Genomic DNA, 72,089 nt, shown 5'->3' with positions numbered 1-72,089 from the left:
ATCTAGAAGTCAAGTTATTATTTGTTGCTTTTACAACAGGAATAAATGTGAAGACTTTTGTCAGGTAGTGTACTTTTATATTTGTGAAAGCCAAACATGAAATTGTATGTCATATAAATAATTTGTGTAAATTTCAATATATCAGATTTCTATTTGTGATGACTGTGAAAATACATCTTAATGATCTTTGCTTTGGTAAACTTCACACCAATGCTAAGGACCATCTGAAAGCCCAAACATAACACTCTAATGTACCATTACACACATCTCCAAGTATCTCCGACAGGCAGACGAGGCATACCTGACTTTGTTGACATTACTTATTAAGGCCGGGGTACAAGATGCTTCTGAAAAGCTCAAAGTTCATGACATTTTCAGCACTGTCTGTTTATTTCCCGGTATTTACTTTGAAGGTTAAACTGGCCTCTACCAGTAATTGCGCTGTTTCCACCCTCATGATCATAGCAAATCAATGGTATAGACCTTTTCAGAGCACACAGATGTGTTTTAAAGGACTAATGCTTGATTCATCGCTCTGACAGATGGACTGAGGCGCTGCTTCAATCAAATAGTGCATTCATAATAAAGGACATCGCTGCGCACAAAAGATGAAAGAAAAATGACCATTAGATGAGTAAACCCAATGCATTTTTCTCATTTATGGATTTTAGCCAAGAGACTGTATAGCTGTAATTTTTGAAAGGAGGCGGCAGCGTGAGGGCATATAGAGACACCTTTTGTGTTGCTTACTTTTCTCTGAAGTCCATTTGTGATGTTTCTTACACTGAAAACCTTGAGTTGCTTTTAGTTTGTAATAATTGTTACATATAGGAGCAAATTAAAGGCATAGATCAAACTAAAATGAAAACTTGCTGTCAGTGTGCTCAGTCAGTGTATCTAAGATGTAAGTAATGTTTTGTTTTGTTTTTTTCCAGTAGAACATTTAGATTTTTAGGTGTAAATGTGGTTTTGGTGATTAACAAAATGAGAGTCAATGACTTTAAGTGTTAAAGAAACATGCCGGCAAAAGTAGTATCAGGATAATGACAGATAGTCACGTCATAAAGTCTTAATGCTTAATCAGGAGCCATGGGTATTTGTTTTGTTTTGCCTATACACTACCTGACAAAAGTCTTGACGTCAATCCCAGATGTAAGAGCAACAAACAATATCTTCACTTCTAATTGTTCATTTAGAGAAGTGTCAGAATCATCTGTTGAACTGCATCCCAATCATCACAAATACTACAGAAGACTTATTGGAACCCACATGGATCCAAGATTCTCACAGAAATCAGTCAAGTTTGGTGAAAATAAATTGGGGTTACATTCAGCATGGAGGCATGCAAAATTTGTAGAGTAAGGCCTGAGGTATCAAGACATTTGGGCTGCCTATTACATTACAAACCACAGAAGAGGGCCAATTCTTCAGCAGGATAGCGCTCCTTCTCATACTTCAACCTCCACATCAAAGGTCCTGAAAGAAAAGAAGGTCAAGGTGCTCCAGAATTGGCCAGCCCAGTCACGAAATATGAACATTATTGAGAAAGCCTGGGGTAAGATGGAGGAGCCATTAAAGATGAATCCAAAGGATCTTGATGAACTCTGGGAGTCCTGCATGAATGCTTTCTTTGCCATAACAGATGACTTTAATAATAATTTATGTGAATCATTGCAGAGATGTATAGATGCAGGGAGTCATACACAATATTAATTATTTTTCCACTGCACCTTGACTATATTCTATACTGTACATTATTTTTGTTAAGTGACAAGACTTTTATCTAAAAAAAGTCAGACTTTACTGTCCCAATTAAATAATTTAAAAATCAAGGCATGATCATATTTTCTTTTGGTAAAATAAGCATATTCTAAAGCCCTTTGTCTTTCATATAAGCCACTTCTGATACTAAATGATCAGCTAAAAGTCCAGTTATTATGTGTTGTTGCCTATCCAAGTTTTAGAAACAAGACTTTTGCCATGTAGAGTATGTGCTTGTTTTGACTCTCAAAGTGGCAGTAGCCATTGACTTTTTGACATCTTATTAATTCAAGCGCTACATTTTCAGCTAACAATATCATTTAATGTTTTTTTCTGAAGAAAAGGGCAAGCAAATTAATGGCAAATCACAAATAATAAGACCTTTACAAATTAAACAAATAATTTAGCTAACTGTGTTAACTTGAGATGCCCCAAAATTTCTTGGCCAAAATCAAAAATTCTAAATGCACCTGGACAGAAAAATTATATCAGAACTGCTTTGTAAAAATAATTCACTGTTTTATTAAAATATAATAAAGCAAGTTTGTAAGACTTTTTTTATGTCTTACATACATATATATATATATATATATATATATATATATATATATATATATATATATATATATATATATATGCTACTTATTTCAATCTACTTATTTAAAATGAGCTGAAATAACACATTTTATTTTTATATTATTTATTTTTATGTGTTTATTTATTTATTTTTTTTAAGGAGACAACTTAATGTTTTAATGTAATTCCTTAATGTTGTCTCAACACAAATCAGTTGTGTGGAACTGAGCATTTGTTTTACAATGAAAAGTGATTACAAATTTATTCTATTTAAACTGATGCCAAATGGATTTTGAATTACCTCCACTAATAAAATAACCAGATTTTATATGTTTATAAAAGTCAAGTGGCATCATTTTACCAGCGTTGCCATTACAGTGGCACTATTAGAAGCAGCTGGAACTAGTATAACACCTGCAGTAGAAATCTCTTGACAGACTTACTGTAACTCTACCAGAGAGCATGTGCGGTTCATGCATACAGAGCAGACTTTTAGACTTTGACTGCATGCAAGTTATGGCTGGAGGGAGTGCAAAACCAGCATGCTGAACACTGCTGGAGAGTGCAGTGCAGATTATTATTTGTTGGCTCTATTTTTGGTTGTTTCTCTTCACCTCCAAAAAACAAAATGCCATTTTTGGGTCATTTTTGGTGGTGGAAAATTTCTAGAGGGTGAAAACTCTTTGTGCATTCTTAGTGTTAATGTATTTTCAGTGTGTGGGCCTGTTCAGCAGTTGAAATTTTACCTGTGGATCAGGGCTCACTAACAATAACACAGTACAACAATAAATAAAATGTATCTGGACAATACATACAGTTGAAGTCAGAATTATTAGCCCCCCTAATTTATTAGCCTCCCTGTTTATTTTCCCCCCAATTTCTGTTTAATGGAGAGCAGATTTCTTCAACACATTTCTAAACATAATAGTTTTAACAACTCATTTCTAAGAACTGATTTATTTTATCTTTGTCATGATGACAGTAAATAATATTTGACTAGATATTTTTCAAGACACTTTTATACAGCCCAAAGTGACGTTTAAAGGCTAAACTAGGTTAATTAGGTGTACTAAGTAGGTTAGGATAATTACGCAAGTTATTGCATATTGATGGTTTGTTCTATCAGAAAAAAAAATGCTTAAAGGGGCTAATATTTTTTTCCTTAAAATTGTGTTTAAATAATTTAAAACCACTTTTATTCTATCCAAAATAATAAAAATAAGACTTTCTCCAGAGGAAAAAACATTATCAGACATACTGTGAAAATGTCCTTGCCTGTTTAACATTATTTGGGAAATATTAAAAATAAATAAATAAATAAATATAAAGGGGGGGGGCTAATAATTCTGACTTCAATTCTATACTTAAATTTGTTTTGAGCAGTATTAAAGGTAATAGTAAAGGTAATATCTCTTCAATGATTATTAAATAGCGATTGCCTGAAACCGAAATTTTCCACAGTGCTATTTGGCAGTAAATCCAGACATTGCCATGATCCATAATTGCATTAAATAATTTGTTACTGTACCTTCAGAGAGTGCTGAGAAGTGAATGGGAGTTTGGAGTTAAATATATTGGGTAAGGTTGGCTGCTTCTGAGATGACAGGTGTGTGCTGCTGCTATACCTCCTCTGTCCAAGGCTGGCTGCTCTGGATGATGTTTGCTCATATGCAGAGAGAGGTTTGTGGAGTTGCTTGAATACTTAACTTTTGCTTTGCAGTTCTTGCTTGTGAAATGAATAATATCTCGCTCACCAGTTGAGTGTAAAATCCAAAGTTGTTCCATACTTTTGTCGGCAGTGGCAAAATCCTTGGATCCATTTTGAATTGTGTGATGCTTCTAATGATACAAGTAGTTGTTTAGCAGGAGGCATACAGCAATTCAGCATGAGGCAATACAGACAAGAAATGCTAGGAACTGTGAATGATTAGGGAATTAGATGCTAGAGTAAGATTTTATTTTTTTATTTTTATATAGAGAGAAGAACAGTGTTTCTACAGGTGGTTTGTCAAGCCCACTCACCTGAGTGAAGCACACTTCATAAATGCACAGTGTACTATTATTATCATTTTTGAAAGAACGTGTCTGGTACAAGTGTCAGACAGATGAAAAAGTGCATTTTATACAGATGGTTTGTCAAGCCCACTCACCTGTGTGAGGCACATTCAGTTTGAGGTTGTCATGTGGTAAAGTGAGAAGAGTAGAGGCTGTCCTGGTTTTTTTCACAGAGGTTCAGGTGATTGCAGAAGAGTTGGGTTTTAATTGGTGTTTGAATAATACCAGCGAATCTGCCAAACCAGGCTCATTCTGAAAACATACCCCTATATACATTTCTGGAGAGCACAAAATATGTCCCCGGAGTTATGTTTTTTGCAGTTTTTGTTTTCGTGAATCCACCAGAGGCCGCTGTGTACACTTTTTCAGAATTTCTCTCGCAAGTGCGATTCGCGCCTGCTCTTCTCGCGTAAATCCACCAGAAGTCGCTGTCAACTGACTCACTAAGGCCCTGTTTACACTGCCAGTTAAATGTGACCCAATTCAGATTTTTTTTTGCGCATATATGACACAGATCAGATCTATTCTATGACCATGTAAACACCCACAAAAAAACAAAACAAAAAAAAAAACCGCATACATTCAGATTTTCAGAGATCAGTTTTAGGCTTTGTGGTCAGATATAAATAAATCAGATATAAGTTGCATATGTGACAATGCAACTATCATGTAAACAGACATATCAGATTTATTGACGTATTCAGTATTGTACGTCATTTAACTTGTGACAATGTGGTGCTTCTCTTTGGTTTATTGACATATGAAGAAGATCGTGTGTCAAGACGCCGACGAGGTTACCAACAACAACAGATGAAACATGGAGGAAGAAAGTGGTCACAATTTTCTCCCACCAGACCTGAGATCGCTCTCGTACACACAAATTTCTCTGAATGGTGAAGGACACCATTTGTAAACCATGGGCGCAAGCTGCGATGACGGCCCTTTCCCTCCTTCTCCGCCTCAAAATCATTTTAAAGTTGGGTGAACGTCGCTAAAAGAAAGACAATTTCTTCCATTGTGGGTTGTGTGGCGCAGATGCTAAAACCTGCCTTTACGCATGTGCAAAGTATTACATTGTATGGCAAGTGTAAACCCATGAATGTGATTTGGTCACAATTCCAAGAACATGTCATTGGAGAGGCAAAGAAAATCAGATATATGGCAACAAATCGAAATTAGGCATCAAGACCTGAAAGTGTAAACCTGATCTAACTGACTGATTACCACCCTTCTCCTTCCCTAAACCCATCCAATAGTGTTTAAAAAAATAAAAATAAAAATAAAAACAATTGACCTGCCCACCCACTTCCCTAAATCCAACTGCCAATGTTTTTAAAAGCAATCCATAAAAAGAAAAGCCCTCTCCGGATTTTACTACGTTTTTAGATTTTACCAGATTCTTACCCGGTTATTTACCTGTTTATTCTATTTTTCAGCTGTTGTATTTGTTTACCTTCTTTCCGGAACCATTCTTCGATAGACTCTAACCCCGTCTTCGCGGTCAACTCTGCTCCATGTCACAAGTCCACCGATGTATGCGGCAAGCCACTGGACTAACTGGTAAATGTAGAAAAGCTGTCCACATGAAGGTAAGAGGACAGCTGGTAAGCGAGAAAAAGAATGGCATCATGCTTCCTCTGTAGTGTTCATTTTAAAGACGAAATGCAGCCATACGCACCTCTCCCTACATAATTTGCGATCTCCAGAAATGTATATAGGGCTACATTTTCAGAATGATCCTGTCTGCATTCTGTGTAGCTAAGGGATAATCATTTCACCAGCGTGGAACATTGAATGAAAAGGTTTTGGAAACTGACTTACATCACCTCTCTGTGATGGTACCACAAGGTGGTTCTCAGTTTCCAACCGGAGGCTTCTGGAGGTGATGTAGACCTTTAAGCCTGGTTTATACTTCTGCGTCAAGTGACCGGCGTAACCCACGGCGCAGGCAACGCGCGTGGCTGTGCATTTATACTTCTGCGCGCTGTCTCTGTTGGTCTGCATTAACACTTCCGAAACGCTAGTTGGCAGTGAGGTGTAAATGTTCCTCTGTGTCGAGTTTCTTATCTGCTTTTTTGCTTTTCCTGAACACTTCCTGAACACTTCCTCAAACTCGCTCATTTTGAGGCAGCAACCGGCGGAAGTGCATAAACTTTAACTATGAGGTAAACACAAAACAAAACTTTCCATCCGGAGCTCCTTCACGGGACTCCACACTTGTAAACAATCGCTACATTGGGTTCGCGCCATTTGCGGCTTTCGGTCCCGCCCAGACTCGGCATCTATTTATCACTATGGAGCGCATCTGACAGTCAAGCATCGATACATGAACTGACTGTTTTGAGGATTGCATAGGAGGGGCAATGGCGCCTGTAATGGAAAGGAAGGCAATCCCGCTGTTTTTATATTTATTTCAAAGTGTTTTCATGCCTAAATAAAACAAAAGTACAGAACAGATTGACAATTAAGAGCAAGGAGCATCCCTTTGTGGTTCGGCAGTATGGATTGCATTTAGGAAAGATACCGGCTCTTTAACGTTTATTGCCACCCTTCATTTAAGTATTAAAATATGGGAGACATACGGGAAAATACCTTTACAGGACAAAAGCGGGATAGAATTGTAAAATATGGGAGAATCCTAAGAAAAACGGGAGGGTTGACGGGTATGTGCATCAATGATTTGAACTTAATTGTGAACTTGACTTAATGTTACTAAATTAGACACTCGATATCAAGTATCGATAGAGTGGCAGGTGTAACAAAATGTGCATTGACAGCAGTTAACAGTGTATCAATGTATCCCTATTGCAGCCACAATTTCACATAAATGTAAACATGAGCTCCGTTAAGTGCATGAAGTGTCCATCATTTCACACTTAATTTTAACAGTTGAATATGTGCATCATCCGGGTATTTAAACTGCCCTTATTCTTTTTGCACTACTTTCACCTTTTATACTACAAAATGGCGTAGTATAGTGCTAGAGATTTGGGACGCTCCTATGGAAACTTTGTCAGAAAAATTGCTGACTTATGCAAATTCTTGACTTTGAGCAAATTTTTCTGAAATGTTTAAGTGAGATCGTACAAATTCATAAGAATTTGCTACTAAATGTAAAAGTTACAAATTGCCAATCGGAATGCTTTGGATATTTTGAGAACAGTACGTACATTTTCACTGGAACATTTTATAATTAATTCAGTATTTCACAAATCATAATCATTAACCATCCAAATTGAATTGCAAAAAATAATGAGTTGGTTTAAAATACATATGCAATTAGCATTTTTCAGAAGATATAATTTCTCTTTACTTCCACAAATTAAGTTATTTAATATTTCCAGTAGTAGCAGAGCTTTTTCTGTGCATTTACGCTTTGCTGTTTCAACAAACCTTTCTCATTAATTTCCTTTCATAGAAACGTACATGTCAGTTTCCCACTGTCTATTACCTTGCAAATTAGAAAGACCTTTTTGCACAAAAATGACACCTGACATAGTTTGCACTGTTCTTCATCAGCCTAAATAGTCATTTAAATTTAAACACTATTCACATTACTGATTTGACAGTGTCGAGCTATGCATATAATCATTTTCATCACAGAATGAAAGACCTGTGACCTTGTGGTTGCCAGCACCGTCGTCTATGCTGTATATCAATGTTTTTCATGGCATCAATGCAGCAATGATTTCTGAGTGTTTAATATTAGTTTATGCATTAGTGCATCAAAAGAGCAATTAATCATTGTATTACTTTTAACCACATACAGTCATGCACTAAATTGTCTCATGGCAATTGGTAGATTTTGATTTAGTGGCTAATTTGTATGAATTCTTATTCATATATTTTAGTACTATTTGCTCATCACCCAATGACACTTTGGATTAGAGGTTTAGTTGTTTTCATCCAATTGAAATCTATGTATTTTTATTAATTAACTGCTATTCGGACAATTTTGAAAATAGTTATCTTCTCTTGTTTGAGTGTGCTCATATTTTAATTTTTTGCACAAGAAAAGTGTCATCATTTCTGGTCCCATTCACTTTCATTTTTTAGCCATTCAAAACAGCTCATTATATGTATTGATGTTGCCAATTGTAATTTTCTTATTTTAATATTGTTATTATAATGTATTCTCTTAAATCACAAGCAGTTTGACTGTTTACCAACATTTGTACAATAAGCTCTTGGTGGATGTGCATAAATGTTACTTTCAGGTCTTGCAAACTTTTTCTATTCTATTTTATTTTTTTCTATTCTTGTTTTTATTTATTTTTTTGATGACGTAATGAGTTAAATGAACTTCAATTTTTACAAGCAGCACGTATTTATGCAAGTATTAACGCCATTGTATCTTAAACATGCTGAAACTTCTGGTCTCATTCTCTCCCATTTTTATTTATTTTTTTGTTTACTCAAAACAACACATTATATTGATTAAGGTCCATTTTCTTTAGCCATTCAAAACAGCTCATTTTACCCATTAATGTTGCCAACCGTTATTTTCTTATCATTATATTATTATTTTTATGTATTCTCTTAAAAACAGTAGGTTGTAGTGCAAGTATTTTGACCTTTAATTCACATTTGGTAAAAAGTTAAATGTACTTCAGCTTTTACACACACCACTACTCATTGGTGTCAGTTCCAAAGCAGTGGACCAATCAGAAGAACTCGGAAGTGGGACAAGCTTTGCTAGTTTTTGTTTACAGACACATTAAGTGGTGCTTTTAAGCACAAAGAACCCTATCATACACACAGCTCAATAAGACGATGTGTTTGGCGTTATTTGTTGCTATTTTCAGACCAGCACAACAGTAATTTTCACGTTTTGCACCATATTGTTTAAATAGCAAATCCATTTGCGCCTCTTTGTGGACTTTTAGGCGTGCTGGTCTGAAATGGAGGTGTGTTAAGGCTCATTCTTGGCACATTGCTATTTTGAGGAGCTAAATTAGATTGTGCCATTGACTAACTGGTCAATAATAAGCCGGTCTAAAGTCCAGCACAGGGTGTGTTACTTATACACCTATGTAGGTCCAAATGCTTACACATTGCTTAATACACACAGGATGTACAGAAATACACAATTATTTTTACATATGAAAAAAAATAAAAATAAAATAAATGACTAAAATGTTACAAGAAATTGATTATTTTCTACATAACTTTAAAAACCACTGCCTCCATGCCTTCTTCACCTCGATGGGCTTTTTTAAAGTTTATTCATGACAATTTGCTTTTGTATAATGTATTACTATTAGCAGTATTATTTATTATATGCATATTTATATTTGTTTTAATAAAAACAAGTTTAGATATGTCCACCTGTCGAGTTTTGGAAATGCAATACCATATGGGCCATAAGAATAGGACATTTGTTTGGATGTTTAATTGGATTTTTTTTAACCACACTTCGTTATTATTCGTTTATTTGTTTTCTGCAAATCAAAACTGAATTTAGAAATAGTTTTGGGACAAAACTTTGCGCTTAACAAAGAAATTAAATATGTAGGCTAATGAATGTCTTCATTGGAGTGCGTACAACACAGTTTCCATATCCTCGAAAGTAAAGGAGTAAAAGTAAAGTGACCGAATGGAGGAGGCTTTATCCTCGCGCTGCAGAAGGACTGTTTAACTGTTTTCTCACTAGTGAAGCGTTCAGTTTTTCCACTTACAAAGGTCAACCTGTAAAAAGCAAATGTGTGACACAACTGACTTTTAATAGCAAAAGTGGATTTGCATATACCTTTAATGCTTTTGCGCCATGTGCTTTAGACTTTTTGCCTAGGATGTTAAAATGGAGCTCAAAGGCACATTTTTTATTTATTTATTTATTTTGTGAATGAACACAATAGAAAGAGCTTACTTTCACATTGTAAAATAAGGGGGGTTTTCTAAATCGTTCATCAGAATCACCAATAAAAATGTGTAATCTTTTGATGCTGTTTTTCCATCGACCTTGATATTGTTTTCATTGCATGAGCAAAGCCTGTCTCGTATGGCACTGAGGATGAAATGTGTTTTGTTGGGATTTGTTTAATTTATTTTGCTGTGTTACATTTGGTGAGATAACCGTAATGACACACCTCAGCAGTCACTGTATGCTTTATGCCCTTCTATTTCATATAAAGATGATTGACTTGCTTGAGTGTTTTAAACAGTAAGCAGGAAGGCAATGAATGAGACCAATGTTGTGAATACCAAAACGCTGTGACAACGAACAGGAGCTTCTCATTCTCATTCTGTTTGTTTAATGACCTTGCATGAGTTCTAGATGTATTAAAGCATTTCATGTCAAAGGCAAAGTCTCTTGAGCTACAGTACATACAACTTTTGCCCATGTTTTGATCTTTTACATATATTAAGAGCACTGGTTCTTAATTGTTTTGAGGTCTTCTGTTTCCTTTCCTCCAGTAAACTGATTCAAACTGATAGTTGGTTCAGAAATTAAAATTCTGTCATTGTTTACTCGCCCTTGACATTTGTGTTAGATATATTATTATTTGGATACAATTAAGGGTTTGTAAGGCTTTTAATACTGAAAGTCTTATGCTCATCAAGGCTGCTGATTTACTTCTTGATTGTATTTTAAAACATTTTATTTCTGTTATTAAAAGCTGAAGATTCATCATTCAGAGTCACATGATCCTTCATAAATAATATGCTAACTAAATGCTAATGATAAACATTATAAACAATTGTAGTTGGCGGTTCGTTTTGCTAATAAATCAGGGACTTATGGCCTGTTTCCACTGAATGGTATGGTACAGTTCGGTATGCTTTTCTGGCTGTTTCCACTGTCAAAAGGTCCCTAAAAGCGAACCGTATCATACTTTTTGGGTCCCCTTTCTAAAGGGTACCTGGCACAACAAAAGTGTACCAAAAGGCAGAGCTTGACACGCAGCTGAACACTATTGGTTTACAGCAATACGTCACTAGCTCATGCACAAGCTAGGCTAATGAAAACAAACATTTTTTAAATACATAACAGAGACATTAAACTGTAATAATATAAACATATAATAACGAGCCATGGTCAACCCGAGCTAAAACAAACCTTGTCGTCATTTTGCTAGACAGTCACAAAGCCAAGATGAAAAACAAAAACTACTGTCATTGTTTACAAAGTTGTCTAAAGCGCGAGCAGCTTCACTTTCTAAAGAGAGCTTGCGTCCACGCCTTTATTTGAAATAACAAACTTCTCGAGTTGATGATAATAATGTGCACTTGATTATTGATGTGCTTCTGACATCCAACCCTTTCAGAAACAGACAAACATGAGACTGACGCAGGAAAAAAAACAACGGAGAAGCCGAAAAAAAGGAGCAAATGATTCTTTCAGCAACCTAAAACATGAACAAACAGCCACGTTTAACTACTAACATCACCTTTTGGACTACCATGAACTCAAATGACTGAATTACTTTGTGCCAAGAGGTAACGCACTGGTAAAAATTAAAGATACAGATGAGAGGTTTGCACTGACATTGCCTGTTGTTTTTTTTAACCCAAATAAGCGCTAAATGTGTAGTTTTTCTGCAATTGATAACATTGGAGACTGTAAGGGGCTGTATGTGTTCATAAGTTGCATTTATTTTTTATTTTATATAGTTGCAGACGTTACAGCAGGCTATTTCACACTATAGTTATGTAGGCTACAGTAGGCTATTACTGATCTGCAGTTATAATCAAATCATGATCAACGAAATTTTAGTAATTAACATTTTATATAGTATTTATGTGTATTGACCTTATTCTAAAATGCGGAAGAGCGCCTGTTTTTGCGATTGTCTTAGAACTTCCGATTCAGTCGCCTATGGGAGAAATGACTAGGAATAATAAACGGCAGAAAATGGCCAAACTACTTGCTCAACAAACAAATGTTTGCATGACTACACAGACCAAGTAGCATAATATAATAAGAAAATTTTAAATTGCAACATCAAGCAGCGTAACGAGCAGTTGTTAACGTCAAAAAATAATTGGAAGTGAATGTGACCGGAAGTCGCGAGACAAAAAGATTCAAATGGCAGCGCCCGCTCGACAGCTGAGAATAAGGTGAATAAAGCATCTGTTTTGTGTGAAGTGCTGCTCATATAATATGTGAACGACCGGTACAGCTTTACTTTGACATTTCCTCTTGCGAGAATGACGTTGACTAAAACGTAAGCCTGATAAAGGTGACCCGTACTGACATGTACTGTATTTTACTGTACTACTCAGAGGAAATGGCCCATAAGTTTAAAGAAAAGGAATTTATGATCAATTAATGGACAAACATTTTTTATGCTAAAAATATACTCTAAAAAAAATAAGGTATATAATATTATTATATAGGGTTGGTTTGTCTTTTGATCAAAAAATATTTCTTATAATAATATAATCTTAATATAATAATTGTTTGTTTGAAAAGGCATCAATTCTAAAAAGTATATGATAGTGAGATTAATTTTCTCTTGTTAAAAGAATCAATTTATATGTATAAACAATATATGATTTATTACAACGATTTGAGGGTGAACAAACAATGACAGAATTTTCATTTCGTCCTAACTATCCCTTGCACATTCATGCTCAGAAGAGAGAGCCTGCTTTCGGCAAGGTCCTCTTCCTCAGTCCCATCTAAAGTCATGACCCACCATCTCATAAAACTTGACATTGAATGGCCTATAAAACTCTCTGAGCTGCTCAATGACGTCCTGCTGGATCTGAACGTGAGTCCTGCCCTTGGATTTGCCCAGGCAGCGCGGCTGACTGCTGCTCTCTGGCTTCTTCAGGCACGGGAAACCCTTCGTTCGGTTGAAGTAGAAGTGCTTGTCCGTGATGATCCGCTTGAGGCCCAGAAAGTCCTGCACACGGCCCAGCTCTCCGGCCGGATCCGTGATGAGCCGCTCGCCGCTCACAAAGTGGATCTGGGACAGCCGGAAGTACTGGAGCCAGTTCTCCAGGTGTAGGATGTACATGCCGATGCGGATGGCATTCCAGGACGTGTCCACGATGCCCTGGCTGCGGTTTTTGAAGGCCAGGTCTTCGAAGGAAGGGATGTCGGGTTTTTTGGAGAGGGTTTGTGTGTAATCTGAGATGGCCCTCGTGACTGGATTGCGCACCACTACGATTAACTTGGTTTCACGAGACATGTTGGAGATGCGCCGCGGAGCCTCACGGGTCACGAAGTAACTAGGGGTTTTCTCCATTGTGATTTGGCTGTCCAGCGTCCTTGGCATAAGCCCCCTGTGGGATAAAATGATAAGATGTATTAATTCTTAATAGTGTATGTGTGTACAGTATAAACAAATATATAGTGTTTTACATGCACAGAATGGCAATTTACATTTTGAATAAATGTTATTAGTAGTTTACAGAATAAAACAACAAAATAATGGTTTAATGTATGTAATTAATTCGGGAATCCAGAGAAACTTTTCAAGTGGTCTCTCATATATAGCAATAGTTTATATCTGTGCAGTTATTTGATAAAATATTTTTACCCATATTTTATTTTATTATTCATTTACATCCAGTCATTTATCTGACAAATATTCTACATGCATTTTTTTAGTCTTTAATATAAAGTAGTCAATAAAACAAATTTGAATTATGTTATTATCTTTAATTATTACTCTGAAATAACAACAAAATAAAGAAAAATTGATGTGAGTAAAACAAATAATAAGATGGTATGTACATTTTTATAAATTAATGTATCTAATCTTTTATTTAATGGCATTTCCCTTTTTTTCATTTAATACCTGTGCAACTTGCTTTTGCAACAAAACTAATAATAATAAAATCATAAACATATTCATAATAATATCATAAATGTATATAATAATTATTTGTTAATGTATTTAGTATTTTCCCCACCTTTTCACTATTATTGTTGCTGATACTTAGAACAAAGCACTGACCCACGTATTAAAATTCATCATGCTACTCTCCATACATGCCCCAACAGGCATGAATGATACATCAATTGCTGGGCTGTGCTACTGCTTTTCCAAACAGTTTGATACTGGACATATAAAATGGGTACAAACTCTTTTTGCTTTTTTTTTTTTTAAGGTGTTATTAGCTATGTTTTCATCCACCTACTTTTATGTGCATTTTGCATATGCGCATAAAAAACGGTTGATGGAAATGCCATGATGTGCATACATTTTGAAAATGCGCATTAAAAACTATGATGGAAACACTTTTAGTGCACACATTTCAGTATGCGCATTAAAAAAGGTCATGTGATTTTTGTGATAAGAGATCATGTGATGATGAAAATGTGTGTAAATGGACAAACCAGCCAGCTAAGCACATTGTAAAACATCTGAAATGTTGTTTTGGTCATTCTAAAACGCCCTAACTGTTTCAGTATTAGTTTTATCATATTATTAAATACCTCCAGAATCAAGAGTGTCTGACACCTTTAAACGCCACCGCGCACTCACTGAATTGATAGCCTTCTGAGGCACAAGTCATTTATTAGATGAAGAAAAGATTGACGCAGCTTCTTCTACTGCATCAAATTCTGCTTTTACAGTTATATTTTTACAAATTTGGCGCCAGGTAATTAGAAAGTGACGATTTTGTTCGCTTTGGCTTGTTGGATGGAAACGCTTCTTTATTCGCACATTTTTTATGCAATAATCCAGTTTTGCACAAAAAGTTAATTTGCATCTTTGGATGGAAACATCCTACTGTTATATGCTTTATGTATTTAAAAACACTAAACCCATATAAGTGATTACTATTATAATGTCTTCTTTGAAATAAAGTTTTCCAAAAACCACATACTTTTGCATCATTATAACAAAAACTAATAACTGGCTCACACTGCAATAACACCTGTAAGTAGTATATTTATTTGCTAATTTATAGTACTAATCTAGCTAATTCTATCTTAAATGTGTCAGAAATCAATCATTTCAAAATGTGTCTTAGATTTTTTTTATCAAATAAGATGTCACTCTGGGTGACGTAGTGGCGCAGTAGGTAGTGCTGTCGCTGCACAGCAAGAATGTTGCTGGTTCTAGCCTCAGCTGGGTCAGTTGGTGTTTCTGTGTGGAGTTTTCACATTCTCCCTGCGTTCACTTGGGTTTCCTCCAGGTGCTTTGGTTTCCCTCACAGTCCAAAGACATGTTCTACCGTTGAATTGGATAGGCTAAATTGTCCGTAGTGTATGAGTATGTGTGGATATTTCCCAGAGATGGGTTGCGGCTGGAAGGGCATCCGCTATGTAAAAACCTGCTGGATAAGTTGGCGGTTCATTCTAGTGTGGCGACCCCGAATTAATAAGGGGACTAAGCCGAAAAGAAAATGAATGAATGGAAATGTCACTTTAGTACAAAAATAATGTCCTCTACTTGTATGTTAGTCTACTAACTTTTGTTATTGAAACCAAGTTGTCAAAGCAGCTTGTTTCGGATTTTGTCTCAGATATAATAGTAACACGAAAGACTCTGCAAAAGAAGGTCAACGCCCATTGATAGTTTATTGACCCCATTTAGCCCTGCCCACAAATTATTGCATTTAGTAGGAAGAGACTAAAGCCGCCTTTCCACTGCACACAACATTTGGACGCGACTGTCGGAATACGCCCCCTTGTGGCACTCGCACAGAATTTTCAGTTTTGTCATGCACCATCGGAGAGAAGCTGATCTTGCAGTGTCAGAAATAAAGGAGTACAAAAGCAAGAGTTCACCATGCGTTCACCATGGTTGAATGAATGAATACTAGAAACTCCAAGACGGCTAAAAATATTGGAGGGAATGTGAAAACAACATAAAAAATAATGCTTTATTACTCATTTATAAATGGAAATATATTTTTAATATAGACTTTTTATGACTCAAAAAATAATGGAAAAACTCCTATTTCTCATCTCGTCCGCACGGACCTGCTTAAACAACACTGAAACGCATTACATCCGGTCAGCTGGTTGTATATTGTCTAGTTGCAGGAGTTCAATTATTTCAACGGATCCACAGCTCAATTCGGATCTGAATTTTCCGCATACAAAGATGATTGGAACTCCACGCAGCTCCCAGATTACTCTCCATTGAAAATAAATGACTTCCGGTCTGTCGCTTGTCGTTTGTTGTGTACAGTAGAAAAGGAGTCTGAAGGCCCTGCTGGTTACATTGAATACCTCATGTTCAAACCATCTGCTGTGCCTCACTTTTTTGAGTGCACTGTGCAGCTGCAGTTAAGAAAAGGTCAATTCAGTGTGCAAAAACCGCCTGACGTCACGCACTCCAGCACCAAGACTGCTGAAACAGTGGTTGCGTAGCAACATAAAAGCACAGCACACTGCTGTTTTTAAAGTTACCCAAATGTAATCCTAGTGTTTTCACAACTTTGTGAAAAAAAAATTAAAGATACATTTTTGAATATTCTGTAACACTTTACATCAAGGTCATTGCATTTACTAACATGAACAATGAACGATACAATTTTTACAGTATTTGTTCATGTTAGTGAGTGTTAGTCAATGAAAATACAATCGTTAATTGTTAGTTCATGTTATCTCACAGTAAATTTAATGTTAACAACTTGGATGTTGTATTTACTTGCTTTAGTAAATGTTAAAGATTAATAAATGATGTACAAGTATTGTTCAATATTAGTTCACGTTAGTAAATACATTAAAGAAACCTTTTGTAAAGTGTGAGCGTGTATTCGTGTTGCTTTTGCACAAAATCCATGAATGAAATACTATAAAGGAAATCTATGTAACATTACAGGTAATTGCTGCAGTTGAATAACATACAGATAGAGTTGTTTTGACTAATAAAACCAAAAGACACGATTGCAGCTGTACAGGACATCTACCGAGGTGGCACAAAAAAATGCATTTCACCCGAATCTACCACCCCAGCACTGGTATCCCTGTGTATTAAATATAAATCAGTTTCCTGGACAGATTTACAGCTGGGGCAGATCATTGCTGTAAGGAAATAAAAAATACCATATAGCCATAAATAATTAAAATACAGTCTGAAAAAAAAAAAAAAAAAAAACTGCTATGAATTGTTTTGTTTAAGGGAATCATGCGGCTGTGTACTCCATCATTTTGCCAGATATAGTCATTATAAGCATTAAATCATTGGATTTTTTAAAATAGTGATACTGACAGTGTTAATAAAGTGATTTGGACTTTAGTGAAGCGGGATGATGGAATTTGGGGTAATGGATTCCTTATCCTATTTGCAAAATAGCTTTTGTTTGTTTTTATAGTAATATTTAGCAGCACTGTACTGTGAATGGTGGTAAAATTGATTGATGGCATTGCAGTGAGGATAGATAAATGCAGTGGTCATCGTGATAACTATATGAACATTTATCAAACCCACATAATTACACATAATTACAAGGAAATAAAAACACTGGCCAAGACTATGCTTAGTTGGCTACACTTACAGTGGAAGTTACACAAATATGTATAATGTTCATCAAACATTTATTGATATCATGTAGAATCTAAGTTTTCATTTGTAATCCACACATCAAATCTAAGTTATGAAAAATGTTGCAACAAAGAAATTACAAAAATGTGTTAGCCATTAATATAGCACAATTTTTAACACCCCCGAACTCACAATTTTCAAACCCTGGCAACCTCTATGCTAACAAAAGTATGTTCCTTACGAACTGAAGCATGTTAGTTCATTTTGATGAAATGAAATTGAGGATCATCACATTAACAACTCAATATACTGAATTACTGTCATGCTTTGTTTCTTGATGTTTCTAGTTACAGCTAAACAGCAAAGTTGGCAAAACACTATAGAGCAGTCTTTGAATCAACACAAAATGCAATGATACTTGCTTTAATGTTGCCATTCATCATAATTTTCGTGCCAGGCTTGCCACCCTATAAATATTTTTTTCTCAGACCTGCTCCTGCAACAATACTTGGTTAATATTTGTTCTTCAATGCAATTTATGCATTTTCATAAGTAAATATGAATATTACAACGCTAATCAAAATGTGTCTAAATAAATAGCATGTTTTCTCCTAATTTAAAATGATTAGTCACACAACAAGGTTATTTCAAACACTTAAGCCCCGCTCAGATCACACGCTTTTCATTGTCGATTGCGAAAGTTAAACTTACAAACTTTTAATTCCTTTTTAATATTAAGATATTTTCTTTAAAATCTAAATGTTTATTATCAAGCCATGGGTTTCTTATTAAATACTTTCTTGCCTGCGCTTGCCGCAAGTGAGACGGAGAAAATGAAAGCACATCAGCAGCAGCAAGAAAAAATCAGAGGCTTAAGACAAAATCTTTAAAATAACGACATAATGAGATCAATCACAGTGAAGCATTCATTAAATCTTTAATTTCCTCAGAGCAAAACAAATCATCCACTCGTATAGTTGAGTAGTGGAGGGTTACAAATGAAAATATAATTTGTATACTTCTTGGAAAAATCTCTTTTTTAAAACAAAATTTGTTTGCTATAATTTTTACGCAAGAAGAAACTATTCAATCTTGTGTCACGGTGCCCATTTGTCATTTACAAATCACCACGACACCTTACGTCAAGGAAATCATGCCAAAATTGTGACAAATTTATGCAATCTGACCAGGGCTTTAACTGATGTTCAAAAGTTTCATTTCAAAGTAAATCCCTTGTTATTAATCTTGTAAATTGCTGTTTTGACTTGATTTTAAGCTAACATGCTAGTTAGCCAATATACCTTTTTATACACAGGGCGAACCCTGTGTAAACTCTGACCACCTCAATATGATTTTGCTGTTGATATTATTAATTTAAATGTAATTATGTAAATTCACAATATTTCAATAAATAAATAAATGCAGCCACTAAAATTATTGAGGATTGATTGGTGCCACCGATGTACACTAGCTGATTCACTGTCACTCCAAGATCGTTGTTGACGGTATGCACACACCTTCAGCTACATGACAGCAATGTCAATTTTTTTTTTTTTTTTAGGAAACAACGGGTATGAATGGCATACATTTATCTCTTCACTTAAGTAACTATTCTATGTTCTCTGTTAACCGTTCTAGTTACATACTAAATGTGTTAAGATTACCCACTTAACAGTGCTCGAAATTAGGACATTTTGGTTTGAATTTGTTTAATGTTTTCACTTTTCTACAGATTGTTCGCTTTTGCTTACTCGCTTAGTTTGCACACTTTTATGAAACACCAGTTTTCCATTATTTTCCTATTTAAACATGCCTCAAATAGATATTTGATCATTATGCTATAGAAAATTTTGAGGGATGTACATAAAAACAATGGTCCCAAACATATTTCTTGTTTTACACTTTTAATTTCTATAGCTTTCGAGAATCCAAAAAGAGCCACATATTGATAATGTTATGATAGCTGTTTTAACATGTAGTTATGATTGAATTGCCTCTTGTTACAGTTATAAAATATTTTGATGTCAAGCCGGAAATGTTCATGGGCCAATGACATCACCACATTGAAATGGTCTATTCTGGCTGCACCTTAGGAATGAACTGCTGATATTTAACCACAGCAGATGGTCTGACTTCACCACAACAATTTCTTTAGTTTTCGTTATGTTCAAGGCCAAAATTCCTATAAATTAATTTGCTTAGTATTGTTTGACAACGAGAGACAAAATATATAAAAATTCTGAATGTTCAAATGAAAAATTGAATAAAAATTTTATTCGATTGAAAACCACAAATCAAATGAATAAATAATTAAATTAATGCATTTTGAAATTAGCTTTTCAGAATGTAGTTTATTTAGCATCTTTTTTTTTATTAATTTTTTTGCTGGTTGACTTACAAGGGCCAAAGATGTCAATGCTTTTGTAGATGAATTTTGCAAAAAGGTACATCAGAAGAAGAAGCTGTGTTAATAATATTGTGGCTCAAAAAGGAATATGGATAAATGATGTTATTAGGCTCTGTATAGTGAGTGTGTATACAGTAATGCTGTTTGTTTAATTTGTTTGTCTGTTTTTTTTTATTAATTCATGAATCTTGATTTATTTTAGACATGACATACTGTACACTGTTTGCTGTACAAGTATAAAAAAATTATGAACCTGAAAAGGGTTTTTAAGCTATATTTAGATTTTTATTTGGTTTGCACATGTAATTGATGAAGTATTTTTCTATGGAATAAATTGCAGTATATGTAGAGTGATTCATTAAAACCACAATTATTTGAATTACCAGAAACAAGCAAAAAATATTTTTTTATTTTGTTTTTTTAATTCTAGACTCCTCCGTGATTTCTCTGTGGGACATATTGAAAAATCAACGAGGAGTCTAGAATTTTCACCATAGGTGCATTTCCACTGTGAGATACAGAATCTAAAAATGAAGGTAACACTTTACAATAAGGTTCATTAGTTAATGCATTTACTAACATGAACTAATCATGAACAACACATGTACAGCATTTATTAATCATAATTGAACATTTACTAATGCATGATTAACATCCAAGTCCATGCTTGTTAACATTAGTTAATGCACCATGAGTTAATATGAACTAACAATGAACTACTGTATTTTCATTAACTAACGTTAACTAAGATGAACGAATACAGTTGTAAATGTATGGTTTATTGTTTGTTTATGCTAGTAAATGCATTAATTAACATTAACTAATAAACCTTATTGTAAAGTGTGACCAAAATGAAAATGTAATGAAATTTCTAAATTACTGTGTCAAATATGATTCTAATTTTGAAGCACCAGTGTGTGGTACCTGTGCACCCCACAATCAGTCAGAAGTCTAAGTAGCAACATTGGCAAAACCAAAGAGCTGTCAAAAGAGCCAAGAGATAAAATTGTAGATCTTCACAAAGCTGGATTGCACTGTATTACACTGCTTAGGTAAGCCCATGTCAAGACCCATTTGAAGTTTGCCAGGGACATCTGGATGATCCAGAGGAGCCATGGGCGAAAGTCCTGTAGTCAGAAGAGACCAAAGTAGAACTGGTTGGTCTTAACTACATTCACCGTGTTTGGAGGAAGAAGAATGACGAGCGGCGAAGCGGCTTCCACGTGCAAGCGCTCTATTCAACTGAATGGGGAGACTCATGAAATGGTAATAATAAACGTTTACAAAGCGATTTAATACTTTCGAAAATCACGATCGCAGTATATATGTCCATGCCTAATATCCGATGGCCAGAAAGTGATTCATTTTTTTATAAATTGTTAAATTTTTGGTATTTGCTATGCAGCAAGCCTAGAGATCGTTGTGTATACTATGATTTTATATAAAATTAACTTTAATGTGTGATAGGAATAAAACGTAATCATAAACAAATGATTTTTCCACTCAAATGAATGCCGGCTTGGACCCGGAAACAGTATTACATACGTCACTACTTAACAAGCGGATAACACTATATCTACAGTAAAGCATGGGGCTGGAAGCATCATGCTCTGGTAGTGTTTTTCAGCACAGGGGACAGGATGACTGCACTGTATTAAGGAGAGGATAAATCGGGCCATGTGTATTGCGAGATATTGGGCAAAAACCTCTTTCCCCAGTCGGAGAATTAATGATGGGTTAGGGCTGGGTCTTCCAACATGACCCATGTTGCACACAGTCAGGAAAACCAAGGAGCGACTCCGTAGGAAACATATCAAGGTTCTGGAATAGCCTAGCCAGTCTCCAGACCTAAACCAAATAGAAAATCTTTGGAGGGAGCTGAAACGCTGTGTTGCTCAGTGACAGCCTCGAAACCTGACAGATCTAGAGAATATCTGTATGGAGGAGTGGGCCAAAATCCCTCTTGTAGTGTGTGCGAACCTAGTGAAGTACCACAGGAACCGTTTGACCTCTGTAATTGTTAAAGGGCCGTGAAACCCCCTCGTTTCAGCAGGGTTTTTTCACACCTCTACTTTGGAAAAAGTCAGAAAAGTGGGCGTGTCCAGCTCTGTTTAGGGGGGAGTGTCGGAGGAAGAAAAGAGGCTTGGTCTAGGAGTGTCTATTTGGGCATGCTGAGTTTCAGAGTCAAAACACACAACCACAGCTGACAATGTGACTGTGTTTACATGGACATATATAGTCGAATTATTTGCCAAATTATTAAATGGTGGACTTTAACTGCAGTTTGGCTCTTTCATTCAGGGAATTCATTCATGTCCCTCCCGACAAACGTGATATTTGATTCGAGGCGCTGCTCTAAGCGTGTATTTTTCATGTAATGTTTGATACTGCACGGCGAATGAGAGAAAAAAAATCTCAGCATTTCCCGGAAACTTAAATGCACACGGCAGGTAGTGTCAGAAAGCCGCGTGTGTTATTCCGGTCACAAAATCCAACACGAGGTTATAGTTTGGTTGTAACTGTTAGTGCTAACTTGTTTACACTCGGTGCAATAGTTTGTTTAATACAAATAAAATACGAACTGAATAAACAAAGAGCACTGGTCACTCACTTACCAAATCTGTAGAGACAGATCAATCACCAGCAACTAGAGCCGCGTCTTTATTTAGAGGAGACTACAAGCAAATCTGGATCTCAGCGTTTGCAGATGAGAACAGCTCTCAGGTAAACAATGTTCCTCCTTAGACATGTAATTTATTGTTGTCGATCGTCGCGTACACTGTTAATCCACACGTGACTCCAGATGAGCTCTCACAGAGAGAAAATGAAAACAAAACTTAACTGCAGCAAACTATAAAAGCAACACTTCACGCTTGTTTTGCCAACACAACGTGGCGTCTCTGCCATCTACACTCTGACAGTAATGAATATTAATGAAGTTGCACAATAGAGTGCGCTGATTGGTTTGAACCAAGCCTTACTCATGCATTAATGCAACACACTGTAAGAGGTAATAAGACTCACTCTGGCACAGACGTCCAGTCTGCACGCTGGAATACACGCTATTATGTCATGGCCGTGACGCAGCTTCAAAAATCTGTTTCAAGCAGGAAGTACGAATTTGCTTGAAATAACGCAAAAATAACCAATTTACACTTTTTAGTGAAATATAGGTGTCCTAATAGTGTTTTTAGCAGTGTGGGACACATATACGACTGTCAACAGCTCAAAAAATGTGTTTTGGTGTTTCGTGACCCTTTAAAAAATGCTTTTAAACCAAATAATAAACATTTTTGACTCAAGTGATTAAATACCTTTTTGACACAGTAATTTAGCAATAAATTGTTAAAGTCATACAATGTGATTTCTGGATTTTTATTTTTAGATTCTGTCTCTTACAGTGGAAATGCACCTATACTGAAAATTCTAGACCCCTCCATGATTTCTAAGAAGGTGATATTGAAAACGTTCTGACCTCATTGTATCTATACATATACATATGTAAAATGATGCATCTTATTTTCCAAAATTACAATGAAATTTGAAAAGATTTCATATCCCCCCTGTTGTAATCTTCTACAAAAAGTAAAATGAATGCTCAGAATGCTAATACTATTGTTTGAGATTTTATGGTCCACCCCTGCATTACTGTAGACTCCAGCATGACAAATAGGAAGTCGGTAGCGCAAAGTGACAAAGTAATCAGAGCACACACATGAGGTTTTAATACTGGCAGCCAATATTTCTAGTCTCTTATCTCCCCATGCGGGCGCAATGCTGAAGGGTTTGGGAAATTATCAAATCTCAGGCACATCCTCCACTGCTGCTCATAAATCACCATCACCTGCATTACAGATGCACAATAGAGAGAAAGGGCTTCAGCAAATCTGGGACATGCGAAATAGGTCATTATTTCCGCAAGTTTCTTCAAGAGAGCCATCGAGTCTAACTTTAGAGTTGTTTCAGCTTGAACTGATGAACTACATGAGGTGAAATCCACTCGGTCACAGTTGTGTTGTTGTAGCTGATCGCTGCTGTTCTGTCTAGCTCTTTGGAGGAGCGAGTGCATTAACGACGCCGTAAGCAATTTTTTATGGAACAGCACGCAGAAAAGTTGCCTCTGACCTGACAGATATCACTGAAACAGGTGTCTTGAGAGTGCACTCATGCCTGCAGTAGCCATAGGCAGGGAAACTGCTATCTGAATGCAGGACGGCGCTGTTTAGCCAATGCGAAGACTCTGAAGCTGGAAGTCATTTTTGGCACACATCATGTACATCTTTGAGTTAGCAAAGTTCAACATTATCAGTTTCTGCATACTGAAATTGTTTTTCATCAATGATTCATTTATGCATATTTTTTAATTAAAAAAACTAGAATGTGTAATGTTTATAAGTGAATAGTGAAGAGCTGAATAGTGTAAATACAGTGAGTGTAAAAAAACACTGACAAATGCACAATCCAACAGTGTTTGATTGGCCACATGTAACAAGGAGGCTGAAGCTTTGTTAGAATCCATGTTCGGAAGGGATTAGACAAAGACATCAACGAGATAGCAGGCAAATGGTGTACAACAGGAAAGCAGTCCAAACCAATCAACATACACAGGGGCAAATCCAGAAGACTTAGTAAAGTAAGTAGATTGGGTAAACTAAAATTGGCTGCTGTGAATTAATGTGCATGTAAATGAGAGTGTGCATTTGGTTGTTTCCCAGTGCTGGTTTGTGGCTGGAAGGGCATCCAACATATAACATATAACAGCATAAAACATATGCCAGAGTAATTGGTGGTTCATTCCGCTGTGGCGACCCCTGATAAATCAAGCACTAAAGCCAAGGATTGTCAGTGAGTGAGATTATAAGTTTATTCAGGGCCACCTGAAAGAGACATAACAGCTTTTTAACTGTATCTTTTGTAAGTTTAATGTGTATATTGCGGGCTGGACGGTGGCGTAGTGGTGGGCACGTTCGCCTTACAGCAAGAAGGTTGCTGGTTCGAGCCTCGACTGGGTCATGACATTTCTGTGTGGAGTTTCCATGTTCTCCCCATGTTGGTGTGGGTTTCCTCTGGGTGCTCCGGTTTCCCCCACAAGTCCAAAAACATGTGGTATAGGTAAATTGGGCAGGCTAAATTGTCCATAGTGTATGTGTTTGAATGAGTGTGTGTGGATGTTTCCCAGTGATGGATTATGGATGGAAGGTGATAAGTTGGCGGTTCATTCCGTTGTGGCGAACTCAGATTAATAAAGGGACTAAGCCGAAAAAACTGAATGTGTATATTGTGATATTTGTTGTGTACATTTAATGAGGTGACAGATATATACATTTGTAATGAAGCAAAATACACATGTAGACGGCTGAACTGTTTCGTTCACGCTTATGCATCATATCTTATCAGCTCAACTCTTACTGTGATTTTTACTGTGATTCTGAAAGGATATCAATAAAACTCAAACTCTTCTATTTACCTGTGTTTTTATATACACTTTATTAGGTACACCTGCTTGGTAATGCAAATTTCTAATCAGCTAATCACATGGCAGCAACTCAATGCATGTAGACATGGTCAAGATGATCTGCTGCAGTTTAAAATAAACATCCAAATGGGGAAGAGCATCCGCTGCGTAAAAACTTGCTGGATAAGTTGGCGGTTCATTCCGCTGTGGTGACTCCGGATTAATAAAGGGACGAAGCTGACAAGAAAATGAATGAATGAATGAATGAACATGACATAGTTATTGGTGCCAGGCAGGCTGGTCTGAATATTTAAGAAACTGCTGATCTACGGGGATGTTTAGGCACAACCATCTCTAGAGTTTACAGATAATGGTTTGAGAATATAGAAAATAGAGATAAAATATCCAGTGAGCGGCAGTTCTGTGGGTGTATATGCATTGTTGATGCCAGAGGTCAGAGGAGAATGTCCTGACTGGTTCAAGCTGATAGAAAGGCAACAGTAAGTCAAATAACCACTCATTCCAACCGAGGTATAAAGAACAGAAAAGCATCTCTGAACGCACAACACGGCAACCATCGAGGCGGATGGGCTACAGCAGCAGAAGACCACACCGGGTGCCACTCCTGTCAGCTAAAAACAGGAAACAAAGGAAAAAAATTGCACAGGCTCACCAAAATTGGACAATATAATTTTGGGAAAACGTTGCCTGGTCTAATGCAACGTTTGGATGGTAGCATCAGAATTTGGCATCAACAACATGAAAACGTGGATCCATCCTGCCTTGTATCAATGGTTCTGGCTGGTGTTGTAATGGTGTGAGGGATATTTTCTTTGAGCCCATTAGTATCAACTGAGCATCAGGTCCATGCCACAGCCTACTTGAGTATTGTTGCTGACCATGTTCATCCCTTTAAGACCACAGTGTACCCATCTTCTGGCTACTTCCAGCAGGATAATGCCCCATGTCATAGAGCGAATCATCTCAGACTGGCTTCTTGAACATGACAATGAGTTCCATCTACTCAAATGGCCTCCACAGTCACCAGAAATCAATCCAATAGATTACATTTGGAATGCAGCAACTACATGATGCTTTATTGTCAATATGGACCAAAATCTCTGAGGCATATTTCCGGTACCTTGTTGAATCTATGCTACGAAGGATTTAAGGCAGTTTTTAAGGCAAAAGGCGGTCCAACCCAGTACTGGTAAGGTGTACCTAATAAAGTGGCCAGTGAGTGTACATTAAACTTGTAAAATATAACACTAAATATATCTCTGTTAGTCACTTTTACATGAGTATTTCAGAGTAAATCACATTATGTGAGCTTCAGTGACGAGCTGTGAGAGCATGAGGGCAGAGCTCATTAATATTCGTGACCCTTCCAAATAAGGTAAAAACAGTTTTCATTCTATGAGGAAAATTCCAAGATTCTAAGTGGGCCTTTAAAATTATTTCTTTACTTGACTAATGGGTCACACCTTACAATAAGGTTCATTAGTTGATGTTAATTAATGCATTTACTAACATGAACAAACAATGAACAATACATTTACCACTGTATTTGTTCATGTTAGTCAATGTTAGTTAATGAAAATACAGTAGTTAATTGTTAGTTCATGTTAACTCATGGTGCATTAACTAATGTTAACAAGCATGGACTTGGTTGTTAATAATGCATTAGTAAATGTTCAATTATGATTAATAAATGCTGTACAAGTGTTGTTCATGATTAGTTCATAAGATTAGTTAGTAAATGCATTAACTAATGAACCTTATTGTAAAGTGTTACCGACTAATGTTATATATAGTTTGATTTTAGATCTGGACAATGATATTAAACTCATTAATTGGAAGAGAATAACTTCAAAATGGATATGCAACTCCTGTGTGTATGAGTGCCTTGTGTTCCTTAAATTGTGGGGCCAAAATGAAAGAAATACCGCTACCAGTAAAGTTTGACCTTGTGGGAACATATTTTTACCAGCTTTTATAACAGCTGATAAATCACACAGAATGAAGCATTTTGAAAATGTTAAAATGCAGATTTTATTTATTTTCTTTCTGTGAAGGTTGGTTTTAGGGGTGGGGGACAGTTTGTACAGGATAGAAATCATTACTTATGCAGGAGTTCCCCATAAAAAAAAAAAAAAAAAAAAAAAAAATATATATATATATATATATATATATATATATATATATATATATATATATATATATATATATATATATATATATATATATATATATACTGTATTTTGTGTGTGTGTGTGTGTGTGTGTGTGTATGTGCATGTTTGCTACTCTGTGTGTGTTTCTAAAGATACAACAAACACCTTTTGATTACTAATTTTATATCTCTACCTGTAATTTTTTCCTTCACTGAAATGTGTCATGAATTAGGTCTAAACACAAACAATCTAACAAACAAACAAAGTCACGCAAACAAGTCAATTAAATTTAAACAGATACATATTTCTATAAATGCTCCCCACGAATAGACCTTGTCCTATGATTAATCAAGTAAACTTCTTAAGTATCAACATCAGGTAATTAATGAGATTTTTTTGCTACGTTTACAAATCCCTCATATTTTTTTCCACCTCCCCTCGAGACGATATTAAACCAGAGCTATAAATGAACTTTTTATGTGATTACATCAGCGTTCATCCATTAAATTGAGAATTACAGCTATAAGACAGGATTAGCGAGGGCTTAAGAATTTAAATCTTAGCGAAAGGCGGTAATAAAGATGGAAATTATATTGACCGTTGTATTGTATGGAACGCAGGGGTCACAGAATAACCTCGCGCTTCCATCACCAGTTGTGACTCATCCCCAATTCATAATGGGCTTTCCTAAAGCAGGAGTTGCTATACTTCACCACCACAGTCCTGAAAATATTGATCCATTTAGCTTGATTTATAAATGGTGCGCTGCCGGCCAGGGCGTCTCTGTTAGCCTTAGCGGTTCAGGGCCAGAGGCAGCCATTAATCTTGCATACGCTGCATTGTAACTTCAACCACTAAACAACTTCACTGTGCGTTTGAATGCAGAACACCAATCACAGGCTCACACTGATGCAATGCATGCTTAAGTTGCATAATCAAACTTGTAGTTCTTTCCAGACATCAATTACAATGCACTCACACTTTTTCTCTTGCAGGCTGTAATAATTCATGCATCGCTAAGGGAGAATTTATGCCTTTCTTAACTCAAACCAAGAGCCGTGAAACTCAAGTTCTTATTGAATAGTTCTTTTTATTTTATGAATTTCCGTTTGAAATGGTCATTAAATTGCACAGAAGACGACGTTCTGTTAAAACTGCGTCCACTTGCGCGGAATATTTATTAAAAGAAAGAATCTGGCTCCAATTTATTCAGTCCTTGCATCATCGCCTACCTCCGTGCGCAGTTCTTTAATTAATTGCGTTTTCAAGAATCAAAAGATGCCATGAATTTGCCAGTCTGCCTGTTATCACATCACTGATGTGTCTCTCATCTGCCGTCTTGAGACAGGGGCTGGCAGGTGCTCTGTTGCTTGCATAAGAGTCTGCTCTTTTAGAGGAAACTCATTTAGTGAGGAGAGTGAAGGCTAAGTTGGCTGAAAGCTGGAATAGAGAGGTGCTAATTGCATAGTGGTCCACAGAAGCGTACAATTGGGTCCACTGCAAAGAATGGCCCGTGAAGTAGCCTTAAGTTCCTGGCAATTTGTAAAACAGAGAAGAGCTTTGATTTTTGTGGCTAATGCAGAAGTAAAACTAGATGGAAACAAAAATTGCAGGCTTGATGGAGCTTCACTTGATTTTCATTTTCGTTCAATATTTTCATATTTTACACAAATAGATCGAACTAATAGCTCCATAACGCTGTTGGTGTTTTTCATTTGGCTCATCCTCAAATCCTTAGTTGTATTTGAGGTCTGGAAGAGTTTTGTTGATGTTGTCAATGCATTGAGAAAGCTCTGTTTGCTTTACTTTAAAAGCAAAAAAAATAAACTTTCCACAAACTTCCAGTGGATGAGAATTCAGAATTGGAATTGTGCCATTAAATGTAAATGTGTGTCATTGTAGTTCATATCAGAGTGTGTAAATGTAATTAGTAACAAAGTAACTAGTTTCTGCAATTACATTACAGATCCACTGAAAAAAAAAGTAAAGCATTACTTGTCATTTTCAGGTACTTTAATTAAATACTTCATTCAATCGATCTGTATAAGTCAATTCAGAAAAGCACTTGTATTCGTTTGCTAAACATGTTTTTTTTTTTTTTTTTACAGAATAATTCTATTTTCTTACTAAAGATGGTTAATGTTAAGAATTTGATTAATGTTAATTAGCTTTTTAAAAACATTATACATTTTGATAGTATAATGTTTAACTTTTTTTGCAGAGTATTAATGTTTGGTAACAAAAAAAAATCCATGTTTGACTCCAATAAAAATAATTAATAGTTTTTTTTTTATTGTCTACAGTGTGTTTTTAGATTTAAATAAATTTTAAATAGTATTGAGTAATTAAAGTAATTAAATACCTTTTTAAGCATTTATTTTCAGACATTGTAATTAGAAAATACTAATTTAAAAATAATTCTTCACCTTAGAATTATAAGGTTCTATTTGACATCTGACTACTCGATCACAGAGAACAACAGATTCAGCTAAACATATTTTAGTTTAGGAATGCACAATCCTTTTCATGTCACAACATCTACTTTGACCCTCAAACACTGTAACCAGGTTGTGATGTCAGCATCATGTCCAGAAAAAGCATTTATTGTTGAGAGAAAGCATTTTTTCGAACTTGAATCATGTGAAAAAAGCTCCTGAATAATCACCGAAGCTGCGATATGAGTGTCCTACTTGTATCATGCCTGCACACTTGTTTATGATAAAAGAGAATTTTTGAGTAAGAGGCACCATGCAGGGCTAAAACCAAACATCACTCACACATACATACACACATCAAGCACTTGCATAGACATACTGTATGTAAAGCAGACATGTGTACTACTGAATTCTTCAGACAATATATGACAAATTTTACACAATATACGACAAATGGTACACACACAGGCATGCAAATCTTCACTTAAATACATTTATGAAAGGAGCTCTTAAATCTATTAAATAACCACGCATGCATACAAATGTACATCTACAAAAATCTTTGCATACATAGAGATTCATATATGAAATGCAACATACAAAACAGACATGCTTACATATAAACACTCCTTCATGTTTACAGCTTTTAGCTATGAAATATAAAACCACTATTAAAATTACATCAATAGTCCAAAAGTACTTGTGTAGATACCTTGTTCATTATTTACAGGAGTTATTCATTTGACCTCTTAACTGTCAACATTTGCCGTTGCATATCTGAAGCCATTATATTCTATCACCTTCACTTCACCTGGTTTAATATTAACAAACTATATATCATTGGAAATCTATAAGTGTGTATGTTTCATATTTGTACATTTTTGTAGGAAATATATGGACAATTATATGTTAATTTGTCACAAGAAAAGTTAGCAAATGATATCTAAAATATAGCAAATTGTGGTCTTAAAAAAGGCCATTAAAAAGCTACAACCACTTAAACTTTATTTTTATTTTTTTTGTTAATAATGCAAACAAATTATTTTTTACTAATATTTTCTAAAATAATGATAATATAAATGAAATTTAACATGAAGTAGTGATAACCAAGTGTATTTTAGAAAGTACAGATTGGGTATGAATGTGTGGCCGTTGTGGTATAAAATTTATTAATTATTTATATTTATTTCAATATTGATCTCACAATTTGAACATAATTCTTTAGACCCATGACTTATATTTCTTATGATTTTTAGGGTCAAGCAAATGGTATTTTTTTATAAATACTATATTATAATATTATAATAAAATATAAACATTGCATTGCTGTATTTTATTACAATAAACCTGAACAGCTATAGCTTGCAGACATCTGTCCAAAAAACGTCAAAGTCTTTTTCTTAAAACAAGACCAGCATGAGGATTATATTCTAAAGCTTTCCAGATTTATATTCATTTGAATTTCAAAATTACCTTTGCAGGCTTGAACTAAAAAAAACTACAGTGACAGTTAACAGGTTAATTAAATCACCAGATAATTAGTTAATAGAACCCTTTAATTGTTCATATTTGAGTTACTTTCTTCTGTTGAACACAAAAGAAGATATTTTAAAGAATGCTGGTTGCTGGAGCCCTTTGACGTCTACTTAACAACCAATATTCTTTAACACAAATTGGTGATATATATATATATATATATATATATATATATATATATATATATATATATATATATATATATATATATATATATATATATATGTATGTGTGTGTGTGTTTAGTAAATCTGTTTTGTTTAAATGCACCAAAATACAGTGCCTATATTCCCTGGATAAAACATACCCCATTTATAACATTAATATTTGTATGTTCAATTATCCTAAGCACTGTGTGTTTCCATACACTCAATCAATTACTTTTTCTGTATGTTGAAACTTGATATGAAGTCACAATATGATGTCATATATGAGAACAGTCAGAATGACCACTGTGGTAGTTCTACACTCTCAGAAATAAAGATATGCGAGCTGTCCCTGGCCTGGAACCTTTTCAAAAATTTGTACCTTAAAGGTCCATACTGATACCTCAAGGGTACATATTAGTACTTAAAAAGTACAAAAGTTTTCCTCTTAAAATCTTTGGGTACTAATATATGCTTTTGCGGTACCAATATGGACCCTTTAAGTACAAATGTGTACCTTTTATAAAGTCGGTGATAGCTCATGTACCTTTATTTCTGAGAGTGTATAGAGAGAAAAAGAGAGAGAGAGAGAGAGAGAGGGAGTAAATGAACTATTCCTTTAAGTAGCGACTTATACTGTAGCATTGTGCGGGTGGCGCATGCTAATCAGCCATTTGCCCATTGTTTTTCAATGCTATTTAGCATAATAATAAAAAGACAATCTGAAACATGTACGCAGAATCCTCAGATTACAAAGTCCCTGTAACAAGAATAATTTTAATAGCAACAGCAAGTATGCCAAAAATGTAAACATTTTAATCACTGGCATAATTCCTCAGCAATTACATAATTAACGCACTTATCATGGTGCACCAAAGGAAACTTTTTTTTTTTTTATCTTTTCCCATTGAATTAACTTTGAAGTCCCTCTCCGGCAGAATGACTAGAATTAATTCCTAATTGAATTTTAATCGTAAACAAGTAAGACACAAAACAATTATCAGTAGTTTGGAACTTAACGCTCCTATGGTGGACGTTTTCCATCAAAACATTTACTCCAGCTTTCTTGCCTTTAATTAGATCGCTCTATATGTAAGGCTGGGGTTCACATAATGGAGGATATCCCGATGTCTGCTATCACTGGCTTTTACTTTTAATGCAGATTGACATTGTAATTCATCCGAGGGCTCGCTCGGCACTTACTGCCAACAGATCCAGCGGCTCAGAGAAATGAGAAATGACATCAGGCAAAGGTCTGATATTGCATCTGAAAGTAACAGTGCTGCTAATTGTCTGCCAGAGCACCATGCATTCCTGTTGTCTTCCCAGCTGAAGAGAACTTTCAGAGAGCCGGGCAGCCCTTCTGATTTGTCTGGGATCTGCTGACAAGGTCGTGAAGGCTCTGGAGAACAAGCTCTGTGAATTACATCAGCTACTGTCATACTAATACCACCAACCTGAAGTTGTTCTCTCGAATTAAAAGCCTCCTGCAGGTCTTTTGTCAGGGCAGGCGACTCTATTCTGGGACCACATTGTGAGTTGGACTGTAGATGCACAAAACACAACTTAAGAAAAAAAACAAAAAAACATAAATAAAAAAATGTGGCGAGTCGGCATGGAGTGCTAAGTGCAAACCAATGTGCCGTTCCTACTGAGGTCATTGATTCTGATTAAAAAAAAAAAAAAGGCTTCTGGCCAACCTGCGCGCTGAGATGACTTTCTTATGTGCTGCACCTTTGCGTTTCACACATTGCGGTGTGTTTGTCTAATAGATGACAGTGCACATTTGCAGAGAAAAAGGCACAGAACGCAGCGATGCACAAATCCTTTTAGAATATGTCCAATGTCATTTTATTAGATATATACCAATAATATACTATGATTATGACTTAAATAAGTTGCTTAGATGCTGCATTTCAAGAGTTTTGTCAGTTGAGTGCAGTTGATCACTGAAATAACAGTAACACTTTACAATAAGTTTGTAGTATTTAATGTAAATTAATGTTTTTGCTAACATGAACAAACATTGAACAATACATTTATAACAGTATTTGTTCATGTTAGTTAAAGTTAGATATTAAAAATTGTTCACAAGTGTTCACACAAGAATTCGTGACACTCGTATAGTTTTGAATGGGGAAAAGTGTAACGGTCAATATGGTGAATGAAGCCACGCCTAGTATATTCAATCAGCGGCCCGCAGGCCAAACCTGGCCCCTGAGGCAATTTGTTCTGACCCTCCAAACAGTGTGACCAAGAGTGTGACTCTATAAAGTTATGAAGTGATGTGCGTCTTATCAAAACAGCATGAGCTGCAGTTAAAGACTGCAAAGAGTGTGTGTCGTATGACATTAAGCGAGTGGCGCAAGCAGCCGAAAAGGCCTTTTGTAACTTAATTGTTTTATATTCAGTCTACCTAAATTTGTAAAAATGATTTAATTAAGTTAAATGAATCGGCTTGTGTTGGGACAACATGAAGGATTTGTATGGAACCCAGCATTTTTTACAATTACACATACGTACATTATTAATACACTGAAACATTGCTAACAACACCACAAATTGGTTGGATTCTAAAATAAAACACAATAATCATTAAATTAAATACATGAATCATTATTTAATTACTGGATTTAAGGAATTCCAAAAGTAAAATGTGCCAACATTACATGGATTATAAATATTATAATGTATTATAATGCATTAGAACTTTGTATAATGTTTTCCTGAATGTATTTTATTTGGTGGTTTATGTCCATATTGGCTAGCTAAGTGGCTCAAACATCTACTACTTTTATTTCAATATTACTTGGGTTTTCTCTCTATAATTGATTGCAAATAAAACAAATATGTCTGAGTGATAATAACCACCTTTTTAACTTCATAAACTTCTGTATTGCAGTATTTTTAGCATATCTATCTTATACGCTTTCTAATATTACTGAATGCATTAAATAAACATTGAAATAGTTTAACGAATGGAAACAAAACCTTAACCTAACCTTAGACAGCAACTACAGCCGATATGTGTGAAGAGAAATTGTATAAACGGGCTCAGACAGCACTTAAGATTCTACAACTAAACAACACTCTCATTAATCTGCCTTTCTTTGCTCCTTCTTGTAATAGTTTGACTTGCAAATTGCCTGTTTAGGTTATCTGTGAAACATTAGGATTTGACTTTCACTGACTTTGCAGCTATATATATATAAATATATATAAAACAGTTATCATTATACACTGTTCTGATGCAACCTCATGAGGATTTCTCTGAAAGTTCACTCAGACTTGGGAATGCTGCACAGCTACAGTAAAGTCATCTCTTGGCTTTGATTGCTGCGAGTCATAGCATATTCTTTTCATTCTGTGCTCTTGAACCTTCACTTCAAATTGTAACTTGTAAGTCCAGCGTTTTGATCCTTAGAAATGTCTACCAACGTCTGATGAAAAGGTCAGCTCTGGATGTTCAGTCAATATGATATACAGTACTAAATGCCCTCCTGATGCTGTTTGAGCTGGGATGGGAATAAAGTCTGTTTTTTTCCCTCTCCTGCTGTGCCCTTTATGTGTTTTAATGCACTTAAGCACATCTGACCTGTCTAACGATCCCATACGTATAAATCCCAGGATTAAATGTGTGAAGCTCTTTGCGAGCCAGGGTAGGTTTTAGTCTATTGTGTGATGGTATGTTAAGGTTTGTTTTCAGGTTATTCTTTGAAAACATAGGACCCTATCATACAACTGGCGCAATAAGTTGCAAGATGTGTTTGGCGTGATTTGTTGCTATTTTCAGACAAGCGCAACCTTAATATTCACGTTTTGCACCACATTTTTTAAATAGCAAATCCATTTGCGCCACTTTGTGGATTCAAGGGTGTGCCAGTCTATAAACAAGGTGTGTTGAGGAGGATTATTGGCGAGTTTTGAGAAACTGAAAAAGACCAACTGAAAGCTGGTCTAAAATCCAGTGCAGTGTGTGTTAGTTTTGCGTATGGCCAAACAGAATCGGCAGATATTTTTTGCTATTTCTGTGCAGAATATTGTAAAAAATCTGAATATTTAATTGGAATCCCATAAAAACTTAATATATTCAATAAAAAAATGTTTTAAAAATACATTTTTTAGTGTTAATCAAAGTAGATCCCAAATAGATCCATTTACAGTATTTGGTAAACAAAGCAAGTCTATTATTAAATGTCTTCTAAAAGACAGAAAATATTACTTTACAAACTGTATTGTAAACAAATATTATAAACATTTTCAAATTAGTCAGTAATATTACTGAAATTAATTTAGAAACTGAATATTCTTTTTCAGTTCATTCATGAAAATTTGCTTTTGTATAATATTATTATTAGCAGTATTATTTATTATATGCATATTTAGTTTAGATTTGTTCATCTCTGGAGATCATCTTTTGGAGACGTCTGCATCACCATATGGGGCAAACGAAAAGGACGTGTGTTTGGATATAACCAAGTTTTTTGACCACACTTTGTTATTATTTTTCATTTATTCGTTTGCTGGAAATCAGAACTGAATTTAGAAATATTTTTGGAACAAATCTTTTTGCTTAGCAAAAATAAAAATAAATATGTAGTCCAAATATGTAGTCTTCAGTGGAGTGCGTACAACACTGTTTCCTTATACACAAAAGTAACGTCGCTACGCAACTGACTCTTAAAGGGAATGGGAGACGAGACTTTGGTTGGTTTAATGCATGTTATGCTCAAAACACATCCATAACTCATTAAGTAAAAAGCACAACCCTGTTAGACCATGCGCCAGGGCACAGAGCGTATTTTTCTGTCCTTAAAATAGTAAAAGTGGATTCAGATATGCACCTAATGCTTTTGCGCCATGCACTACAGACTTTGCGCCTAGATCATTAAAATAGAAATCTAATTACACTTAAAATATTGGGGGTTTTATAGGGTTTAAAGCCAGGGTCTAGTTCTAAATGGGTTCTCTGTCTTTCGACACACAAACACAACAGCTCTAAACTTTTAATTTAATGTAGAACCAAAACATTTGCTTGACTAAAAGAAAAAAAGTACTAGCGTCTATATTTGAAATAGCAACAGAACAAAGTGTTGAACACTTGTGATGACTGCTTTAAAGCACTGCTTCATGAAGCTATGAAACATTTCTGAACCTTTTGTTTCAAACAAGTGGTTTGGAGAGTGTCAATTAAATTGTCTTTATTACATTATTACTGTTTTGAAACATTTGGAAAAATCTTTTTTTTTTTCCCTCTGGAGGGCGATCAATGTAATATCATTCAATCCACACACACACACACACACACACACACACACACACACACACACACACACACACACACACACACACATATACATATATATATATATATATATATATATATATATATATATATATATATATATGTGTATGTATGTATGTATGTATGTATGTATGTATGTATGTATATATGTATACACACACAGTTGAAGTCAGAATTATTAGCCTTTGAATTTTGTTTTTTGTCCTTTTTAAATATATCCCAAATGATGTTTAACAGGGCAAGGAAAATTTCACTTTCTGCAGAAAGTCTTATTTGTTTTATTTCGACTGGAATAAAAGCAGTTTTTTTTTTATTTTTAAACACCATTTTAAGGTCAAAATTATTTGCCCCTTTAAGCTATATTTTTTTGATAGTCTCCAGAACAAACCACTGTTATACAATAACTTGCCTAATTACCCTAACCTGCTAACCCCTAATCTAATTATCCTAGTTAAGCCTTTAAAAGTCACTTTAAACTGTATAGAAGTGTAAAATATAATTTACTGTCATCATTGAAAAGATAAAATAAATCAGGGGTCCCAATTTATATTTAGTGGCCTTAACTGATATGTAATTACACAGGAATTAATAGTTTGTTACAACGTACTTATTGTGTAAATACATGTATTTACTGTGTACTTATGCTTGATTAAAGACATGTATGTAATTACATCTGTAATTAACTTTGGTGATTACATTTGTAAATACACTGTTGACCATCCCTTACACCTTATCCTACCCTTAAACCTACCCATACCACCAAACCTGTCCATAACCCAACCTCCATTCCAACTCAAAAGCACCACAAGTGTTCTCATATACATTATAAACACAGTAAGTACATATTTGTACATGTATTTATTTTTTTGATGTAAGTGCATAGTAGTTAAAGACACTTAATATAAAGTGGGACCAAATCAGGTAATAGAAGTGAGTTATCATAACTTTTATGTTTAGAAATGTGTTGAGAAAATCTCTGCGTTTAACAGAAACGGGAAAAATAAAATGAGGGGCTAATAATTCAGGGGAGCTACTAATTCTGACTTGAACTATAAATATTATTTAGTGCTTAAAATCTTTATTTAAAAAAAAAAAATGTAGGAAAAAAAGGAAAATACAACAAAGGCATGTACTGCATTGCATTTATTACAAGACTGAGCTGAAATCTAATCACTCAATCCACTGGCATTAAGCTTAACCTGGTAATATTGATATATATGCATGCTCAGAGACACTGCTATATTGCATTAGCTGAGGTCTTGCTTAAACCTACATATGCAATTATTAACTAGGCAGTTATAATTAATCTGTGCCTCATTGGTGGGATGTCGGTGTAAGTGCTGATGTGATTGGTATTTCAGATGAAAAGCATAAGTCAGTGCGATGAATCTGCAGGGACAGATACTGCCTCATTTCCTCAGTTCAAATTCATGTCATCGCTGACACTGTTAATGAGCCCTGCCCAGTCAACAATATCCTCCTCACTCTTTTCCGGATCAGAATTTGAGTTTGGTTATGAGCTGTTATCATTACATTTGATTGAGTATTCCCTTTGCATCTTTATGCGCAAGATATTTTGTTAAAATAAAAAAAAAGTTACAACTGTTATGTTAATATTTCAGTGAGAATATATATATATTTTTTTTCATATGTTTACTTTTTTATTAGCTCAACACTGTGCTTTTTTATCATTTTAATGTGCTTAGTTATAATTATCTGTATTAGTTCCACAATGTATGTTTTTGTTATTTTTTTGTTTGTTTTTTTATTGATTTTTGCCACAAATATATATATATATATATATATATATATATATATATATATATATATATATATATATATATATGTGTGTGTGTGTGTGTGTGTGTGTGTGTGTGTGTATGTATGTGTGTATGTATGTATGTGTATTTAAGCAGTAGTTATTCTCCATTTCTGAACTGCTAACCACTTTTTCAGCATGAACCTAAGCATAAGACATAAGCCTAAATGGTCATAAATCATTGAGGATTATTGAAGTTACTCAATATATGTGAAGTTCAGATGCAAAAACCTCTGAACCTCAAGTGCCATCTGAAATTTTCTTCTTAAAGGTTCAGGAGACCCTGGAATACTTTTTTTTTATATTAACAGATGTGTGTGTTGAGCATCAGTTAAGACAATGTTAGCACCTGTCAGCTTTAATTGTGGGGAAAACTGGATAATTTTGAGCTTTTGTCAGCTAATTTCAGCTTCCGGGTTTAGAATGATTTTTGGGGAGGGATCAAAATCGGTGACGTAGCGCAGTACTGCAAGTGCAATGATGACGCGTCGGTTTCTCATTATTATTCATAGCGGAGTTTTTTTATCCTATGAGAAGAGCCGGCTGCTTAATTATTCATGAGAGCACGTGCTTTCCGAAGGCAAGACAGACTTGCCAGTTTCAAGCAAGCTGTGAGACACGGAGTCAAGGACCCACGGCACGCAAAGCCGTTCATGAAGGCTCGTATGTGTTTGTTTCCATGATCCACGGGGTTTGTTGCATGTTTTTTCCCCGGATCTTGTCAGGGCCGATCATACAGCAAAGCTGTGTGTGTGCTGCAAGCATTTTTGTGGGGAGAGCAGTACGAGAATTGGAGAATGGCGCATGTTGTCTTGTATCAGGAGTTCGTTCACACTCAGACACATCGCCGTGCTGCTGTGTTTGCCTAAATCCTCCAGATTACCAGCAGGGCTAATGGTTAAAATAGACAGGTCAGGAGACCTGCTGCACTGAGTCTGCATTCAGATCTATAATAAACCCGGGGATCGAGGGAGAGTCCTCATTTATAGTGTTTACATGAACACACTTATCTTTATAATGATATAAATTATGGTTATGTGTATATGAAATCACTAATAACAAATGTAGCAGGGCATTAAATTACTGTTTATTTCTTTGCATTTTAACTTTGTGAACTATAAACTCATGCGTCTCCTCACGGTTTGTGTCTCATTTTGTGAGCTAACTGTCAACAGCAGTTGTTCTCTCCCCTGCTGGCCACGCCCACTCCTGCCCTATGCTCGCGGAGCTCCACGCCCTTTAATCATGCATCTTTTGTAGACTTTAAGTAGACTTTAACCGAAAGTGGGGGGTGTCATGGCCCTTTAAATGAGCATTTTTCTCAGCCTCCAATATTTTTGTTCAGTTATTCCACTGTAAAGGCAATGCAAAGAACCTATTTTTTGCTATAGAGTGTATTTACTGAACATACACACTGGACCTTGAAATCGATGCTCATTTTTGAAGAAAATTTAAAGAACTTTTTAAGACCATTATGAAATAATTTTCAGATTTACACAAGGCTAAACTCTAAGGATTTTTGTCTAATGGCCCAGTTAAAACATAAAAAAAAACCTTAAAAACAAATGTTATTGTAAGGAAGATAAATAAACCATATGTTCATAAATAGACATAGAGTTAGTAAATAGAGTTAGTAAATAAACTTTTGACCACTTTTATTGAGATGAAATGATAGTGATGGATGGGTGTTGGCTCGATTGGGTAGCTTTACTCGAACATAGGAAAATTAGGAGCTATTAAAACGATCTAACACAATATTTGAATTAATTTAGGACTTTAAGGCAGGAGTGTCAAACTCAAATCCTGGAGGGCCGAAGCCCTGCACAGTTTAGTTCCAACCCTGCTCCAACACACTTACCTGTACGTTTCAAACAAGCCTGAAGTACTCAATTAGTTTGATCAGGTGTGTTTAATTAGGGTTGGAACTTAACTGTGCAGAGCTGCGGCCCTTTTGGAACTGAGTTTGACACCTGTGCTTTAAGGCTTCAAATTTTGTTGACTTTGACTTTTTAAGACCATGCAGATACACTGTATATGTATTATATGTACAATTGTATATATGTTTAATCTTTCAAAAATACTCATTTCAAATGACACAGACAGACAGACTGACAGACTGACAGACTGACAGACAGACAGACAGACAGACAGACAGACAGACAGACAGACAGACAGACAGATAGATAGATAGATAGATAGATAGATAGATAGATAGATAGATAGATAGATAGATAGATAGATAGGCAGAGAGAGAAATCTAAACACTGAAAAAAAATGTATTTACCAAGACTCTTGAATCACTGAATATTTAAAAAAAAAAATAAATAAATAAATAAAAATTATTACTACAAAATGTCCACATGGAATCACTTTTTATAGAGTGTTTTTTCCCCCTTCTAAACGTCCATATTACGTCTCTGTGCCCCCCATTTAAATGGTAGTTGCGTTTGTAGCCTATATTGCAAAGTTCTTTAAATAAACTCCCAGATCTTACTCATGTTTAAACCTGGCTACAGCCTTGAATCTAGTAACTAGTTCTTCCTCAAAATATTGACTGTTTCGACCCTGTATCTATAAACACTATTTTTTTCAAGGTGAATAGAGCCCAGGCTTCAAAAAATTGCACAGCAGCCAATCAGAATAGAGCTTGCATCATATGGTCACAGTGGGCCTGAAGCCTGAGACAGACTACAAAATGGATTTGTCTCCTGATTTACTGGATGAAGTAATTGACAGCTAAAGCAGAGAGACTGAAGTTATGCACCTAGCCATGCATTGAAATCATTAAAAGTCCATTAATAACATTTTTAGGCATCAATTTTTGCTTTAACCACATTCCAGTGTCAAGCAATTTTGACCACGCTTTAATGTATGCGACAAGTTCAACCACAAATCACAACCAATCAGAAGAGATTTTGGTTTAAAGACTTTCTCAAATTGAGAACTAAAGATTAGCAAACGCGTTCTGCTATTTTTTCCATAAATGGCATTTTGGTAAATATTTATATCATATTGTTTTATAAACAGGGCTTGTGATAAACACACAGCTAAAGTAGTTTAAATGTGGATCCTGTCTGTACTACAATTACATTTCATTCGTTCTTCTTTTTTTTTTTTTTTTTGGCTTAGTCTCCTATTTATCAGGGGTCGCCACAGAGGAAAGAACCACCAACTATTTCAGCATATGTTTTATGCAGCAGATGCCTTTCTAGCCACAACCTGTTACTGGGAAACACACTATCGCCTTTTTTGTTCACCTAATTTACCTATAGCACATATGTTTGGACTGTGGAGGAAACCAGAGCCCCAGAAGGAAATCCACATGAACACGGGGAGAACATGCAAACTCCATATAGAAATGCCATCTGGCCTGGTCGGGACTCAAATCAGTGACCTTCTTGCTGAGAGGCGACAGTGGTAACCACAGAGCCACCGTGCTGGCTAAATTCCATTTCACTAAACCAAATATTATTCCACAGTGTACAAAATACAGTTATTTCACAGTGTACAAAAGTCAAAATAGAAATTAAAATAAGACTTCAGATGAGATGTGCAAGAAAGTAGTCCCAAACACAGAAGCTGTTTGTGGACAAAAACCTGATATACCAACCTGATCTCACAAGAAAACATAAATATTTTACGTTTTTTCAGTTTAGTGGTTACTTTGTACAAATTCAGTCATACCAAATTGTACGATTTTTAAAAAAGAGGCATGGCATTTAACCCCACCCCTAAACCCAACCATCATTGGGGGATGAACAAATCATACTAAATTGTAGGAATTAGATTGTACAAATTCATACCAATTAACCACTGAATCAAAGTTACAAATTCCCATGAGATTGTGTTGGATTTACTGTATATCTTAAACTATATGTTGATCATCTGAGCGATGTCTTTTAGGTGTGGTCTCAGGTCCAGCTTCACCACCTCACTTGTGCATTATTTTCAAATAATAACGCCCCATTGTCAGTTATTTCCTATGTATAAATATAATATTTGTATAAATATTTACAGTTAGCAGTACATTTTCTGGTGTTTTAATTTATTACATGTTAACATTTTATCAGAATATTTGAATATGTTTCCTTGGGATAAAAAAATCCCATCTCTACAAAGCCCCATTTTGATAACCTTTATTTTGTTGTAATTCTTGGTTGGGTTGGGGCAGGGTTATGAGCTGTCCTTAAATAAAAATAGAAAAAAAAATTGTATTGAGCTGTAAACTGGGATATTGTAGGAATAAAAAATATTGCAAAACTGCATGCTATTGTTCTGCAGGAGTGAAATTCAAATACTCTGAATGACATCACTCATCCAGCCTTTTAACCCTTTATCTTTGTGTATTACTCCGCCCACATACAGCGACAAGCAGAGGACACTCTACAGTTGGACAAATATTGCAGCTGTTAGACAACGTAATGTACTTTTGAGGCTTTGTTTAGTAAGAATGTAGTTGTTTAGACTGAATAAAAGGTCCTTAGGGGAGAAAAACAGCATAAGTCATTATAAATTATGTAAGTGACATTTTAAGTCGATCTCAATCTTTTGTAGTTTGTATTGCTGTATACCACAGAAACTGGTGTTTGCTTTGCTCTGGCTTTTTCGGGGTTATTCATTGAGAAATCCCAATTGCAACAGAGAAATGCTGGGAAATCTCTGTAGACTTATGGCATTTCTTGCTGTACAGCCTTATCTTAAAATGTGAGCAAAATCACCTGTTTTGTTATCACTTGAGACATTATACTAAAGAATCATACAAATACTAGCTCTGAAGTGATGTTGGTGAATTAGCAATGGTTACTGCTGTTCTGACCATCAGCTGCAGATGTGAATGAGCGGAGGAAGAAAGTAGTTCTTCGTACAAAAGTTATTTTTTTTTAGGAGTTTGCATGTTCTCCCTGTTTTTGCATGGGTTACCTTTGGGTGCTCTAGTTACCCCCAATAGTCCAAAAACATGTGGTATAAGTAAACTGAGTAAACAAAATTGGCCTTACGCTCTATTCACACAGGGCGTCAGCATTAATGCTTCCCATTAACTTTGAATTGGTGACGTCGAGCATTGGTGAACTGAATTGTGGATCTGTCTGCGCTATAGACAATTATAGACTATTCAAGCGCCAATGGAAGCGTCAGCCAATCAGATCACTTTATGCAAATGGGCCAGCTCAGACAGTAGCCAATTGCGGACTAATTTCCGTGGCTGATGCTGCAATGACAATTGCGTTAGCATCAACTTAAGACACGCCTTTAATCTAATGTTGATGTTGAAGCGGGTGTGAATCAGGAAGAAGAGTATGTGTAGAATGTGAGTGTATGTGTGTTTCCCAGTATTAGGTTGCAGCTGAAAGGGCACCAGCTGTATAAAAAAAAAAAAAAAAACATATGCTCTGGTGACCCCTGATGAATAGGGAACATACAAGGTATTGCATGGTTAAGACATGGTGTTATGTCAAATGTATGGAAAGTTTATCAAAAGTGTTTAGTTAACCATAATTGTAAAAAAAATAAAAAAAGGAAATCGATTAAAAGGCACATTGTCATGTGAACCATTAAAAGAGGTCACATGATATATGAACAATGAAAAAAAAAAAAAAAAAAGTATAACTAATTTCCTAATACTCCTAATTTCCTGCCCTGGCAAATGGCTTAATTCTGCCACCAGCATAATACGGATCATGAATATTTCAAGGACTCAGATTTTCTTCTGGAAGGATGTCAGCCCATTAATGACCAGTCAGCAACAGGAACTGGCCTCAGAGAAAGCCTATTAAGAGTTAACCATGAAGCATCCACACATACATCATGAGCGTGGGCGTAGGTGAACGGTGCTGGCGGTAGTAATGCGACTAAAACCAGCACTTGAATGAATTATAACTCCTTCAAACTGACACCTTAAAAATGTGTTATCATTTCAGCCATACATTCATCTTCAAGCCGGTCACTTCTAATGAATGATTTATCCATGCACAAGCTCTGCTAGACATTTGTCAACATGTATATTGTCCATTTATAAATGACTCACTCGCCCTCATAGATTCATCATGCGTTGTCTTAGCTGTAATTGCAACATATGAAATTAAACAATAACGATCTGTTGGTATTATCGATCTAGCCTGAAGGAACGTGAACAATTAAGACAATCGACTACCCCCGAAATAGACTCGAAGGCCGGCGAACGATGATAAATGAACTTTACCTCTCTGAGAAACGGTGTATTTTGATTTAGAGTGCAGAGTGCTGGCAGACTTTATGCGTAGTTGCTCAAAGAGCTCCTCAACAGAGACTATAAAAAGATGAAAGGTCCCAGACTTGTCAATCTCCAAACTCATTTGTGTTGGAACTGAAACATCTTTTGCACCTCAGCGGTGCCACAGTATTTTTGGTCTCATTTACTTCAGATACGGCCCTGGGAGGAGGAGGAGGAGAGCTCAAAGAGATGATGTCTCCTGGATGCTGGCTTCAGTTCAGAGAACGGTGGTCCGACGCTCGCATTTCAAGCTGCGATTTCACAACATCACACGCTTATGAAGCAAATAGGACCATCAAATTCTATTGGTGCATCCCAATTTGAATTCTTATACACTTTCCAGTGCCATTTGGTAGTACAAATAGATCGAGTGACTTATTCTGAAATAAGAAGGCAAAAAGCAGTCTTTTTTTCAATTTAATTTTAAAGTTTTATTTACATTTAATGGGCTAGTTCACCCAAAAATCGAAATAAGATTAAAAAATTACTCACCCCCATGTCTTTCCAAACTCCCTAAAATGTTCATTATCTCCAGAATAACAAATAAAGATATTTTAGATGAAATCTGAGAGCTCCCTTAACCTTCATTGGTCCCGTTTATAAAAATGGTCACACTTTACAATAAGGTTCATTAGTTAATGTTAATTAATGTATTTACCTACATGAACAAACAATGAACAATACATTTACTACTGTATTTGTTCATGTTAGTCAATGTTAGTTAATGAAAATACAGTAGTTCATTGTTAGTTCATGTTAACTCATGGTGCATTAACTAATGTTAACAAGCATGGACTTGGATGTTAATCATGCATTAGTAAATGTTCAATTATGATTAATAAATTCTGTACATGTGTTGTTCATGATTAGTTCATGTTAGTAAATGCATTAACTAATGAACCTTATTGTAAAGTGTTACCATAAAAATAAATCCTCAAAACAGACCATGCACCTTTAGTGGTTCAATGGGAATACTATCAAGCTACAAGAATAATCTGTAAGCATATAAATCAAAAATAAAAGTCGCTGGTTCGAGCCACAGCTGGCTCAGTTGGCATTTCTGTGTGGAGTTTGCATGTTCTCCCCGTGTTCGTGTGGGTTTTCTCTGGTTGCTCTGGTTTCCCCCACAGTCCAAATACATGCGGTACAGGTGAATTGGGTACGCTGAATTGTCTGTGGTATATGTGTGTGAATATAAGAGTGTATGGGTGTTTCCCAGTGTTTGGTTGTGACTGGAAGGGCATCAGCTGCGTAAATCATGTGCTGGCTAAGTTGGCGGTTCATTCTGCTGTGGCAGCCACTAATTTATAAAGGGACTAAGCCGAAAAGAAAATAAATGAATAAATAAATAAAAAATAATGTCTTTATACCACAGATTCTTCTCCTCATAGTCAGTACACAGTAGGGCACGCAACAACAAGTGCGACTTGATCTTTAGTGTGCACAGAAAAATCCTGGCTCTATGATATTCTTATTGAACCACTAAAATCACATGAACTTTTGACTGTTTTGGTACATTCTAGGTCTTTTAACAAATTTATAAAAATATAAATATAAATATATTAATTTTGAATAAGTTGTTTCACCCACAAACAGATTTGCGGATCTATATGCAGTTTATTAAAGGTAAAGTTGTGCAGGCAATGGTTAAAAACAGGAGCAAAACAGCAGCAGAAGGATAATTCAATAAACATGTTGAAAATACAGGCGGCAGGTAGGAATGGCTCATGTGAAAGGAAGTTTCGGCACAGTGTCGAGATCCCGAATCGTAAGTTTTTCAAAACATTGCAACGAAGCATGATCCGAAAAAGCCAGGTCACGTGATTAAGGTGATTCGAAACACCCATGTCACGTGAGTACAACGATTCAAAGCATCGAGTATTTCAGCAGCGTTTTGAAACCTTGCGAATCTGAGTTTGACTGACAGGGTCAAAAAACAATCTCTATCTCCTGTACCTAGTGGACTTTGGATGTGCACAGAGTAACTGTGCTGCAAATAGCTTGAGTTCAAATCCCGACTTGCACAAATAATCTGAAATTATGACTTGCTGTATTTTATTAATGTTACACTTTTATGACTAAAACAAGTTTTCATTTGCACATCAGACCAGTGTTAAAACACGCAACAAGAAAAAAGCATTACCAAATTAACATCTATATCTGCATCACTCTAGATACGAAGCCATTGTCTCTGCATGCTAGTCTGGAACTTTTACGGCTTCACTAAATCACTTAAAACCTTAACTCTGCAACGTTGGGTTTAATACCTCGATATGCTGAACTGTCTCTGTGCTGAAGTTGTTCCAGAGCAATACATAAAAATTACCACTAGGTGACATTTCAAAGCTTTGACAGATTTGCTTTGACTGTTTCAGTGTTTCATGAAGCCTTGCTTTGCTAACTACTAGCGACAGGTCAGGCTAGGCAGCAAAGAATTATAACAGGAACAAGGCAAGAATCAAAAACAAACAAGGAAAAACACTTTGTAATGTTTGTGAAGAAACAAGACTCAGCAATGTGAATGTGAAAGTTAAATGTCTTTATAGTTCTACTAATCAGTCCATCATGAGCTACAGCTGTGTCTGTGTGAGTGTCTGGATTATTGTCAGCTGTGTTAAAGAATTCAGAAACCTGTCTTGTTAGTGACATTGGTGAACATTAAGTGAACTGCAGCAACATATTATTCACATGCACTCATAATGTAAGAGACTGAATGCGGTTTAATATCACATTATATATTCACAACAAAGCCCTTTTCATTTAGACTGATATGAAAATATGTGCTGACATCTCAATAACACAAAAGTTATAGTGGTGAAAACCACTGTGGAGAAAGCATCTGATCATAGTATGGATTCGCTATGTACACAAGTTCTGCAAATCACTGGTTTCATGCTACTAGATGGTACTATAAAGTTATTGAAAGTTGTACAGTACATACACGGGCAATAAAAAGCTATTATTACATGAAAGTTGTATATAGGCTACAGTGTTGCCCTTTACACAGGTATAATAAACATTAATTATAATATTAAGAAATCAACAACCCAAATAACCAACACAAATTCAGTATTTGTGTCTACTTAATACATTTCTCAAGTAAGAGTATTTCTTATTAACACAATTATTCCTTCAATCAGTTTTACGGATGCAGAACATGCATGGAAACAAGAGGCTTTTGAGGATTTATTGCTCGAACAGCACTACAGGACAATCAGAGTGTAATTGAGGCATTTTCTCATTCATTCTCAATTACGCTCCACCAAACATACAGCACACTTTAAGGCTTCTAAACTCAATAGGCACTTTATTAAAACAAGTGTTAGGCCCATATTTGCTAACATATTTAGAAGAATATTTACTCTTTAGCAGCAAAAAACAGAACAGTACTCACTAAAGCCTAGGGATGTGCATCTCAGAACTGTGGCTGACAGAATGTGCAATTCAATGCATAGCCAACGACTTGATACATTAGAAATACAACTAAGCTTAGTTCCTCTAACACTGATTAATAGGTGTGCAACTGATATTACCCCGGACTAACTCATAGAGGCTTCTGGTATAGCTAAGTATGTATGTACTGTATGCTTGTGTGGATTTATTTATTTATTTATTAGCTATTAATTTATCTGTTTAGCTGTGCCTTTACTGAATGAGCACTGTGCTATGCGACAGATCACACTTGTCTTTATTTTCTTTTTCATTCCTTTAACACCTTTGTTTATTATTTGTTGTTTTTTATTTTCTCGTTTCTTTTATTCTTGTTTATGTAAAGCACTTTGAATTACTATTGTGTATGAAATGTGCTCTATAAAAATACCTGCCTTGTATATTTCTGTATTTGTTTGATTTTATTTATGTATTTATTTATGGCAGATGCATTTTTTTATAGTAAGCAGGACAAATAACACTGCTGTTTAAAGCAAAATCACTAAGTAAGTTAACTAAATAAAAAAATACTACAATTTATCCCATTTGCTGTAAAAAAGTCCGTAACTCAGTTGAGCGCAGGATTGTACCAGCTTACTTTCTTTTTACACATTGCAAGACTCCCATTACAGCTGCTATCATATGTAGGTTTAAAATTCTACAGAGAGCACATTTAATGTCAACCTTTTTTAACCAATGCATCACATCATTAACTTTTTACCAATGAACCAAGCCAATCTGAGAATTTTTCCAACCCTACTAAAAAACATCCAGTTAGAAATTAGAGACAAAAAAGATTTAGACAATATTTATTTTTTATTTTTTTAACTGACCATATTATATACCGTTCATACTGCATTGTATGAAAGTTTAATTGTTTCCACATTCATGAAAACAAAAACAAAAAAGCTGTTTGTTACTTTGGTTTCAGATTTCTGGCTTTTTTCCTGTAATTGTGACTTTTGGTCTTTGATTTTGTTTAATGTTTCACTTTCTTTTCACAGAATTGTAAGAAACTTTTTTTTTTTTTTTTCTAGTTTGTCGCTTGCATTTCTGAGAAAAAAAAAATCAGATTACAAGAGAAAACTAAGAAAAACGTTGTCTTTGCAAGTCTGACTTTTTTCTCAGAATTACATGACAAGCTTGCAAAAAAAAAAAAAAAACTTGAGTAAAGTAAAATTAAATGCCAAATTTAATTGAAAATTAAGTTATTTATACATAGACATTTAAAAGGTTTTCTGGTAGTTGTGTCATTATTTATCATTACAAAAAACACGTCTTAACCCTTATTGTGCTGATGTTAATACAGTACAACATGTATATCAAATTAGCTCTAGATTATATGCTGCATTTCACATTATAGAATGAGCTGCTGCATCAATGTTCTTTCATTTGCACATTGTCAGTGGATCACAACTACACACTTCCATTGGAGGTGTAGTTTCCATTTATGGAATTGAACATTCACACTTATTTGTAATGATCCTGGCCCATCTTTTTGTTATATTTACATTGATTCATTTTGTTTTGCTTTATAATGCCTATTTGCAAGTAGTCTGTTTGCGTTGAATAATCTAAAAATAATGTGTGGATGTTTCCCAGAGATGGGTTGCAGCTGGAAGGGCATCCGCTGTGTAAAAACTTGCTGGATAAGTTGGCAGTTCATTCCGCTGTGGCGACCCCAGAATAATAAAGGGACTTAGCCGACAAAAAAAAAAAAATGAATGAATGAATAAATAAAGTGGCATTTGCATTTAAAACACATTAAATATAATTAAAATGTGGCAAAACCTCTAATATAAGTGCATTTTTGTGCAAAACACAACAAAAGGTAGGCCAATAATATCTGGATGCAGCCATGATGATGTAAACTGAGATTGCATATCTAAGACATGCAGTGTCAGACAGAATACACTCAATAGAGCTAGTGACGTCACTGTGAGGAGTAGGGTTAGGTGTGCACATTAAAAATCATTGCATGCAGCTCAGATTGCAACTGCACAGAGTCTGCATCCAGACCTCTCTCCAAAAAAAGGGTGAAAAATAGGTGTGTAACAAAAACCTACTATGTTGTAGTTTTGCGGTCCTTCTCTTTGTATTTTGTGGATACTGTCATTCAAAATGTCCGTGTTTCATTTCATAGTGATGTTACGCATTTTCACTGTTTACAACTCCAGTTGTCTCATTACAAATCAAGCAGAATGGCTTTGTGCTGGCTTGTGGCAAAATGAGCACATACTTATCTGTCCATTCAACTTTGAACTGTTTATTCTTTATCAAGTTTTCTTTTTCTTGAGACTGACATCTTCATTCAAATGATTGCTTTGCGGCAGTGCGTTAAAGCAGGTGCACGCACTTGACTACATGAAGACTCGTAAAATGACTGGATGTCATGACAACAGAGTCACGCAAGAAAACTTGAAATATTTTGCTTTCGATTTTATTTATCCACAATTTATGGTCTTGCCATGCGAAATGGAGTCAGGTCCGGATTGAATACCTTCACGGTCCAGATCCAGACCAGAGTCCGAACATTGAGAATCCCTAGCATAGTGTATTGTTTATAATTTGATATACAAAATATGGCAAATTGTGGTATTGTTTTTAGTCTCCATCTGACTTGTATTGTATTGTAACAGTACAGATAATTGTGTAGGATGATTTCATAAAAAAAAAAATCCTCTATGTCAGCGATTACAAAATTATACATTTTATGGCTATGTTGCATCATTATACTAATTAATTTCAGTGTGTATCAATGGCACTGTCAAAACACAATATGTTATCATTCGCTTCTGAGCCACAGACAGACTTGTGCTCGCTTTTTGTGGAAGTTAAGAGCCAAAGCTTTCATTGTCCAACAGGGAATGGATCTGAACCACCCACAAAGAAAATGCTTTATAGATGGCCTCCCAAATCTGGGGCCGGAAAACTGCCCGCTCTCTAGTGAATTTTCCAGTTAATTGTGTCAGTGTTTTAGATTCATTGTCATTCATTATTGGGTGGCTTCCAGAGTGTTATGTATTCAAACAGACATCCAGCTAGGCTAGTAGTATGCTCGTGTCATGCTTTGCCAGCCCGGTGTAACTTCGTATTCAGTTTACTTGCCTCCTCGGAGCTATTTTTCTCTCCTGCTTTAAAGGGTTCATTGCAAAGCTGCAGGATATAATGGGAACATTACCATGGAATAATGAGAAGCAGGCTTACGCAGGATGTGGCAGAAATGCAAATGGCTGGAAGGACACCCGAACGCAACGCCAAATACCTGCACTTCAACTCATAGACGATCCATTAAAGCAGAAATAAAGAATATTCCAAACATAATTTCTTAGCAAATTGTCAGATTAATGATGTTGTACAACTCTGAGGCGTACTTGTTCATTAGCATTAAATCCGAGACCTTAAATAGCATAGTCTACAACTTATTTTTGTTGACGCAGCTGCTAAAGAGCTGTAGTTGATTTGTATAATGGCTGACACTGAAACCATTCCCGTAGAATTCATTAAAATTAATTCCAATATTCAATTTTCAGCAATTAATAATTTAAGTTCTGCTTCGCACCGCACACAGAACTGTTGTATTGTGCCAGAGTGCACAGCATTTGCAAAACATTGCCATTTAAAGATATTTTATTACGATTTGTAATTTTACCATAAAAAAAATCCTAAATAAATATTTATGGTTAGATTTAAAGGTAAATGTGTGTTTATTTGACATATATATAACTGTATTGTGGCTAAAATTCCAATTTTCCTATAAATTGTGACATTAATGACTTTAGATGTTAATGAGTTTTTTTTAATTTTTTTATTACCATTCGTTTTTTTATTACCAAAAAAGTCCCTTATTTATCAGAGGTCGCCACAGCAGAATGAACCGCCAATTATTCTGGCATATGTTTTACGCAGTGGATGCCTTTCCAGCTGCAACCCACTACTGGGAAACACACATACACTTTCGTATTCACACATTATGGCCAATTTAGTTCACCTATACCACAAGTCTTTGGTTTGTGGGGGAAGTCAGTGCACCCAGAGGAATCCTACACAAGGAAACCAGCAACTTTCTTGCTGTAAGGGCAACAGTGCTAACCACTGAGGGTAACCAAGGTGGGTGCTGCCCCTTTTATTACCACGTTCATTATTATTTTTTATTATTTTGTGCATTATTATTTTTATTATTATTATTTTTATGTAGAACAAGAATTTACAGGACGACTTAGTGATAAACTGCTTTTAATAATGCAATTTTAATTTAGCTTTTTTTAATGCAAATTCAAATTTGTGGCCCATTTTTGTGTACCTCTTGATCTCTAAACTTATGTATCCCTGCTCTACAACATACACAACTATGATTGTTTTTTTCTTATATTTCCCTATAATGTTTACTTGTTATTTAAAAATAGAAAATTGCATGACATATCAGTGATTAATTAGTTTTATTCTGCTCTGAAACTCACACAAAAATACCAACGCAATCTCACGGCAATTCGTAACTTTTTGATTTAGTGGCTAATTGGTATGAATTCGTACGATCTAATTCATACAATTTTTTACGATTTGCTCATCACCCAATGACGGTTGGGGTTAGGGATGGGGTTGGGTGCCACGCCTCCTTTTTAAAATCGTACATTTTCGCATGACTGAACTTGTACGAATTCGTACGAATTAGCCACTAAACTGACAAAACGTAAAATACTTGTATTTCCCCATGAGATCAGGCTGAAAATACGATACACTGGAAATACTCTAAACAAGTAAATACAATAATAATATAAAAAAAAAAAAAAACATGTTTTTCTTTAAATGTTCATTTTTTTATTTTCTTTGTTATTGTACATACTTTAAAAAAAAAATTTTATGGTTGGTTTACAGTGTGATTATTGATACAATATATAATTTTAACACTGCATTGTTACTAGAATCTATTATTTTTATTTTCTCGAAATTGTCACATTAATGACTTTAAACAAGTGTGATGTGTCTTTGTTTATTAGCAAAAACAGATGTATATCTGTATATCCTTATATAACACATTATTATCGCTATTTTTCATTTTCTTGATGCAGCTTTTGAAGTAATGGTCATATATGAAACCATCTATGGGTGCACTAAAACCATTCCCGAGGAAGTCATGACTAAAATGGCATCCAATATCAACAAATAGCTTCACCGCACACCATCTCCTACCACCATCTTCTCCCAGAAGGCACGCTTGTGAATAAGCATTGGCTTGTGAATTGATTTTAAAATGGGAAATGGTTATTTTTTTATGCACTGGAGCCTGAAAAAAAGTGAAAAACGATATTTATATCTCTGTCTGGCGCTTATATGTGCAGTATAAAATCTTTTTGGAGTCCTCTATGTTGTTGAAAGGAACAGTTAACATACTGATCTAAAAATAATACCAAAAAAGAGATAATAATTGAATACATTAGTATTCATCCCCCTTGCTCTAGATGTTGTGTTCTTCAGATAGGTCAGGTGATGCATACGCCTGTTAAACTGCTGATGCTCCTAGTTTGAGAGGACTGTTTATGAATGACAAGTCATTTTTTAGATGCATATAATCAACACTGTCTCATGGGCATACTTAATTTTATGCGAAAGGTGATTCTGTGTAGATGAAACATACTGTAGCATGCTAGAAAAGGTTTCCTGTGTTATATTTTGGGTGTGTGATTATGTTGTGTAATGTGAGGCTGAGGATGGAAAGCGAGTCTATAAACTCGAGAAAGAGGAGGGTGGGGGGGGGTTGTGTTATTATGTTTTCCATAAAAGAGGACATGTGTTTTTTTTTGGAGAGAGTGAGTCGATGTTTTGGAGAGTTAAAGGATTACTCAGTTTGCAACGTGCAAAAGTTCATTAAAAGACAAGTTTGAACTGTTAAATGCTTCCTGGCCTTCTTCAGTCTGTTACAATGCATTGAAACATAAATGAAAAAGCAAGTTAAATGACACACTTTAAAGACCTTTATCTATACAGAGTGTTCAGTTGTCATGTCAACAGTGTTGTAAAATAGCAAATTATTAATACTCAAATCACTGGAATTGAGTATTTTTTTTTCTTCCTCCGGACTTGTACTTAACTACGTAGTCTTAAAAAAAAATGTGTACATTCACTTCACCCGAGTAAATTTTACAGCAATTTTGGTACTTTTACTGCACTAAACCTGCTGTAGTCATTAAACTGTACATGTTTTATTTGTACGTTTATTGGCTAAGCAGAATAATCAGTCTTGCGATTCTCATCCAATCAAATTGTGCATAGTGAAAAATCACATCAGATAGCGTATAGGTAGACAGACCGACCTCGAGATGCAGACATTTTACTGACCTTATACTGTGATGCGTAAGTTCGACCGTTTTTGCAATTGTTTTAAAACTTCAGATTCAGACGCCTATGGGAGAAATGACTAGGAACAGAAAATAAACGGCAGAAAACGGTAAATTACTTGCACTTCAAGCAAGTGTGTTCGTGACTACACATAAAAAGTATATTAATATAATAAGAAAATATCAGTTTGCAACATAAAGAAGCATAATGAGCCGTTCCTCTAAAATGAGACTTGATGCCTTCAGCCAAATAGATTTCAATGGCAGCACACTCTTATATGTGTAGAATAAGCTTATACAGTAAAATGTAAAAGACTGTGGGTAACGCTTTTTCACACAGGGCTATGTGGTTTTGGATTGTTTTTTCCTAATAGTAAGAAATGTATGATGTGTTTTATTTGTGTTATCTTTGACTATATTTAAATTTGGTTGATGATCTGAACCATAAAGGCAAACACTTTTTTTCAAACCACTAAAGACCTTTTTCGTCATTGCTGCATGGAGGATGCCATAGTGACCAGCGCCTTCAGGTAGAATGCTTAGTACTTCCGTTTATAATTGTCAGCGTTTCTCAACTGGGGTTCAATACTGTTTTGTGTGGCTTTCGGAAAGTTTTTGAGATGTTTCATGTGTTAAATCTATTATGCTTGTTTGATGTGGTTCAAGTGAGAAAGAAAAACGTTCTCCTAGCCCAGCAAGCAATTTTTGTTTTTTAAAGATGTCTAATAGATGTCTAATAGACGCCAAAACATAGTCGTCTTGGCTAAAAACAAGGCTAAATTTGGGCTGTCGGTGAAAATCTAATAGACATCAAGGAATAAGCCAAAACTAGACTAGTCATTAAATGAACAGAAATAAGTGACTACACAAATAAAGTCTGTCTAATCTGTCGACTAGTTTTGGGCTATTCTTGGATGTCTATTCGATTTTCACTGACAGCCTAAGTTTAACCTTGTTTTAGCCAAGCTTTCTACGTTTAGATGTCTATTAGACGTCTATTAAACACAACATTATTTAAATTCAGGGTCTTCCACCAGATAACATGTTGAAATATGACATCCGTGTTCGTAACTTGTTAGCTGTTATAACGAAGTCTGTGGCTCATCAAGGCACACATGCATCACATGCAATACGTCACTGCATTTTAGAGCAATCCATATTACCGGCATGGAACTTAACAGGTATGTATGCAATTTCAAAAATTACCAATACAAGTTTGTAATGACACTATTCTGGCTGATTTGCATGTTGATTCTAATCAGAAGCAGTTTAAGAATTAATTAGCACTATATGCTTTTCTGCAATTTCAAAATACCACTTTATTTTGACCTTGTGCCACTCGTTCAAATAAGCGTGTTAGTGGGACAGTATGTATGTGCAACAAACATTTTGGTTAATTACAGTTGTTTGGGTTGGTTATATATTTGGAAAAAAAGAAAAAGAATGTTCACTTTAGCTATGCCTAGGCTCCATTTTAACGGCAGATGAGGGAAATAAACAATGAGTTGTTTTCTATCCCATTAGATCAAATGAAAAAAATAAATAAATCAGTCTAGGAGGTGGTGCTGATCAATAGCAGTATAAGTTCAAAGACAATAAAAGGAAGTAAAATAGATTAAAACTATAGTTTCAAAGCTGTCCAAATGTAACTCTTTATACACATCAAGCTGCCAACCAGATGTTCAAAGCATCCTTCTTACGCTACACGCAAAGCATAACTGGTAATTTTGCGTTCTAAGAAAGGTCTATATGAACACAATTTTATTTTTATTGAAGTGACGTTGATTTGGGTTACTTCAGAAGCTGAACTTTTCTCTCCACTTCTGTGTGACTATTACATTTTAGGGGTATATTTTTGGGTCATTGTCCCTTTGGAAGATTAATCATCGTCCAAGTCTCGGTACTCGGTACAGACTGCAGCATGTTTTTTTACTCTCTTTTTTTTTTTTCTTCCCGCAGCTCCATTCATCGCCCCTGTCTATATGAACTGTAAAGCATCAACAAAAACTGCTACCTGTTATTCACTGTCAGGAATGTGTTCTAAAGTGTGATGTTAGGTTATCACCAAACGCAGCCTGTAGTGTTAAAGGTTCAAGAGATATTTTTTTTTCTTCTCACTGTACGAGGCAGGTTTATGAAGAGTGTCCTTGGTCTTTATGCTGTAACGTTATCCTGAAAATATAATACATTGGAGAGGCTTCTCTCAAGCACATGTGTTTTCATTGCACATGAAAACTCTAGAGATAATTTACTTGCAATAAAGCAAGGACATGACTTACAATAAATGCATTAAGTGTGCTTTTAATTGATTTAAAAAAAATAAATTGACAAAATGTCTAGCCTATTTCAGAGAGGCACAACAAAATGTGCTAAATTCTACTCTGAGTCAATGAATCTTATAGGCTGAGCATAAACATGGTTTAATTTGCACACTAGAGGACCAGTTGGATGCCATAATGTATGATAATATATGATGACTGCCTCTCTTCAAGTGAATCTGAACGCTCACCTTCAGCTCCTCAGCGGTTGTGCGGTTTGTCTCTAGAGTGACTCAGAGCATTCAACATTCATCCTTAATCCAGTCAGTCCCATAATGGACTCCCATCGGTAGACGCACCGTCTCGGAGTAGCTTGTATTTACTCGTAGCTCTAGCTAGTGGCACTCATGTCTAATGAGTAATTTACACTAAAATCGCCAAATCAAACCATCTCGGTGGCTTCCCGTTCCCCGCTGAGGACGCATTCAAGAATGAATTGTGTAAGTAATTAATGCTATAGGAAGTTCTACAACTCTCCGAAGCATGCCGGGATTAGCAATTCCCGTTAGTGATGCGCGGGAATAGAAAGTCTCTTGTGGGCAAGAGGAATGTGCGTTTTTCTTTTCCCCCAGTTAAATAAGCTCTGCCCAACTTTACGTCCTCGTCAACCTTTCTGACTGTTGTGTTTTGCTGCTCCTATCCCCCTTCGAGCCAATTAATGGAGGACCAGGAGGAATTTCTTGGCTCCAGCAAATGTTAAAAAGACATCTCGTACAATCTGAGGACTTCTTAGGGAATCTACTTGAAGATCGTCCAACTATGGTAAAATCAATCGAAGCCAGATGCCCTTTCAAGTTCGGATGGTGCAGAATATTTGTTTGATTGCTGGAATATTAAACCAACATCAGCAGGCTCACGAGCGTCCTCTCGTAATGGGAAAACAGGTTTGACTACAACAAATGAGGCCATATCCTTGTGCATTCGGAAAATAAAGTAATGAGGCCACATATGCATGACATCTCTCTTCGGAGGAGTGGTCATGCACACAAAACTCAACAATTAATGAAACTGTCCAGAAACCTTGCGACCTTCTTTTATAAAGCTAGATCTTATTATTTCAACCTAAGACTTTGTTGTTGTTTTTTCTCCATCTAGGATGACTTCTGGTAAAATCCCAGGGGTAATCTTAACTACGCTACGTGAATTTAATGAACGCACCCTGCCAGTGCTGAGATTGAGGTAAAAAGAAAAACAAGACTCTAAAACACATTATTAAAGGGCTTTATAAGGAACTTTTGACTTAATCAGCCAATTCATCTTTCTCATTACTTCTGCCCTTTATTGCAGCCCTTATTGGTCCTCTTATTGCAAGATGTCAGTGGCTAAAATAAAATGGCTTTCAGTGAGGATTAGGGGGACTGTTTCAGTGTCTTGGCCTCCGTGGCATTTTAATTAACCCATCCACAAATAGTATTGATGAGTTTTTTAGTGAGAGAGTAAGAGAAGCGGTGTGTTTGTTCGTTAATATGTGATCGCATGAGTGCTTTATAAAGGCATGATTTACTGAGTGTGCATTAGGGGTTTAACCATACATTTATTCATTCCACAAATATTCAGTGTTTCACATTTTAATCTTCTAAATGTTAAGTAATATGATAATAACAACACAATTATGTTTAGCGAATTTGGCAAGTTCCAAAGAATTACGTATCAAATCACCATATGGAAACTGTCAATTAATACTAACCCAAAAAATACCTACAGTATGCCATGAGTGAAGTGTGGTTTTATTAACAACATTTAAATAAATAAATAAATAAATAAATAAATAAATAAATAAATAAATAAATAAACAAATGATTGTTTGTTTGTTATTTCGTCTTCTGTAAAGCCATAGAAAAAACACTTTTTGTTCAATATACCATTTATAAATGGTTTTAATAAATTATATGGATGCTATTAAAGGATCTTCATGAACCATCAGTGCAAGTAAAAATAAATAATAATGCAAATACATACCGAAGCATGTGGGATGCTCATGGTTTGGCCTCTGTTCTCTCACTGTATTCATTTTGGATTTAAAGCATTCAAAATTGAGAATTAATTTTAAATTGATTTGTGACCCCAAGAATCGAATAGCACTCAATTGAAAGGAATCATAGTATTCTCACACCTAATGTGTACCAAACGGCATTGTTTTAACCACTTAACAGGCTGAATAATAAATTTCATAATTTTATACAGTATTTATTGAAGTATAGATATTGATTCTTAAATTCCAAGATCAATCTTTTATTTAGGGCTGGGTGATATATCAAATTGAAGTTGCAAACGCAATTAATTAAAGCTGCATTAGTCATGCACATCTTGTCAGGAAAGCATCGTTTGATGTTGTAAAATATCCTCTGAAGGCCACAGGGAGTTCTTACACAAACCCACAAACCTGTCCAAATACCCATGGTGCTACCCAGCAAATCCCCATAGTGATAGCAGAATAAACAAGATGTAACTACTTTTATTGAATAAGTTTGAATAATAATCATGACTATGGAATCATTTAACAGAATGACTTATTTAACATATTGTACTGAAGTTATAAGGTGAGTTTGCTAAGTTATTTTATGTGAAAATATATATAAGAGTGCATTAAGAAGCTACACAAGTTCACACAAACATTATTGTAGAATGATTAGCTCTGTCATTATGATTCAATGATTTTATGATTTAATAATTTTATGATTCTGTCACAATGATTTAGTGCCCACTACTTTTTTTACACCAGTTGTGACGTTTCTTGTGTTCTTATGTTTGATAAAAAATAGGTCAAATTTTATTGGGCAATTTGAAGATAATACGATGATTAATTCCCCTTTTACTGACCACTGTATAGAAGCCTCATTTCAAACAGTGAGTATATGCAAACATTCCTTCATTTTTACTATCAGTTATAGCACTAAAAAATAATTTTGTCTTGTGCTAAAACTTCTCAACCCTATCAAGTAGCATTACATGTACTTTCAACAATGCAACTTAGCAAGGACGGCATGAAGGCTTAGTAGTTTACACTGTCACCTCACAGGAAGAATGTTGCTGGTTCGAGTCCTAACTGAGTCAACTGGCATTTTTGTGTGGAGTTTGCATGTTCTCCCCGTGTTTGTGTGGGTTTCCTCAGGGTACTCTGATTCCCTCCACAGTCTATAGACATGCGCTATAAGTGAATAGGATAAACTAAATTGTCCATAGTATATGAGTGTGTGAGTGAATGTGACGGTGTATGGGTGTTCCCAATACTAAGTTCCGGCTGAGAGGGCATCCGCTGAGTAAACATATGCTGGAATAGTTGGCGGTTCATTCCATTGTGGGGACCTCTGATTATCAGAGACTATGCCAAAGGAAAATGAATGAATGAATGCCACTTAGCAATATGTACACTTCCGGAGTGTCATTTATTGTCTACAGCATTTATACTGTATATTATCTGGTAACATATTCACCATTTTCAATAAATTAGTTCCTAATTCCCACATATCCATAGGAAAGCAGTTGTCATAGCAATTATGTTTAGATATGAGGTTCAGTTATGAGATCTGCAATGTGGTTAGGCATGGGGCGTAAAATTCTGATGGTATGATAACCTTGCATAAAAATATCTTGGTTTTACAACATTGTGATTACTGCTCTAAAATGTGTTCTTTTGAAATATCTGGTCAACTTAGAAAGGCATCCTTGGATATCTTACTTTTCTTTGGATATAAAGTAAACCACTGCACTGTTGAGGTCTATAGTTGGTAAGATGTGTATATATATATATATATATATATATATATATATATATATATATATATATATATATATATATATATATATATATATATATATATATATTTATTTATTATTAGTTTTTTTGCCCTAAATAAATGAAATTAAATACTCTTTGAAAACAAAACAACAACTACATGCATATACCTTGAAATGGTATAACTCAAAATTTTGAGATTTTAAAATTGACTTTTCTGAACCACACTAAACCATAAAACTGGTTATCATCCCAAGTCTAAATATCGTCATGCAAAATAAGGTATTAAAGGTGCAGTAGGTGATTGTCTTCAGAAACATTTTTTTTTTTGTTGTGCTGGTTGAAAGTCTTTTCACATTGCAATTAGTACTGATTAAAGTAAATTATATAAATGCATTTTTATGTTCTGGGTAAGGCATAAGACTAAAAATGTTTGTCCAAATGTCGGGCCGATAATTCCCATAATTCTGATACCAAGCTTAAACTGTCTGTCAGCAAATGCAAATTTTAGCTACTGCGCACCTGTTTGTACGCAGCTTTGCTGTGCTGCGCGTTCACGAGAGTGATAGAGAGCGAGAGAGAACTGTTAAAACCTGCTGAATCGAAACTTTTTTTTTTTTAAATCCTGAATCAACATTGGAGTTACTTTTGCACGCTGGAGGAAGGACGACACCATATCTGAAGTATTTCTCTTAGACAGATAATGTTCTGATTATTTTTGTCACGCAGAGCTGATGTAGATTGGGCTGTTATGAATGGGTTATAGGCACTGAAGTGTTGTTCAGCCACTGAAATCTTCTGGTTGAAAGATCGATGTGAATGTTTTTCAATTTTTCAGTTTTATAAGGACCTTTTACAGCATCGATAATGTAGATTTTTGTTAAGTTTAAATATAGATTTAAACACATTTACTCAAGTAAATAAACAGAATTAATGATGGGCTGAATGTCTGTGGAATTCTGCATGCGCAGATTCCGGGTGGGCCTACTTATAAACATATAATGCATGTGATGTATTTGAGTGTCTCTCGAAAAATGACGTTACCTACGCCCTCACAATCATTACATTGCATGAAAGGGGCAGAATTGTTTTGCAGCCTGTTCAGTAAGCAAAAGCAGATGAAGCGTGAGTGATTTACATGTGAGGTCATAGCTAAGATGAGATATAGACATATTGCAGCGCATATTGGGCATTTTGAGCATTTGACGTGCATCAGACTGCAAAAGATAGTTGTAAACAGCAATGGAACAGACAGGTGGAGATGAGATTGGTTCAAGGGTGATGGCTGCTAGATGTGACTGAATTGAAGAACATTATTTGTGCTTTACATGTATGGCTGGTTTTATGATGTGCGTCAAATCCATAAATTAAATGAGTTAAAAATTTGTTTAACTCTTTCCCTGCAGTTAACGAGAGAAAATGCTTTCCTGCCATTGACACGTTGTACTACAATTCGTGTTTTAGGTGTAATACGGTAAGGCAAGCACTAATGCATGTGGCATGTATGACATGATGTAAGATGCTCCGGGTAGTAAAATTTGAGAGAAAGTAAAATCAAGGATAAAAATAAGAGTAATACAACCTTTCTTTGGATTAATCCCAACTGTTTTAGATCTTGTCTTGACAAGAGACCAAAATAAAGAAGCTTTATTTTTATGATTTGTGCCATTGTCATTGTTTTAGATTGCACACCTAACACAGGCTACCTAATATGGTAAATACATATAATGTTTTACATTTATATAGATTTTTTTTTTTTTTTTTTATCGAAAAATTTTGCAGCAAATTTCTGGGATTTACCGTCACAAAATTACCGCAAAAAAAATCACAAAAAGAAATTGTGAAAAACTAGAGGGTCTGGGAAATACAAGCTAATATTATGCTTAGATTAACATTAGACAACCCCATTTTTTATTATCATATTTATTTATTTTTTCATTGTTCTGTTATTTATTTTCAGTAAATTTATTCCAAAGTCCAAAGAGAAATGAACTATTGTTTTTTTTTTAATTACTATTATTTTGTGCTTTATCATTTAGCGACTGTGAATAAATGAATAAAACTTAAAAATATAAGGAGTTTTTAAGCTAGAAGTGTTTTGAAATTGCATAATAATCGTGATGACCGTGAAACCGTGATTTTCCTCAGATGATAATCACACAACCAAAATGTATAATCGTTGCATTCCTAATGATAATATGCATGCTAATAAGCAGCTAGTCAAAGTGTTAGCTAGTCCATTTCAAATCTACTTTTTCAATATACCTTAATTACCAGCATTGTCATACACAAACTCCTCTGGCATCAATAGCTCTTTAAATAAATCACAAGAACTACTGTATAACAGACTTATCTTGCCGTACTTAACAAAAGAGCATATCTGCTCTAATAATAGCTTGTTTGTAGGCATTTATTTGTTCACAGAACCACGCAACATTTCTGCTATTCTTTTATCTCCCCTTCATCCCGCCTCATTTTTTTTCTTACTGCTTACATCTTTTTTTTCTCTCGCATCTTTTTCTTCCCATGTCCAAATACAAGGGACTGGCATCGATCGGCACATCTCACAAACACATCCGCTTCAATTGATTTAAGCACAGTTGGCTGTGGGTGAGTGGAGCTGCCCCTAAACTAACACAAACACAGGAGAAGTGTGTTTTATTGCGGTTTCCAGATGGGCAGACAGAACAAGCCGCAACACCTGCTAATGGCTGAAAGGCTGCTCTCGCACAGGTATGTTCTGTTGCCTACTATGGATTTTCCCCCCCTTACATTTGGACACGGCCCATGGGGAGTCCTGTCTTTCGCTCTCTGTCCTGTCTGGGCCGGGATGTGATGTGTGTGTGTAATTACTGAAGCTGAGCTGCAGGCAGACGCCGTGCTGGAAGTGGGAGGAATGATATTGTCTCCCAGAGACCCCTACACCACAGCCCTACACTGAATCGACACAGACTCCTTGCACAGCTAGTCCAACGGCTCCCCGATGGGTATTTGAATGGCAGCCCATCAGCAGAAAGGGAAGAAGGAAGGAAGGAGTTGATTTTAATCTGCCCACTGATCAATATGATCCATGCCTTTCCCTGGCAGGCTTTATGGAAGGTTTACTCTTGAAAGAGATCCATTGGCCTTTATCTGCATATTTTCCCCCTTGAAACCGAACACTGCAATCACTCTGTGTCACTCCGCTCCGGGTCTCTGGCCAAAAACGCTATCATTCCTGCTCTCGCAGTATGACTTACTGCTAACATCTCCTTGTCAGCAGTTCGGGTTTTCAGCTCTTGTCTTGCTGCCACTGAAAAAAGGCACTTTTCATCATTTTTGCACCCTGCTGATATTACATTTGGGATATTTTAGCAACTTTTAAGTTCTCCGCAATTTCTGCAAGGGATTTTTCTAAAATTTTTCCTTTAGTTTGAGGGTCTTGTGGAACTGTTTTATTCATAATATTTAGTAGTAATAATATTTACTCGCCATTGATGAAATTGACTAATTTTATTTAATAGTTGTGTAGCTATATATAGTTGATCCACTATTTTATTCATATTGGTTAATTTAATATTTTGTACTAATATTATTTAATATGCATTAGTGTTGTCTAATTTTATTTAGTATAGTTAGTAGGAATTTTATTTAATAGTTTTATTACATTTTTAATAGTTATTTAATAGTTGTGTTGCTATATAATTGAGTAAAATACCATTTCCATTTTGTTCTGTAAACTGCTGAAAACATTTATTCTGAACTTAAAATTAAGGTTTTGCATTTTATATTCATTGTTAGACAAGCAAGTAACCTCAAATACTATATTTGTGGTTTTTGGAAGAAAAATGATCAAACCTTTATAGAAAAAAAAAATGAAATAAAATACTTTAATGCATAACTAATACATCCAGTAAAGTTAGAGAAACAAATCCTTTGACATATTTAGAATATATTGTTTCTTTCCCAGGGTTGGGTTGCAGCTGGAAGGGCATCCGCTGCGTAAAACATAAATTGGCGGTTCATTCGGTTGTGGCGACCCCTGATTAATAAAAGGGGCTTAGCCAAAAAGAAAATGAATGAATGTTTCTTTTATTTGCAATATCAGAATAATGTTTTTCATTTGTCTGCAATTCAGGAATGCTATGTAAAGCAAAACTAAAATAATTTGACTTTTTGAATTATCTCTTTTGACTGTTTACATTGTTTTAGATCAGATTACTTCAGTGGTTTGGAGTAAATGTTTTATAAAGAATGGGCTAAAAAACAAATGAATAAATGATGGCAAATTATATTTAATTGTCTTCCCCCCTTGCAAATGACATCAAATAGTTTTTTTTTTTTTTTTTTTTTTTTGTGCAATATAGCCTGTTTATTTATACATCTTTTTCATGTTTAGGTTTCCTTGGCTAGTGATGTCATGTAAAACCCTAAGTGCATCGGAGAAGAATCATGTTATAAATTCCAGTCCGACTTATAGTCTGTGCACTTCTTGATGACATACAAAGCTTGATGCTTTGACTTATTTATAAATGGGCAACTGCCTTATTTATTTATTTATTTATTGTCTGAAATACAAGATACACAATATTACTTTTAACAATATCAATCTTGCAATTGTGAACATCTGCATGACGGTGATACCTGCTACACATTTTCAACAAACAGCACTTTTTTTTTTAAGATTTGTGTGTGTTTGTGTAAACAATAGTAACTTTAATGTTGGTTATCCTTTAATTATGAATTCAAAATATATTCCAAAAGCAGACATTAAAAAATTAACCTTACCTGTACCAGTCCAGTCCTTTGTCATAGTTTCTATCAAAGAAATGTGGTTCAGTCCCAAGAGCTCGAACATCTGGATGAATCCGGATGAACTCCAGAACCGCCCTGGTGCCTCCTTTCTTAACCCCAACTATAAGTGCATTGGGCAACTTCTTATTCCCATATTTTGGCGAATTACTATTATTACTCTGCTTGTGATCTGCCAGCTCTGTTTTCTGGAAGGCTGTATGTTTGCTTTGGTTGCCTGTAAGGTTTAGGAGACCCACAGCCCTCGTCTCATCCGAGATAACTCTCGCCTTTGCTGATATAGTGCAATAATGTGACTTTTGTAAAAGTTTTTTACTCCCAACGTTCTTCAGATGGACGCAGCGCTGCTCCTCCAATCTCTGGTTAGGCATGATTGTACCGGAGCAGAAGAGGATGCTGTAGCATAGATACATGAAAGACAAAGAGATAGTGAATATAAAAATAAACCTCCTGCTTAATCTGTTTGAGGATGGCACGACTCGGCTTGACAGGAACCTATATGCCATGTCTCCATGGGTGAAAAGACGGCATGTTTTTCTCCGTAAGTTTCTCTGTGAGCTTTGCTGGCTTTCTCTTGCTCCCCATCAACTCCAACGGCGCCAACTTACATCTCATTTGGGGGGGAAAAAGATAGTTAATATTTCCGACCAGACACAAGACAGAAAGTCAAAGAAGAACAGGTATCGATAACAAGGTAAAGTTTCCAAATGAGCGAAAACGAATGTAATTCCACTGCCCTTTAGTTTCAGATTCGCGCCACTTTTGTGCGTAAAAAAATCACCTCAGGGACAGACTTCACGGACGGACTTGATTCTGTGCTGATATAGTGTTAAAATATCCCTTCGTCTGACCTGGTGGTGTGAAACAACATCCTACTAAATATAATCCGTTTTGGAAACCTCATATTCCATGTCTAAAAGGCACATTTTGCTCCCAACGCGAAGCCGCGCAGCGCTCGCCCCGCCACCGCTCAGCTCAGCTCATGTTTGTGTCTTTCCAAAGTTCTCAAGAGCGGCTTTGCGGCAGTCAAGCGCTTGAGATCAATATTTAAAGACGACGCCTGACGTCACGTCATATTTTCATATTCCTCGTGCGTTTGTCTTTTTTAAAGGAGTACTGCCCAGCCTGTGCCATTACACTAAGTGCCATTATTCTGCTTAAATTCACATTTGCCCTGCGTCTGAGTGAATTGCTTGCGACCATGGTGTGGATTCTTAATCGATTCTTCAATTATAGTAAATAGTGTTTATAGTTTAACAAAATTGCTTCTCTTAGACCCGAAAAGAAACAACTCTCCACTTAAACTGTTATTTATGAGGTGCTCACAACTGGGGCTTTTAAGAGGGTACTGTTTGATCAATGAATTATGGAGATTTTGCTAATATTCACATGCAGCCATGCACTTTGTAGGAAAACTCAGTGACTTTTAACTGTTTCTGTTAATTATTTGTTCCTTAAATTGCAGATTGACAGGAAAGAGATGTATACAGATATGTACAATGCATACGTCATAAATCATTTAAAAATTAATTATGAGTTAATGTTAATAAATTTAAGTAATAGCTGAAGTCAGAATTAATATAGCTTAATGGGACTAATAATTTTCACCTTAAAATGGGGATTAAAATGTAAAAACTTCTTTTATTCTAGCTGAAATAAAACGAATAAGACTTTCTACAGAAGAAAAGCATATCATCAGAAATACTGTGAAAAGTTTCTTGCTCTGTTAAACATAATTTGGGAAATATATATATATATATATATATATATATATATATATATATATATATATATATATATATATATATATATATATATATATATATATAAATAAATCAAAGGTGGCTAATAATTCTGACTTCAGCTGTATATGGGTAATTATTTAACTACGGAAACTGTTATGTCCTTTGATTATACATGCAAAATATATGGCATTTTGTTCAAATTCCTCTTTCTTTCTCTAATAATAAAACTAATAATAAAACTTATTTTTACAAAATGTACCACCTTCTAATATATATATTTCATATTATTCAACCACTTTTTAGGTGTCAAAATTACAGTTTTCGCCCAGAGTTTTAAACTTCAACAACGAAAAAAAAATATTTAAAATTATTATTTATCTGGTAACTTAATTAGGTTATTTAAATAGGTTTAATATTTAATATAATATTTTATAGATATTATTGTGAGACTATTATCAATATTAATTTTATTACAAAATATGACTGTTGCACAGTATCAGTGTCATTTCCACCACAACACTGTAATGTCACTTTTAAAAGTTTGTGTGAAAGATTGTTTACGTGGTTTCTATGAAAATGAATAGTGACATACGAGCACATGCTCAAGATGGAGGAAATAAAAATTTTCATTAACAAAACATGAAGAAAATTCCAGGTAAATGCTTGATAAGGTAATATATTTATTCTACATCATTTCCAAACATGCTGTGCCTTCAAAGGTGTTTTTAAAATAGCATGTCGTCAAATTCCCCCATGCTTTCAGACATGTTTGTTTTATTTTATATTCTACTTTTATAATGTTTTTAACCTCTGAAAAGTTAAAACATCATTATTTTGTAAAATATTTCTTATGTTTGCAGTACCTGAAAGCATTTTTCATTCAAGTCATTAAAATAACCTCATACTCAAATCAATCAAATACATGCATAGTAAAGTATTATATTTAATAAAAAATATCTTTATAAATACAGTATATGTTGACAGTATTACATGCACTCATGCTATTCTAACTTATTCTACTTAAAGTAATATATCAAAATAAAATATTTACAATGTTCACTTTTTCATTAAAGTTATAGTTAATTAAAAACATGAAAATTTGCCATTGATTTTACTTACCTTCAGGGAATCCAAAATGTAGCAGACCTTTTCTTTAGTAGAACATTAATGAAGACTTTTAGCTAAAACTGTGGTCCTTGATGATTCAAAACACACAAGTCAACAGCTATAGGCACTTTGAGAATCAAAACCGGTCAAAAAAATGTAATACTCATGTCTCCAGGTCATACATTCAGGTCTTACGAGACAATAGGTTTAGTCTGTGCAAGAAATTAAATATAAGGGGTGCTTATTTTGTTTTAGACTTTTTTTGTTTCAGCATTGTGTCGTAAGTTAAATAAGGTCAAAGGCACTGGACTGTTGACAGATGCAATTTTTCAGTGTTTAAATATCTCCTAAAGACAATCATCAAGACAAACAGCCCTTACTCCACATCACATAATCTGTAGCAGAGAGCTTTATTTCAATCTGTTTGTCTAGAGAGGAACATAAATATTGACATTAATATTGACAGGCAGCTGCGTGAGACAGTTTCAAAAATGATTTGGTTTACACAGGTGAAATCCCTACGATTGCAATCATCCTCTTCAAGCAGGGGATTTCAACGTCCAGACGTCTTTGTGGAGTAAAAGGCTTAAGGTGATAAACAAATTCTTCATTATTAAAGTTGCCTGCATTTATTGGATATAATCCTAAGCGGCCTTTACTTCTGTGTGTAGGCAAACAAATCACTCGGAGCGTCTCTCATCTCCAAAGGCTCGGATGTTGTAGACACGGATTGCACCAGAGAACAAGAGCGTTTCAGTCAGCAAATGTCACTATCTCTGTTTGAGTCTGTCTGACATTTCTCAAAAAAATACTGAATGTGCAGATTATATTTATATAAACGTTGGCACCATGAAATGAGCAGTGTACCCCAAAATAATATGAACATGTTGGAATTATCTGCTGTTCAGTGAAAAATCTGCCTTGTGGTAGTTTTATTTAGTGTCTTCTTTTTGAATAAAATAAGAAGAAAAGCCCCAAAGGGCATAATAAGTAAACATATAATAGCAAGCTATGGGAATATTCCCTTCAGTAAAAATAATAATATTGAAGAATCTTGGTAACCAAAAAGTTTTCAGTGATAAACAAGGACATTTGTCAAATATCTTCTTTTGGCTACAATCATTTGGTCATTTGATGAATCAATCAAAACCTGGGAATACTCCTAAAGAGCTCCTATAATGCATTAAAAAAGGTCATATTTTGGTTTTGGGCATCTCCAACAACAGTTGATATGCATGCAAGGTCAAAAAACACTTTCATTTTCTTATAATATGCATTTATCTTGACCTAATTATCCCAACAGCATATAATTCGATCAGCAATTCATTTGTTCCCAAACCCCTCCTAGGACAATGCTAATCTGCGCTGATTGTTGACCCAGTCTGTTGTGTTTGGTCGAGTGCATTCAGCACATGAAAGAGAAACACCCACCATGGCTTATCAACAATTTTGAAGTAGTGTGAGTGCAGAGTGTATGTGTCAGCCCAATGCAGAAGTGCATTAAAGCAATGCAGTTTAAGTAAAAACAGTGACACACCTTTAGTATTAATCCACACAGTGGTAAAAACTGAAAAATTTTGAAACTTGTGTGTAGGAACAGCAGGCGGTGACCATAGCAATGAAAAACTGCGGTGGATCGCGAGCTCACAAATGCATTTAAATCCAAAAACAAAGCGCCACATGTCGCATTTTCAATGTGGCTTTAGATGCAATATGAGAATATAAAGTTAACCAGATAAAGTACAAGCCACGTAGAATGGTTACAAGTAACAAAACACAATTAAATACATAATTTGCAAGACAGAAAAAAAAAAATCAAGGAGGCAACCATTTTAATCGGACTTACTTGTGAAACGGAGGAAGAAACTGATCCTTGTTTGTGGGCGGGGTTGGGGGGCTTACATTTTCATGAGTCTGCTTGCGCAACAAATGGGTGGGACTTGAGTTCCATATCGACGTCATGTTAACATTACTAAAAATTAGTTACAATGGCGATTCATTCGAACCACTATCTAAAAAGAGTCGACTCTTTTTCGTAGATGAATCAATAGTTTTAAACATGGTGCACTTTCAGATTTAGGCCTTTGCTGGCTATTTCACTTCACTTAAGTCTGATTTATACCTGGTCACATTGCCCTCACTGGGTGGCCACGCTGACGCGCACATCTCAAAAAATGTAAATACAAGTCGCAACGATGAGTAGCGCAGGCTCTGTGATTGGTCGACTTGGTAGTGCTGATGAGTGTGGGTGGAGGTAAGAGCCGCACGAACCCGATGCAGCAAGTGTTTACAAGTGTCGAGTCCCGTGAAGGAACTGGAGCTCTAGAGGTAAACTGTTGTTTTGTGTTTGCCTTATGATTAAAGTTGTTCCGCGTCCGCTGGTTCCCGCCTCTGAATGAGCGAGTTTGAACCACTAATACATAAAGGTAGCGTTCAGAATACAACAAAACACCTGTGAAGAAACTCGACACAGAGAAACATAAACCTACTACCAACTAGTGTTTCTTAAGTGTTATTGCAGAGGAAAACAAACGGTGTGCAGAAGTATAAACGCACGACCATGCACAAGGCATGCACCGTGGGTCACACCGATCACTCAATGCAGAACTATAAACCTGGCTTTAGAGCTGTGTTACATACTGCCAGACAGGTCATTTTCAGAAACCCAATATAGGGGCTCTTTAAAACTGTTTGTTTATTAATCTGTCCTGAATGACACACATTGGTATTGTATTTAAAAACATTAAATAGGTTTATGTTGAGGTTGAGGTTTATGACCTCTTATCAATGTGATAGTCCACTAATAATATTCTATTTATTTCTATCTCTCTTTATAAGTATTATTTCATTTAAGATTTAATTACCTTAATGCCATTCCAAACCTGACAAGACGAAATGTATTTAACTGTACCCCAAAATAACATTAACATGTTGATTATCAGTTGTTCAGTGAAGAAATTATATATTATTTGATATTTTATTCTTCCCAGAGATGGGTTGCGGCTGAAAGGGCATCCGCTGCGTAAAACCTGCTAGATAAGTTGGCGGTTCATTCCGCTGTGGCGACCCCGGTTTAATAAAGGCACTAAGTTGAAAAGAAAATAAATGAATGAATGATATTTTATTCTATTTATATTTTATTCTATTATCATTATTATTATTAATAATAATAATAATAATAATAATAATCATCATCATCATCATCATCATAATAATAATAACCTTTCCACCAAATGCCATTAAATGTAAACACAGTAGCAAGCCACTGGACTATTCTCTTCAGTAAAAGTGTGTGCTTTGCAGAGAGTGTC

General features: G+C 35.3%; 1 protein-coding gene across 1 annotated transcript; it reads right to left on the bottom strand.

Annotated features, from left to right (window-relative positions):
• Positions 1 to 13,007: 13,007 nt before the first annotated feature.
• On the bottom strand, positions 13,008 to 66,432 carry hs3st2 (heparan sulfate (glucosamine) 3-O-sulfotransferase 2). Its single transcript, NM_001080608.1, is given in 2 exon segments — positions 13,008 to 13,626; positions 65,903 to 66,432. Coding segments are annotated over 2 exon segments (1,149 nt in total).
• Between the last annotated feature and the right edge of the window lie 5,657 nt (positions 66,433 to 72,089).

This window comes from Danio rerio, chromosome 3 (genome assembly GCF_049306965.1).
Source record: "Danio rerio strain Tuebingen ecotype United States chromosome 3, GRCz12tu, whole genome shotgun sequence".
Lineage (NCBI taxonomy): Eukaryota > Metazoa > Chordata > Actinopteri > Cypriniformes > Danionidae > Danio > Danio rerio.
Note: the sequence above shows the minus strand (reverse complement) of the source record. Positions and strands in the feature narration are given on the sequence as shown.